The 72,089-nt window shown below is 41.9% G+C and overlaps 1 protein-coding gene across 1 annotated transcript; it reads left to right on the forward strand.

Moving 5' to 3' along the window:
• The first annotated feature begins 7,364 nt into the window (after positions 1-7,364).
• Positions 7,365-52,383, forward strand: cd9a (CD9 molecule a). Its single transcript, XM_078553553.1, has 8 exons — positions 7,365-7,798; positions 35,738-35,840; positions 40,385-40,482; positions 43,033-43,107; positions 47,337-47,438; positions 49,126-49,215; positions 51,592-51,675; positions 51,785-52,383. The coding sequence occupies exons 1-8, from the start codon at positions 7,736-7,738 to the stop codon at positions 51,848-51,850; spliced, it is 681 nt and encodes a 226-aa protein (XP_078409679.1). The 5' UTR covers positions 7,365-7,735; the 3' UTR covers positions 51,851-52,383.
• Positions 52,384-72,089: the final 19,706 nt, after the last annotated feature.

The following is a 72,089-nucleotide window of genomic DNA, read 5'->3' on the forward strand; positions in this document are numbered from 1 at the left end:
CAAGATGATGACCTGAAAATGAATCGATAGAAGGTAAAGTTGAGGCTCTCTGATGGAACAGTGCTCACCCCAAGAGGACAAACTAAGCTGAGAGCCCAATGCAACGGGAAGAAAGAAGATCTGCAGCTCCAAAGAGTAGACACTGAGCAAAATCTCCTCATCTCAGCTGAAACAAGTCACAATGTTGGACTGGTAACGATTCATGAGCCAGAAGAGATTTGGAGTGTTTCACGTGGCACCAGACCATTGACTGCTGACAAATTACAAAGATGTTTTCACAAGTCTTGGATGTCTTCCCGGTAAATATTATCTTGAAGTAGGTGAGAATGTAAGACCAACTCAGAACCAAGGAGAGTTCCAGCTGCCCTCAAATCCAGCCTGAAAGACAAGATGGAGGAACTTGAAAAGGGAATAATTAAGCAAGTGACAACTGCTACAGACAGGATTAGCAGCATGGCAGCAGTGAAAACCCTGGAAAGCTGAGAGGCAAACATTCATTGCACTCAAGAACTTTGAACCTGTGCAAAGGAGTTGTCATCTCGATCGTACACAGTGAAAGTGAACAACCAGGTATATTGTTGCAACAGCAGATCCATAAATGTAACTGGAGAAGCTGCTCCTTCACAGCAGACAGCTGATGGGGAAGAGTTGATGTTGCCAACTGAACGAAACAATCATAAATACCAGAGGTCAACTGCTCCCCAACAAATACAATGGATCAGCAGCAACACTTGCCACGGCAACAACATTCCCCGGAGAGGCAAAGTCACCCCAGGAACCAGTAGACACCAGATGAACAACCAGTAACAACCCGCATGCGAACCATTGGAAGATCTGAATGCACTTAAAGATTGTGCGCATAGAGGCAGACGAAAGCGAAACAGACTGGAATGAACAGTTTTCAGTTTGAATGTAAAGTAAAATACTGCGGATGCTGGAAATCTGAAACAAAAACAAAAAATGCTGGAGAAACTCAGCAGGTCTGACAGCATCTGTTGGGAGAAAGACAGAGTTAATGCTTCGAGTCCATATGACTCTTCTTCTGTACTGTGGTTTGCCATAGTCATGAGACTTCTGAATCATGTAACCTCCTATGTTATTCCTCTGTGAGTAATGGATTGAAGCAGAAGCCATTTTGCCCACCACATGGAACATAATACACAGTGGAATAAATTTTGCAAAGCTCTCCACCACCTCATGACCTTCAACTGAGGAACATTCACACATTTATGATGTATGGCAGGATTAGAAGGCACCGAATCGATTTTTAGCCCCACCCCCACCATACACATCAGCAACACATACACATAGATTACTGAGAGCTACTTTGTTGTAACTAGCTGCTTTTACTTATATACCAAACAAAAATTCTAGTTTTAGATTGCAAAAGGTAAAGGGTATTTCTTTATATAAAACTCTGGTACCTTAATCCAGGCTTGGCAAATGGATCTATGGAGGCCAATTCATTTGCCCTAATTGTAATGCTCTCTCTAATATAACTCCATGGAGGCAACTTTTCTTTACCTTAGAAAAGGAGCATATAGATTAGCAACAAGCCTAACATTTTGACTTAGATTTAGCAATGTACTCATTAGTAACAGTTTAAATATTTCTGGGATTTTTTCTTGATTCAGAGTTAAACTACTGAACACGTTTTATTCATATTCAACTATCTAAATACCGGCATTTTGGACAAAATGACTGTGCTGTAAATACTTTGCAACACAATGTAATACCGTGTATTTTTTTATTCATTCATGGGATGTGGGCATCACTGGCTAGACCAGCATTTATTGCCCATCCCTAATTGCCCTTGAGAAGGTGGTGGTGAGCTGCCTTTTTGAACTGCTGCAGCCCCTGTGGTGTGGTGTAGCTACACCCACAGTGCTGTTTGGGAGGGAGTTCCAGGATTTTTACCCAGTGACAGCGAAGGAACAGTAATATATTTCCAAGTTAGGATAATAGTGGTTTATAGGGGAACTTCCAGGTGGTGGTGTTGCCATGTGTCTGCTGCCCTTGTCCTTCTAGGCGGTAGTGGTCGTGGGTTTGGAAGGTGCTGTCTAAGACGCCTTGCTGAATTCCTGCAGTGCATCTTGTAGATGGTACACACTGCTGCTACTGTGCATCGATGGTGGAGGGAGCAGATGTTTGTGGATGGGATGCTAATCAAGCAGCTGCTTTGTCCTGGATGGTGTCAAGCTTCTTGAGTGTTGTTGGAGCTGCACTCATCCAGGCAAGTGGAGAGTATTCCATCACACTCCTGACTTGTGTCTTGTAGATGGTAGACAGGGTTTGGGGAGTCAGGAAGTGAGTTATTCGCTGCAGGATTCCTAGTCTCTGACCTGAACTTGTAGCCACAGTATTTATATGGCTAGTCCAGTTCTGTTTCTGGTCAATGGTAACCCCGAGGATGTTGATAGTGGGGGATTCAGCAATGGGAATACCATTGAATGTCAAGGAGTGTTGGTTAGATTCTATCTTTTTGAAGATGGTCATTGCCTGGCACTTGTGTGGCACGAATGTTACCTGTCACTTGACAGCCCAAGCTTGGATATCATCCAGGTTTTGCTGCATTTGGAAATGGGCTGCTTCGGTATCTGAGGAGTCATGAATGATGCTGAACATTGTACAATCATCAGCAAACATTCCCACTTCTGCTCTTATGATGGAAAGAAGGTCATTGATGAAGCAGCTGAAGATAGTTGGGCCTAGGACACTATCCTGAGGAACTCCTACAGTGATATCCTGGAGCTGAGATGATTGACCTTCAACAACCACAACTATCTTCCTTTGTGCTAGTTATGTCTCCAACCAGCAGAGAGTTTTCTCCCTGCTTCCCATTGACTCAAGTTTTTCTAGTGTTTCTTGAAGCCACACTTGGTCAAATACTGCCTTGATGTCAAGGGCAGTTAGTCTCACCTCACCTGTGGAGTTCAGCTGTTTTATCCATGTTTGAGCCAAGGCTGTAATGAGGTTAGGAGCTGAGTGATCCTGGCCAAACCCAAACTGAGCATCAGGTGTATACTGCAGCCTTTATTTCATACAAATAACTGACTACCATTGATTTATTGCAAAGGATGCACTGACAAACCAGTTTCTAATGTGTTCAGTAGTTTAACTCTGAATAGAGTTAAATGCTTAAGTTTTCCTCTCTGGCAATGTGGCATTCTGAATGCTCGCTGTACTGAACCACCACTAACCATAGACACCATGGCAATTCTCCAGAGTCAAGTTAACTTCAAGCATCTGGATAGGCTCTCAGTATTTATTCCCACATCTGAACAAGAACTAAGCAATGGGTGGGGTGGAACACGGTGTGCTACCGCATGATATAAATGCAGGCATGATATAAATATCTGCAGTAACTTAAAAGGAAAGGCACCATCAAAGATCATTTAACATGCATACATTGGTCACAACATTGGACCAGGATCCGCAGCAGGTTTACAGTAGCATCTGCCTGATACTCTTCTTCCAGGGCCTCCATGAGGATGTTTGTTTGTAAGCCCAAGACGGACTACAGTGTGGAGCATTCCCAGATCTATGAAGGCTTTTGAGGTGCTTTCAAATTCCAGTGTCATGCTCTATGACTCTGCTGATAGAATGGACAACATCTAAGGAGTGTGCAGCTGGAAGCCTAGTGTCACCAGTTTGTAGACGGCAAAGGTTATGGGATGCCAATAGGAAAGTGCTGAGACTACAATCAAACTAGCCATGATCTTATTGGATGGTGGAGCAGGCTCAAAAGAGCCAAATGGCCTGCTCCTGTCTAAGTCCTATGTTCGAATGAGAATGTATGCTGGACTCCATCCCCACACATTTGCTGCACATAATCTCTATATGTGCCTGATGCTCTGTTAGCATCTTGTCTTCTAATAAATGAGAGACACATGTAATACATCACCTTCAGAACCTCTGTTGCAAAGAACATCACATCTAAGTAAGTATTTTTGAAGTGTAGTCATGGTTGCAATGTTAAAAACATGTCAGCCAATTTGCATGCAACAAGATTCCACAAAGAGCAATGAAATAATGACCAGTGTTAGCAATATTGGCCAGGACTCCAGGGAGAACTCCCCGCTGTCCTTTGAAATAGTGCCATGGGATCTTTTACATCTGCATGGAGGGCAGACAGGATTTCACTTTCAAAGCTCATCTGACGCATGGCACTTTCAATAGTGCAGTACTCCCTCGGTAGTTTGGTGGAGTGTCAGCCTAAACTTTGTGCTCAAATCTCTGCATTGGAGCTTGAACCCATAATCGACTCAGAGGTGAGAGTGGCATAGCCAAATTTTAAAGCAAAACTCTTGAGATCATCATGTTTACTCTGAAATCAGGGACTGATGTGTCTCATACTGATCTTCAACTACACTGGACTCTGCCTCTGCATCCTCTGGTTTCCTTGGGTTCTGTGCCTTGTAGGATGTCAATTCCTTATCTCCAGAATCTGTACCGCTTCATGTTTGTTTCTGTTAGCTGCTACATGATAGGGTGAAAGATGGGGTATGTCAACAGGCGCTGGAGGTAGAGGGGACTTGCATACCTGTTGAAGTCTTGAGGAAAAACAGGAAGCATTGCTAAATTAGTGTGCTCGAGCAACAGTCCATTGTAATCAGCTACTTTCTGAATTTCTTATGAGGAAAGTGGTAGCTAGTGAAGAGATTGAAGAATACACAAAAACATGAAATAAGGAAAGAATTAAGTTCTCAAAGGCTCAATGAAGACAGTTGACTCTCACATCTCCACCCCTGACAGCCAGGGCAGAGTAAAAGCCAACCATGGACATTGGATGATGACAGATTGCCTGGTATTGCTGAGTATTGTGTGCCATTGCCTCCTGCAGGCAGAATGTTAAGTGTTAATTGGCTGCTGTTGTCTTCAGGTTCTGCAGTCACAATTAGTCAGAATTCATAGAATGGCAGTTAAGGTCCTAGACTGTGAGACTTCAGTATGCATTGTAGAATCTGGGAAACTTAACATGAGTATTGCCAACAGATTTTACTTCTGGGACAAAGAACATGATGAAATTTGACACCCTAAAAGGTGATGCCTTTTTATTGTTCTGGGGAATATCCACGTGCTTCTCTGTAATTTAATTATATGCCCTGTTACTTATTTGAAAATACTATTGCTTTATCTCTTTGACCAAGCCTTCAGTCACCTGTTTTAATATCTCCTTCTTTGATTTAAGGTCATTTTAATGTCTGATTATGCTCCTGTGAAGCACTTTGCGCAATTTTACTACATTAAAGATGTTATATAAATGCAAGTTGATGTTGTGCCTTGTGTTGTGGGGATCACACTTTTGTCCCCTTTCCAACTCCAAAGAGGCTGTAATCGTTTCTTATTGAAAAGACTCCTGTTTTTGGTTTTATAGAGGAAGACAAGTCGGAGGAATGAAGGGAAGAGAACCTGGCCAGACACCACAGGTAGCGCAAGGCACCAACCTTCTGGCACTCACTCCAGACTATACAAATCAAGGTGCTCCTAAATTCAGCTCACCCAGGAGCATCTCATGTAGAGGATATAGTTCTTAAGGAAGGTCATCAGTGAGTTATACCACATGCTGTAACCTAACCTGCAGCTCATCTCCATAGGCAGTGCATGAATAACAGCTGTGAAGGTCAACAGTTTGTACTTAACAATATGCCTCTGGGGAAATCAGTAACATTAGTCAATCAGCTGTGCACTGATGCATCAAACAAATCACAGTTTCCTACATTGCCACAGTAACTACACTTCATTGGCTGTAAAACCTGTGGTCATGGAAGATATTATATAAATGCAAGCCTTTCTTTCACTGTGACTGGGCTGGGTTTTTCCAGTGGGCTTCAGGACTCCGCCATGAGGATTAAGTGGGGGTTAGAAACTTTCAACGTTTTCCCACAGTGTATGTGATTTTCCCCAAATTGGGCAACTAATGGCCAGTGGGCGGGATCACCATCCAATCAAGGGCGGTAGGCAGGCTCTCGGAGCTGGAGGGCTAATATGAGGTCACTTACAGGTGACTGAGAGAAGATGCCCCAAGATGGAGATGCCCCCTCTCCAACATTTTGTTATTTAAAATAGAAAACAGATCAAGCAGCCTAGGCCACCATTGTGTGTGCCTGGGGAACCTCTCCACAGTGCAACTAGAGTCAGGCATGCAGGGAAGGCCTGCCTGACTGCAGCGTTGATACCCCCTCCTGCCCCCACCCGCTAGCTAGTGTGTGGATCCTATTGGTGTCAACAGCATGGAGCTTAATCCTTGTTCCAGCTAAGGTAGACTCAGGGCCTGCTCCTCACCATACCATGTAAATTATCATGGCACTTTGCTGTTAATCACTAAAAATAAAATCAGAGAGAGAGCTGAAGAAGGAGACATGGGGAATATTTTGTCAGAATTTCTTATTTTCATGTCCACACAATAGGTAACAGACCAACCCTTGGTCTTCTCACTAACATGTATGCAAAGCAAACTGGACTGGAAGCTGACAGGGACATCTCAGGCCTTAGACCACAAATAAAGAAATTGTGAGCAGCAAAAAAAAAATGAGGATTTTGCAAGTCTTTTTTTAGACTTTCCACCTTTAACTCTTGCTTCCCAGTAACACTGGAGGCCAGTTTCATACAGGCATGGTCAATGTACAGTGTAAATAGTGAAGACTGAAAATGCCAATGACCCAGAATTTGCAGTAAAAACAATGGCACGACTATCAGCGCTCACTTTAACAGAAGTGCAAATGCGACAGCAACTTCTGGCGATGGCATAAGTGCAATTAAATGTGGAAATCAGGAAGCTGCTGCCTGAGTTGGCCTGATCCTTCAGAAGCTCTGCGATTAATGCAACTCACCAAGAGACTTCAGCATTGAAACACTTGCGATGGTGTGAAGTTGCTTGGCTTGAATTATGCCTAGAGCACTAGTTGGAAAGGGGAGCTAATTTCTACACTAAAAGAAAAATAGAATACTGCAGATGCTGGAAATCTGAAATAAAAACAGAAAATGCTGGAAGGACTCCGCAAGGCTGGACGCTTCAGTGGGGAGAGAAAGAGTGTTAACGTCTCGAGTCCATATAACTCAGCCTCACTTTTTTTTCTGTTTTTATTTCTAATTTCTACACTGCTGGTTTCTTTTAAATCATACATTTGGGAAGAACAATCGAAGTGGGACAAAGCAGAGGATGTCTTTTTCATGACTAAGTGCTATCCTTGCCAACTTGAGTGTATTTCACAAGAAGTGGTACAAGTATATGTGTGCCCAGCCCCTCTTCGCAATTCTTTCCACTTGCCCCAAACCCAGCCCGTCTCGTATGATGCACATCAAATCTAAGAACGGAACCAAAACATCTCCATGGAAACTAATCTCTGAGCTGCTGCGATAGACGTCAGGCGCCGCGCCCTGATTCTTATCTGAGCAGTAGGTGGTGGGGTAGTACAGACACAGGCTGCGGTGAGAGGCGTGCTGCTACGGTGCAGTTCCTGGTGTGCGGCTATCCAGCGAGAGTCCGGCTCCTAACCCTAACCCTGCACACAAGACTGTGAGAAAGTGGAGCTCCTGTCCCTTCATTTCTACACCTGAGAAGAATCCGGCCAAGGGCGAGGTCGCATTCTGCGCTTGCGCGCACTCCTCTGTCTGCTGACTCCTCCAGAGTGGAGCGCAAAAAAAAACACTTGGAGATTATCCCCAGCTGAAGAGGCGAAGTAAAAGTAAACCTCCCTCACGTCTGCAAACTCACCCATTCCTCAGCATCAAGATGGTGCACGGCGGCATGAAGTGTGTTAAATACCTACTGTTTGGCTTTAATTTCTTATTCTGGGTAAGTTTGTTTTTTTCTCTCTCTCTCGTTGAAAATATTCAACCCCGACTGCTCAAAACAAAATAGTTCTGTCTGCCTTGGATTTAGTGTTCAGTAATCCAAATGTAACCGTATACAAAAGGCAGTCGGCTCGCGTGACCAACCACTGCTTCCCCTCACCACTGCTCACACCCCGCCCCCGTCGAATTTAAAGCTCCTGAGGCTTAAAATTTGGAAAAGTTTTATTTTAAAACCAATCTGATTTTTTAAAAAAAATAGTTTTAGACCTGCTGTGCGATGTGGAATTTTAACTTTGAGTTCTGACTATTTTAATGTTCAAACTTTACCAAGTTCCTGAAGCAGTTTTACTTGGTGACTCTGTAAAATGGAAAATAGGCTGTTTGGCATATATTGGTATCTACTTGGTGGAGGAGTGTTGTAGACAAACATGGCTGTTGCAATAATAAGAAGCATGTTTTCACCAGTTACAGTAGAGGTGTGGAAATACCTGTTAATAGGTATTTAACCAGGAGGGTCCTGATTGGCTGAAAAAGGGGCAAGTTCAGCAAAGTTCTCGTGGACTTAGAAACCCCTGACTTCATTAAGTAAACAATTATTAAAATGAATTATATTGTTATAATTGCCAACTTTTTCTGTTCCTATTTCAAGTTAGATGGGTGTGGTTGATTCTGGTACTGAAGTGTACAGTCTATGGTGTTTATGGCATTTCTGTAAAGTAATGACTCCTGTAGTTTGGCTAATAACTTGCACGTCGTTAAGTGATTGTTATTTTCTAGCCCTTGGAAATGTTCAAAGACATGGTGTAAATTCCACATGTATGCTGACAACATGAAGCTTCACTCTGCCACTGCCTTTGTGTTGGCCAGTTGTGGGTGAGTCACAATTTCCTCCAATGAGCATTTGGAAGACTGAAGCTATTAGGTTTGGACTGTGCCACAAATTCCATTCCCTTGTTACCAATTCCTTTCCCCACTTCCTGACGGCTGTCTCGGGCTTCACTGGACTGCTTCCAACTTTGTCATCCCTTTGACTCTTGAGATGAGCTTCTGATCCTATTATTCTCTCCATCTCTCAGAATGCCTCTGTAATATCACCCATCACTGCCCCTGCCTCAGCTCATCTGCTGAACCCTTCATCTATGCTTTTGTTGCTTCCAGGTTGACCCCTCTCCTTCCACCTGCCAGAAACTTGAGCTTATCCTCACCGCCCCCCCCAGTTGATTCTAGGCATGGAGGGATTTTCTTATGAGGAGAGGTTGAGTAGGTTGAGCCTTTACTCATTGGAGTTTAGAAGAATGAGAGGTGACCTTATTAAAACATAAAAGATTCTTAGGGGGCTTGACAGGGTAGATGCTGAGAGGTTGTTTCCCCTTGTGGGAGAGTCTGGCATCAGAAGGCATAATCTCAGAGTAAGGGGTGGCCCATTTAAGATGGATGAGGAGGAATTTCTTCTCTTCTGAGGGTAGTGAATCTGTGGAATTCTTTACCACAGAGGGCTGTAGAGGCTAGGTCATTAAGTATATTCAAGATTGAGATAGACAGGTTTTTAATCAGTAAAGGAATCAAGGGTTATGGGGAAAAGGCAGGAAAGTGGAATTGAGGATTATCAGATCAGCCATGATCTCATTGGTGGAGCAGACACAATCGGCCGAATGGCCTACTTCTGCTCCTATGTCTTATGGTCAGCCAAGTGCTACCCACCCTATCATCCACGTGTGTTGCTGACCATGCTAGTTTCTTATCCACTAATACCTTCATTATAAAATTATCAGCCCCATCAGGCATTGAATCAGACAAGATTCTGATGGGGTTTGACAGGGTAGAGACAGGTTGTTTTCCCCTTGCCGAGGAATCAAGAACACGAGCTCACAGGTAAGGGGTCGATCATGTGGACTAACAAGAGAAATTTCTTCACTCGGTGGTGGTGGTGTGGGGGTGGGTGCATCTTTGGAATTTTCTACTTTGGCGGGTTGTTGGTGCTCCATAATTCAGTACATTTAAGTCTGGGAGATAGGCAGATTCTCGGTATCTTGGAATCAAGGGATATGGGGAGTAGACGGGAAAGCAGATTTGAGGCAGGTATGGCAGAGGAGGCTTGACTGGCTGTATAGTCTACTCCTATTTCTCATGCTGTTATATTCACATTTCTCTGACTTCCTACATTCCTCTGACTTCCTCTATTCCTACAACTCTATGATCTCTGTATTCTTCCAGCTCTGGTCTCTTGTACGTTCCCCATTCTGCTTGCTTCACCATTGGCAACTGTGCCTTCACCAAATAGGCTCTGATATTACTCTCCTCCACTTTGAGGAGCTCCTTATAACTTATTATCAAGCTTTTAGTCCTTCCTATTAATCTCACCTTCTCTGGTTCGTTGGCAATCTTGTCTGATTGCATTTGTCACAACCACATAAAGGACGCTTTCTCAAAGTGGTCCATGAGCTAAGAATTTGTATGTGTATGTAGCCTCCCTTTCAATTTGAGAGTGGTTCAATTTAAAATAATCCAGCATCAAGCTTTATTCTTAAACAAGATAAAGGTTAGCTTATTACAAATATACTGCTGAAAGTTACTTAAGTAAAATACAGATAAACATTAAAATGCAATATAGTAAAAGGATCACTTAAAGATGAGATTTCAGATCAGTCTGAGATATTGTTGCAGGCCAATTGCTTGAATTCCTTTTTTTAAAACTGAAGAGGTTGAAACTTGAGGTTCGGTTTAGCAGCATGATGGCTTTTGAAGTCGAATAGTCAGTTTCTTTGTAGGTGGACTCAATAGGTATAGCAGATGCTCGGAGCGAATATAGGATCCTTTTCTTACTGGAAACTGCAGGTACCAAGACTTGAAGGTTGCCTGGTTTCTTAGCGGACCAGGGATGATTTATTTTTTGGATACCTTACTCTAACTCCAAATGGCAGGGAACCCCCAGCTCTCACGGCTGGTTCAGCTGATTGCAATGTGCTGGTATTTTGTGTCTGTCTGCCACACGGAATGGCTTCTTACAGCCTCCTTTATACAGTTCAAAAACACAAAATGACTGCTATCCCAAGCAGTAGAATTATACTTCCACCTTACATATTGGGTTAGCCCAGGTCTTGTCTTATGGCAGAGGTAGTTAACCTTTAACTGTCTCAGCCAATGACTTGAATGGCTCCCATTCTTCCAGGTTTGGTGAGATAGGGAAGAGATATTCACATCTCCAGGGAAGCCATTGTAAATTAGTTTCTGTTTACCATTGTGGAAATGTGCTTTGAATTTCAAATGCCTTAACATGTCTGGATATGTCTTCTTGCAATCAACTTGGAGCCTTCAAGAAGCTTTACAAACATTGCAGTTGTAAAAGGTCAGGTGACTATTGGTAGTCATTTTAAAGGCTGCAAACTGTCCATTTGAAAGAAAGATCAACTTTTTAAAAAAATTTATAATCACAACTACATATTTGTGACATACTTGTGAGGTGCCTTAGGACATTTTCCTATGTTAAGGATGCTACATAAATGCAAGTTGTTATTTGTGTGTGTAAGCATTTGTATGTTTGAGAAATATCTTTTCAAACCAAGATAAGAGTGAGGGTCAAATATCTGATACTGACTCTCCAAAGCATCTCCATTCTACACTTTTTTTTGGTTAGGAGATTTACTTTAAATAGGGTGCAGTCTTTGGCACAGCACTTGCTTCTTTATAAATGCACAATGCAAATGGTAGTGTTTCATTGGATGATATTCTGATAAATTAAACCTTTTTATTGGGGTCTCCAATTTGAACAAGTTTGCTATACTTCCATGATAGTGCCAATCTAAGATGTTCAAGGTAGTTAAAAATAACCACCAAGGATTTCACTGGAGTTGATATTTTTGCATATTAGTGCAATTTTTTATCCAGTATTTCAAGGTGCTGTTCATGAAATACACCCTGGAGTCCCAGGTAAATATATTAAACATTTCTTTGTAGATGATCCCAATTCTAGGGTACTAGTATACAGTAAAGATTTCCTTTCCAAATTGTAGTTATTTTTATGCTGGATAGAACTCAGAATTTTTTTTTCTGAGGTCAAAACTTCATAACTAAGTGTAACACTGTTAATTAGCTTTGACCACTTTTGCATATTCTCAACCTTAAAATAGCTGACCATGAGATGGTTGTTTTTATGCACATATATTTGTGTGGCAGAAGCTTTTTTATATTCATTCATGGGATGTGGGCTTCGCTGGCTGGGCCAGCATTTATTGCCCATCCCTAGTTGCCCTTGAGAAGGCGGTGGTGAGCAGCTTTCTTGAACCGCTGCAGTCCATGTGGTGTAGGTACACCCACAGTGCTGTTAGGAAGGGAGTCCCAGGATTTTTTGACCCAACGACAGTGAAGCAACTGCAATATGTTTCCAAGTCAAGATGGTGAGTGACTTGGAGGGGAACTTCCAGGTGGTGGTGTCCCATCTATCTGCTACCCTTGTCCTTCTAGGTGGTAGTAGTCATGGATTTGGAAGGTGCTGTCTAAGGATCCTTGGTGAATTCCTGCAGTGCATCTTGTAGATGGTACACACTGCTGCTATTGTGCATTAGTGGTGGAGTGAGTGAATGTTTGTGGATATGGCACCAGTCAAGCGGACTGCCTTGTTCTGGACAGTTCCAGCTGCTTCAGTGTTGTAGGAGCTGCACTCACCCAGGCAAGTGGGGAGTATTCCATCACACTCCTGACTTCTGCCTTGTAGATGGTGGTCAGGCTTTGGGGAGTCAGGAGGCGAGGTACTCGTCGCACGATTCCTAGCCTCTGACCTGCTCTTGTAGTCGCAATATTTATATGGCTAGTCCAGTTCAGTTTCTGGTCAATTGTAACTCCCAGGATGTTGATAGTGGGGCATTCAGTGATGGCAATGCCATTGAACATCATGGGGCGATGGTTGGATTTTCCCTTGTTGGAGATGGTCATTGCCTGACACTTGTGTGGCATGAATGTTACTTCCAATTTGTCAGCCCAAGCCTGGATATTGTCCAAGTCTTGCTGCATTTGGACATGGACTGCTTCAGTATCTGAGGAGCTGCGAATGGCACTGAACATTGTGCAATCATCAGCGAACATCCCCACTGTGCAATCATCAGCGAACATCCCCACTTCTGACCTTTATGATGGGAAGGAAGGTCATTGATGAAGCAGCTGAAGATGGTTGGGCCAAGGACATTACCCTGAGAAACTCTGCAGTGATATCCTGGAGCTAAGATGACTCCAACAACCACAACCATCTATCTTCCTTTGTGTTTGGTATGACTCCAACCAGCGAGGGATTTCCCCCTGATTCCCATTGATTCCAGTTTTGCTAGGGCTCCTTGATGCCACACTCGGTCAAATGCTGCCTTGATGTCAAGAGCAGTCACTCTCATCTCACCTCGAGAGATCAGCTCTTTTGTCCATGTTTGAACCAAGGCTGTAATGAGGTCAGGAGCTGAGTGACCCTGGTGGAACCCAAACTAGGCATCAGTGAGCAGGTTATTGCTAAGCAAGTGCTGCTTGATAGTACTGTTGATGACCCCTTCCATTACTTTACTGATGATGGAGAGAAGACTGATGGGGCGGTAATCGGCTGAGTTGGATTTGTCCTGCTCTTTGTGTGCAGGACATACCTGGGCAATTTTCCATATAGCCGGGAAGATGCCAGTGTTGTCGCTGTACTGGAACAGCTTGGCTAGGGGCGTGGCAAGTTCTGGAGCACAAGTCTTCAGTACTATTGCCGGAATGTTGTCAGGGCCCATAGCCTTTGCAGTATCCAGTGCCAGCAGTTGTTTCTTGATATCACGTGGAGTGAATCGAATTGGCTGAAGACTGGCATCTGTGATGCTGGGGACTTCTGGAGGAGGCCAAGATGGATCATCCACTCTGCACTTCTGGCTGAAGATTGTTGTGAATGCTTCAGCCTTATCTTTTGCACTGATGTGCTGGACTCCCCCATCATTGAGGATGGGAATATTTGTGGAGCCGCCACCTCCAGTGAGCTGTTTAATTGTCCACCACCATTCACGACTGGACGTGGCAGGACTGCAGAGCTTAGATCTGATCTGTTGGTTGTGGGATCGCTTAGCTCTGTCTATCACTTGCTGCTTATGCTGTTTGGCACGCAAGTCGTCCTGTTTATAGCTTCACCAGGTTGACACTTCATTTTTAGGTATGCCTGGTGCTGCTCCTGGCATGCCCTCCTGCACTCTTCATTGTACCTGGGTTGATCCCCTGCTGGTAATGGTAGAGTGGGGGATATGCCAGGCCATGAGGTTACAGATTGTGTTTGAGTACAATTCTGCTGCTGATGGCCCACAACGCCTCATGTCTTGAGTTGCTAGATCTATTTGAAATCTATCCTGTTTAGCACAGTGGTAGTGCCACACAACAGGTTTGAGGGTATCCTCAATATGAAGGTGGAGACTTTGTCTCCACAATGACTGACTGACTGTGCGGTGGCCACACCTACCAAGACTGTCATGGACAGATGCATCTGCAGGTTGGTGAGGAGTATGTTTTCCCTCCGGTTGGTTCCCTCACCACCTGCTGCAGACCCAGTCTAGCATCTATGTCACTTAGGACTCGGCCGGCTCAACAGTAGTGGTGCTACCGAGCCACGCTCAGTGATGGACATTGAAGTTCCCCCACCCAGAGTACATTCTGCGCCCTTGCCACCCTCAGTGCTTCCTCCAAGTTATGTTAAACATGGAGGAGCACTGATTCATCAGCTGAGGGCGGGCTTTCCAGCAGGAGGTTTCCTTGCCCATGTTTGACCTGATACCATGAGACTTCATGGGGTCCGGAGTCAATGTTGAGGACTCAGGGCAACTCCCTCCCACATGTATACCACTGTACCGCCAGCTCTGCTGGGTCTGTCCTGCCGGTGGGACAGGACATACCCAGGGATGGTAATGGTAGAGTCTGGGACATTATCTGATTCCGTGAGGATGACTATTTTGCTTGACTAGCCGGAGACACAGCTCTCCCAATTTTGGCACTAGCCCCCAGATGTTAGTAAGGAGGACTTTGTAGGGCCAACAAGGCTGCTGTTGCCATTGCCGTTTCCGGTGCCTAGGTCAATACCATCCAGTTTCATTCCTTTTTTGTGTCTGTGGCAGTTTGTTACAACTGAGTGGCTTGCTATGCCATTTCAGAGGGCATTTTAAGAGTCACATCTAGGCCAGACCAGAAACTGAGTTAAAGTTTCAAGTCCATATGACTCTTCAGAGCTCTAAAGAAGAGTTATACCATCTGAATGTTAACTCTGGGCTCTTTACAGATGCTACCAGACCTGAGTTTTTCCAGCATTTTCTGTTTTTATTTCAGTTTTCCAGCAACTGCAGTATTTTGCTTTTAGCAGGTTATTTTGCGTATGTTCCTCTTTTTCCACCATTGTGCGCACATTATTAGCTCCTGGGGAATATGAAACCGAAACCTCTCACCTTTTTGAGGGAAGCTGATTGCATGTAAGCACAGACAAACAGACAATTCTTTCCATAAATCAAATGGAGACAATTTAGAAGTATATATTTTTAAGGAGCAAATTGTGCTTGAAATGAAACTTTTGAATTTAAAATAGGTTGCTTTTTCTCTTGTATTCTATCAGTATTGAGTGACTTCGTGGTTAGAACCAAAGCTGGCTGGCATGATGCATTGGAGGATATATATGCATCCTGACCAAAATTGTCAAGATCTAGTGTGAAATCCATTTGATGAGGTGGCAGGAGATAAGTCAAAGAAGACACTTTGTGGCTATTCCTGTCTCACTTACCGTCTTTCTTTACTTTAAAAACAAGAAGGGTAGTCTTAGTTGTTTGCTCTGTGACACGTCAAAAGACATGCAACATCTTGTCTTGAACATGAGTTTTCTGACCAGACAGTAATGAATATACCAGTGGATTCATATCCCAAAGGCTGGAAAACGGAATTCAATAGATTCGAATGCTGGCACCAGGAAACTGATAGTCAAAGCTGCCAGATTGTCATAACCCAACTGATGCATTAATACCTTGTGGAGGAGAGTGAGGAACATGCCACCCCTACCTGTTCAGGCCCAGCAGTACAGTGTTGTCTCAGTAGGTGCTGAAATGGCCTAGCATACGACTTAGTTTTTAGAAGGCTTGCTACCTATTCAGGGCAGCCAGGGATGAGCAGTATATACAACTTTGCCAGCATTGCCCACATCCCAAGGATTATTTTTTAATGAAACTTGCTGGGAAAGGGCTATTTTAAGTGTTACATCATTCTTGTATGACTATGTCTCCTATTTCATTTCTAATTAATCTGAGTGGTACATATTGATCTGCCAACAGGTTATTTCTTATCTCCTGAGGTAAAAGAAGAACCTGGTGGGCATCTCACTTATTGTCCAGTGAATTATTTACCAGCATTCTGTGTTGCTTTTTAAATCCAAATATGCTGATTGGGGATATAATTCACTCAGTTTGCGCAGAGCAGTGACAGGTTAGCCTCAAAGACAAAAGGAGGGGGCGAAGGGAAGATTGAACTGTAAATGTACTATGATTCATTTTTTCTCATCTATATGTTGTAGGGATTGAGTGAGGATCCTTTGTTACACTTTCTATCATTAAACACTTACTTTAAACCCCATCAATCTTTCAGTGGCAAGTAAAATTATATTTTGCTGTTACACATGTATCAGACATCAGAAACGTTACAATACGGTAAAGCTGGACTTATATTGGTCTAAAATCAGTAGCTATAGATTAGGCTGCAGCCTGGTTATATTCTGAGACAGAGCTCAGAACTGTCCTGATTCCAATCGTAACATTTTTAATGACGTTTTTATAAATGACAATTAACTGCTGAATGAGAACAAACTGATTAAATACCTAAATATTATCCCGTGTTAATATTCCATGGCATCAATGAGAATTAATTGGCAACATAAACAATTAACATTGCTCACTGGTAATTAGGATGGAACCAAATTAATATGATTGTATTATTGATCCATCTTGCCAGCAAGGCCATCACACATGACCTTGCCCTGAAAAAGACTATGGTAGGAAACCAATATTGGAGAGATGGCTCTGATGCTGCTGAACACTAAGTTATATTTACACTTCTATCAGGCCAGGTTTAACACAGAACATTGTGTAATGTAACTGAGGGCTTGAGTGAATTTCTACCTCGCCAATCTAATTACAGGGTATTGCAAAGTTTTCCTGATTTTTGTGTGTATACATTTTGCCATAATGATGCTAATCCAAGTGTCATCATGGAGATCCTCAAGACTTCTGAGTTTCTTTATTGCTTCGGCTCAGGTGCTGAAAGTTTTTGTGATCTAGTGAAATATGTGGCCGCTGTTACTTCAGCTAACATTGCTTAATAAAAATGATTGCCAATTCATTGCTTAATAAAGTTGGTAGTTTACAGGTTAATGCAAGCTCTTTCAACTAGAGATCCTAGGCGAATGCAATGCAGCTGGTACTGTTTACAATGAGTTTATCAGCAACATAAGGGGTTTATTGTTCACACTATGGCATCCTGCATTCAGTTTGCAGCAATTGTGGGCGTGCCTGTGCAAATGGTCTCTTTTACTAGGAATGAGGAGGAGTATCTGGAACCTAACCTAAATGATAGCATTCTTTCTTTCAAACAGCTCTAAACTGGAATTATATGCTTAGGAGCACTGGGCTTCACTTCTTGTTCATTTTCACAGCCAGAACATGCTCATTCAACATTAAATATGAAGGCTTTTTTTTCCAGAAAGTTACCAAGGGGGTCAAGTGGACCCTTTTGAATATATTTTAATCCAGGTTTGACCAAGTGTGTAGCGAATGGTAGCGAATCGCTCACCTCTGTGCTCCTCATTCAGCACTGGAGCTATGTCTTGATTATTATGTTGCTGTGAAATAGAAACCAGTTTAGGGTAAGCCAGTACAAAAGCAAGATACTGCAGATACAGGAAATCTGAAATAAAAGCAGAATGTTGGAAACATTCAGTGGGTCAGGCAACAGCTGTGGAGAGAGAGCAACAGATTTAATGTTTCAGATCGAAGACATTTGCTAGTTTAATGCAGCATTTTCTGTTTTAATTACTACAAACTAAAATACTCCACCAGTAAAGTGAATAGACTGAGAAAGAAGGACCCAGAAATGTATTAGATTTAGTAGATCAGGGATGGAGACTACAGATTTATCGATATTACATTAAACTTTTGAATAATGGTATCTCACAGCAGTTGGTGAAGGCTGAGTTATTTAAAATCCCAGATGGGAACTTTAAACAAACTGCATTTTCAATTGGTATGTTTGAGATGCAGCTCAGAAGTCAGGAATAAAACCCACCAAACCTCGAGGTTTTTTATATAAATTAAACATTTATTAATTTAACAAATTTAAATACATAACACATGTCTACAAATTACTACCATGACTATTAAACAAATCCCCAAATTAACCATACCCAGGTAAATATCTTCACTAAGGCAACAATAGCCCATAGACTTAAACACACCAGGCAAAGCACATTTTATCTTATGAATTCAAGATGAGGTTCCTTTCAATTTGTTCCTTCGCACTGTTGTAGGCTTACAGGCATCATGCCTCTGACTCTCACACAAGACCCTTTTTTGTATGTACCATTCCCTTTGAATGTAAATTCTCATTGTGAGAGGAGAAAACTTTAGAGGAGATGTGCGGGGCAAGTTTTTTACGCAGAGGGTAGTGAGTGTCTGGAATTCGCAGCCAGAGGAGGTGGTGGAAACAGGTATGATAGTGGTGTTTAAGAGGCAGCTTGACAAATACATGAATAGGATGGGAATAGAGGGATATGGATTCCGGAAGTGCAAAATATTTTAGTTTGACAGGCAATGTGATCGGTGCAGGCTTGGAGGGTCGAAGCGCCTGTTCCTGTGCTGTACTGTTCTTTGTTCTTTGTATCACCAGGCCCTTTGAACTCTACCTCTCCTAACAATAAAACCCCTTTCATGGGACCAATTTTATTAGTAATATAATCATATTGCTTGGTGTCTCCTAGCACAATTTCACCCCCAGTCTTTGAATGGTTTAATCAACAAAATACAAATGTAAAACAAAAACAAAAATACCTGGAAAAACTCAGCAGGTCTGACAGCATCTGCGGAGAGGAATACAGGTAACGTTTCGAGTCTGTATGATTCTTCATCTTGGTGTCCTTATGGTCAAAAGATCCAGATTTTGGAGTCTCCTTGAATTCCTACAACTGAGTGCAGATAGCAGGAACTCCACCTGGTGATTCACCCTGGGGACAGCAATTGCTTCTAGCACAACGTTTTTAAAGTAAGCAAAAGATTGCAAAAATTCAAGTTGCACTAAACTCAATCTGCACTTCAAATTCTGTGATCCTTTGTGCCGGTTATGCTGACATCAGGAATGCCAGTAAAACCTGTGCAATTGAACAGAGACCTTTTAGGCCTAAGAATTTGCTTGTATTGAAGTCTCATATCTTGGCTAACACTTCAATGTTATTGAGGGAACGCTGTATTGTCAGATGTGCTGCCTTACAGATGAGATGTTAAGCCAAGATCCCATCTGTGCCCTCAGGTGAACGTAAAAGATTCTATGCCACTATTTAGAGAAGAGCAGTGGAATTCTCCGTGTCCAGGGAGGGGTTGTTAAAGCATATGTTTGAGGGGTAGAGGATTACTTTGAGTGTGGTTATAATCTTTTGGTGGAAGACGTGCTGCTCCTAGAGGGGTAAGTGTTATTTTGGGATCCTGTCACAGAAGTAGGAAGTTGGCTGTATGACAAGTAGAGGGGATAGGTTGCGGATTGGGTGTTGGAATGCTGTGAAAGATTTAGTGGAAGCATAAATATGAAAAAAGGCTTTTTCTTTATTCATTCATGGGATGTGGGCATCATTGGCTAGGCCAGCATTTATTGCCCACCCTTAATTGCCCTTGAGAAGGTGGTGGTGAGTTGCCTCCTTGAACTGCTGCAGTCCATGTTAGGTAGGTACACCCACAGTGCTGTTAGGGAGGGAGTTCTAGGATTTTAATCCAAAGTCAGTGAAGGAATGCCAATATATTCCCAAGTCAGGGTGGTGAGTGGTTTGGAGGGGAACTACCAGGTGGTGGTGTTCCCATCTACCTGCTGCCCTTGTCCTAGGTGGTAGCAGTCATGGGTTTGGAAGGTACTGTCTAAAGAGGCTTGGTGAGTTCCTGCCATGAACCTTGTAGATGGTACACACTGCTGCCCACTGTGTTGGTAGATGGAGTGAATGTTTGTGGTTGGGGTGCCAATCAAGTGGGCTGCCTTGTCCTGGATGGTGCCAAGCTTCTTGACTGTTGTTGGAGCTGCATTCATCCAGACAAGTAGAGAGCATTCCATCACACTCCTGACTTGTGCCTTGTAGACGGTGGACAGGCTTTGGGGAGGCAGGAGGTGAGTTACTCACTGCAGGATTCTTAGCCACTGACCTGCTCTTGTAGCCACAGTATTTATACGGCTACTCCAGTTCAGTTTCTGGTCAATGGTAACCCCCAGGATGTTGATAGTGGGGGATTCAGCAATGGTAATGCCATTGAATGTCAAAGGATGATGGTTAGATTCTCTCTTGTTGCAGATGGCCATTGCCTGGCATATGTGTGGTGCAAATGTTATTGCTACTTAGCCCAAGCCTGAATGTTGTCCAGGTCTTGCTGCATTTGGACATGGACTGCTTCAGTATCTGAGGAGTCACGAATCATGCTGAACATTGTGCAATCATCAGTGAACATCCCCACTCTGGCCTTATGATGGAAGGAAGGTCATTGATGAAGCGGCTGAAGATGGTTGGGCCTAGATACTACCCTGAGGAGCTCCTGCAGTGATGTCCAAGAACTGAGATGATTGACCTCCAACAACCACAACCATCTTCCTTTGTGCTAGGTATGATTCCAACCAGTGGAGAGTTTTCCACCTGATTTCCATTGACTTCAGTTTTGCTAGGGCTCCTTGATGCCACACTCAGTCAAATACTGCCTTGATGACAAGGGCAGTCACTCTCTCCTCACTTCTGGAGTTCAGCTCTTTTGTCCATGTTTGAACCAAAGCTATAATGAGGTCAAGAGCCGTGTGGCCCTGGCGGAACCCAAACTGGGCATCAGTGAGCAGGTTATTGCTAAGCAAGTGGCGCTTGATAGCACTGTTAATGATCTCTTCCATCACTTTACTGATGATCTAGAGTAGACTGATGGGGCAGTAATTGGCTGGGTTGGATTCGCTGTGCTTTCTGTGTACATAACTGGGCACTTAGAGATGCCAGTATTGTAGCTATACTCGTGCAGCAAGTTCTGAAGCACAAGCCTTCAGTATTATTGCTGGAATGTTGTCAGGGCCCATAGCCTTTGCAGTATCCAGTGCCTTCAACCATTTCTTTATCAAATGGAGTGAATTGAACTGGCTGGAGACTGGCATCCGTGATGCTGGGACCTCCAGAGGAGACCAAGATGAATCACCCACTGGCTGAAGATTGTAGCAAAATGCTTCAGTCGTATCTTTTGCACTGATATACTGGGCTCCCCCATTATTGAGGATGGGGATATTTGTGGAGCCTCCTTCTCCGGTGAAATATTTAATTGTCCACCATCATGTGGTAGGGCTCAGATATGATCCGTTGGAAGTGGAATCACTTAGCTCTGTTATCACTTGCTGCTTATGCTGTTTGTCATGCAAGTAGTCCTGTATTGTGGCTTCATCAGGTTGACACCTCATTTTTAGGTATGCCTGGTGCTGTTCCTGGCATGCCTTCCTGCACTCTTCATTGAACCAGAGTTGATCTACTGGCTTGGTGCTCATGGTAGAGTGGGGGATATACCAGTCCATGAGGTTACAGATTGTGGTTGAACACAATCCTTCTGCTGCTGATGGCCCACAGCACCTCAAGATTGCCCAATCACAAGTTGCTATACCTGTTTGAAATCTATGCCACGCAACGCAATGGAGGGTGCCCTCTGTAAGGATAGGACTTCGTCTCCACATGGACTGTGCGGTGGTCACTCCTACCGATACTGTCATGGACGGATGCATCTGTGGCAGGCAGGTGGCTGAGGATGAGATCTAGTATGTTTTTCCATCTTGTTTGTTCCCTCACCACCTGCCACAGACTCGGTAGCAGCTATGTCCTTTAGGACTCAGTCAGCTTGGTCTGTAGTGGTGCTATTTCTGTTGGACATTGAAGTCCCCTGCCCAGAGTACATTCTGCACACTTGGTAGTGTTCAACATGGAGGACTACTGATTCATCATCTGAGGGGGGGTGAGGGGGTGGTGGCAGGGTACATGATAATCACCAGGTTTGCTTGCCCATGTTTGACCTGATGCCATGAGACTTCATGGGGTCTGGAGTTGAGGACCCCCAGGGCAACTCCCTCCCGACTGTATACCACTGTGTCACCACCTCTGCTGGGTCTGTTTTGCCAGTGGGACAGACATACCCAGGGATGGTGATGGTGGTTACGTTATCTGTAAGGTATAATTCCTTGAGTACGATGGTCAGGCTGTTGCTCTCACAATTTTGGCACCAGATGAAAGTAATGAGGATTTTGCAGGGCTGACGAGGGTGAGTTTACCATTGCCGTTTCCGGTGCCTAGGTCAATGCCTGGTGGTCTGTCCGGTTTGATTCTTTTTAAACTTATTAGCGATTTGATACAACTGAGTGGCCTGCTAGGCTATTACAGAGGGCAGTTATGAGTCAACCACAATGCTGTGGGTCTGGAGTCACATGTAGACCAGACCAGGTGAGGGCGGCAGATTTCCTTCCCTGAAGGGCAAAAAAATCAGACTGGTTTTTACGGCAATTGACAATGGTTTCATGGTCATCCAGATTTTTATTGAATTCAAATTTTGCCATCTGCTGGTGTGGGATTAGAGCCCAGGTTACCAGAACATTACTTATAGTCCAGTGACAATACCACTACACCACTGCCTCTTCTGCTGATAACACATAGGAAACAGAAAATTGTACTGGTGACAAAGAAAAAGCTAAGCAAATGGGCATGGAGGCAAGTTTTAAAAAAATATGGGAAGGGACTCTCGTTTTGGGAACATGAGAAAGTGGAGGGGCTTCAGGATCTGAAATAATCTGGGAGGGTGATTTTTAAGATTGGAAAATAGTGGAAAAGGCCTTTCTGGAGTGTGGAAGTGCTAGCAGGGTGGCCTTGTGTCCTGGAAGCACCAGGACTAGGAGTAAGAGGCGATGCATGGAATTTTGGAGTACTAGGGAAGTTTCCCAAACTTTGGGAGATGATTGGAGGTCTGTGAGGAGTGTGGTGCTGGATGTAGGAGTACTGGATCTTTTTTCTTGATCGGGATATGGAGAACACTAGCAAGGCCAGATTTATTGCTCATTGTCAGTTGCCCTAGTGATGGGCCAGTTTGTTTCAGCGATTGATTTGCAGCAATATGGCTTAGAGCTAACGTTAGAAAATGTTAATAATTAACTACATTGTTTGAAGACAGGAGCTGTGTGTAGGTTTGACCGTGTACTAGGATTGGTGGGTTTCTTTTCCTGCAGGTGATCAGGATAGTGGTCAACTGCCATATACCATATTTATTTAATTCAGTTTTACAAATTTGCCATTGCCAGACGTGAACACCTGGCCTCTGGCTTGCTGAACCATAATCACGACAGTCTATCTAGAATGAATAGATCAAAGGTTCTTAGAATCTCAGAGCATGAAAAGCAATTCAGATCTGGTAGCGGTGGGGGGTGGGGTGGGTGGTGCGTTGGAGATATGATGCAGTTTGGTGTGACCTCCACATAACCCCTTTTGGTCCTCAGCTTTAAAATTGTTGCTGCCACTGTGATGTGACCCTTGGCCTGAAGAGTGTGATATTGCTGAGCCCTGACATTGGAATTTGTTTATATTGGAAGGGCATACTCCATGGAGTCGAGATCCATAATTTGAGTTACTGAAGCAAATAGCAAGGAATGTTTCTTAACCATATGAAGTAAACATTGAATTATGCTTTCATGTTGCTCCTGTGGACTCCCTTTCTACATGATTCAAACATAAGCATCTATGAGGTTGAGGGGTCTGATGCAAAGCTGGGATTGTGAAGGGGAAGAGGAGTGCAAGACCTGGAAACATTAAGGGCCCAGTTACTTGGGAACACTGATGGAGGGGTCCTGGGATCTAGGGGTATGTGTGGCTTTGTAGTTTGATCTGCCAAAATTGGGAGTGTGTACCCAGAGGTGTTGGAACATTGGAAATGCTGTCAGGAATCCTGTTCATGCATTCCCTGCCACCAGCTGGTTTTCCCATTTCAGTGGTATTCAAGCATGAACTGCTTTGCTAATCTTTGCTGACTATGTACCAGTTTAACATAACTACAAACTCATAGCAAGCAAGAATAAAATCTTAATGATGTATATAAGTGCGGGAAGGAGAAAGGAATGAAACATTGAGCAAATGATGTACTGTTAATAGAATCTATTTTTAAATTATTTATTCATGGGATGTGGGCGTCGCTGGCTAGGCCCATCCCTAGTTGCCCTTGTTCAAAGGGCAGTTAAGAGTCAACCACATTGCTGTGGGCCTGGAGTCATATGTAGGCCAGACCAGGCAGATTTCCTTCCCTAAAGGACACTAGTGAACCAGATGGAGTTTTTACAACAATCGACAATGGTTTCATGGTCATCATTAGACTTTCATTTCCAGATTTTTATTTAAATTGAATTCAAATGCCACCATCTGCCATGATGGAGATTCAGACCCAGGTCCCTGGAGCATTACCCTGGGCTCCTGGATTTCTAGTCCAGCGACAATACCACTATGCCATCTCCTCCCCAGTTTACTGTATAGCACCCCTTTTTAGGGATTCTTCATATTAATACAAGTTCCTTGGCTCAAAAACCTAACTTGCATTCCATTTTATGCTTTAGTGATGGTGTATTTAAAGTCATTGTAAAAAAAAAGTGTCTAATTCCTAAATTATTCTGCATTGTCTGGGTTTTCAATTGAGACTTTCCCTTGAATTTTAGAGGTGCTGAATACAAATACTGATTTTTTTTTTCCCCAAATTCAAGATTTTTGGTGGCAGGTGGGAGCATCCAGTTTTGCCCAACTTTCCTCATGCTTTATGACAATTTAAAAACTCACGTTCCATTTTAATTGCAAAATTCAAGAATAACTTAATGATCCTTAGTTGAAGGATATTTTTTCACCTGAATTTTCTGTATTAGAGCAGTGGGGCAAACCAGAGGATCCAAGTAAACTTCAAGAACAACTCGAGGCTCCAGACTACCTGTAAGCAGCGATGCAGCAGGATGATTTTGTGTAATTAAAACACTTATTTATGCCTTTTCATTTCCCTACTCACCACCTCTACCGCAGCACACCCAAACAGTTGCAAAACTATTGATCCTGTGTCGCAAGGTGCCCAATTACTGCCTCGTTCACCAGGAACTACTTTACCATAACTGTTGAGGAATGTTCTAAGTTTGTCTTTTGAAAATGGTGCTGCTGTACTGGATTTCTGGCTTCTGCAATTCTAATGAGCAGATTCAGTTTGCAAAGGTGGGGCACAGTGCCTTTTGAAATATTTTAATTGCCAGAGTTTGAGTCACTTTCAAATTGTGGAAATCATTATTGTGCCCACATGGAAGTACAGCACAATGATGGAGAGGTTAACATTCCAGCAGTTTATTTTTACAGCAGCCTTCCTCCTGGCTCTCAAAAGGGGTTTGCCACAATTCAACGCAGTAAAACAAAACTGTTTTGGGAGCAGTGGAGGTTAGAACCCAATAGGAAACACCTGGCATTTGCACTGGAAAGTGTTTAAAGATTCAGAATGTAACCTTCGTCAGTACTTGCTCTATGTTTAAAAAAAAAGATATTTAAAAAAATGTGAATCATCTGGGTCTGAATATACACTCACTTTCAGTGCCATATTTCTAGATTTTTTTGTGGGAAATGCTGCAATTTTTTTCCACTCCTGTACAATATGAAGCTAACTAAATGACTGTGCTGTTGTTGTCTGGCGCACTGACCTCTACCTCGCGGAGGCTGAGCGTCAACTCGCAGACACTTCCTCCTACCTCTCCCTGGACAATGACCCCACCACTGAACATCAAGCCATTGTTTCCAGGACTGTCACTGACCTCATCTCCTCTGGAGATCTTCCTCCCACAGCTTCCAACCTGATAGTCGCCCAACCTCGGACGGCCCGCTTCTACCTCCTACCCAAAATCCACAAACAGAACTGCCCCGGCAGACCGATCATGTCTGCCTGTTCCTGCCCCACGGAACTCATTTCTCGTTATCTTGACTCCCTTCTCTCTCCCCTTGTCCAGTCCCTTCCCACCTACATCCGTGATTCCTCTGACACCTTACGTCACATCAACAATTTCCAGTTCCCTGGCCCCAACCGCTTCCTCTTCACCATGGACGTCCAATCCCTCTACACCTCCATCCCCCACCAGGATGGTCTGAGGGCCCTTAGTTTCTTCCTTGAACAGAGGCCCGAACAATCCCCATCCACCACTACTCTCCTCCGTCTGGCTGAACTTATTCTCGCACTGAATAATTTCTCCTTTAACTCCTCTCACTTCCTCCAAGTAAAAGGTGTGGCTATGGGTACCCGCATGGGCCCCAGCTATGCCTGTCTCTTTATGGGTATGTGGAACATTCCTTGTTCCAGTCCTACTCCGGCCCCCTCCCACAACTCTTTCTCCGGTACATCGATGATTACTTCGGTGCTGCTTCATGCTCTCGTCGGGACCTGGAAAAATTTATTAATTTTGCTTCCAATTTCCACCCCTCCATCATTTTCACATGGTCCATCTCTGACACTTCCCTTCCCTTCCTTGACCCCTCTGTCTCAATTTCTGATGATAGACTGTCCACCAATATCCATTACAAGCCTACCGACTCCCACAGCTACCTCGACTACAGCTCATCACAAACCGCTTCCTGTAAGGACTCCATCCCATTCTCTCAGTTCCTTCGCCTCCGTCGCATCTGTTCTGATGATGTTACCTTCAAAAACAGTTCCTCTGACATGTCCTCCTTCTTCCTTAACCGATGTTTTCCACCCACGGTCGTTGACAGGGCCCTCAACCGTGTCCGGCCCATCTCCCTCGCATCCGCCCTCACGCCTTCTCCTCCCTCCCAGAAACATGATAGGGTCCCCTTTGTCCTCACTTATCACCCCACCAGCCTCCGCATTCAAAGGATCATCCTCCGCCATTTCCGCCAACTCCAGCATGATGCCACCACCAAACACATCTTCCCTTCACCCCCCCCGGTGGCATTCCGTAGGGATCGTTCCCTCCGGGACAACCTGGTCCACTCCTCCATCACCCCCTACTCCTCAACACCCACCTATGGCACCTCCCCATGCCCACGCAGAAGATGCAACACCTGCCCCTTCACTTCCTCTCTCCTCACCGTCCAAGGGCCCAAACACTCCTTTCAAGCATTTCACTTGCATTTCCCCTAACTTAGTCTACTGCATTCGTTGCTCCCAATGCGGTCTCCTCTACATTGGAGAGACCAAACATAAACTGGGCGACCGCTTTGCAGAACACCTGCGGTCTGTCCGCAAGAGCGACCCAAATCTCCCTGTCGCTTGCCATTTTAACACTCCACCCTGCTCTCTTGCCCACATGTCTGTCCTTGGCTTGCTGCATTGTTCCAGTGAAGCCCAACGCAAACTGGAGGAACAGCACCTCATCTTCCGACTAGGCACTTTACAGCCTTCCGGACTGAATATTGACTTCAACAACTTTAGATCTTGAACTCCCTCGTCCATCCCCACCCCCTTTCCGTTTCTTGCCCCTCCCTTTTGTTTTTTCCAATAATTCATATAGATTTTTCTTTTCCCACCTATTTCCATTATTTTTAAATCTATACCTGTAATGCCGAGTCAGTCTTTCCACCACACCCCCCACTAGAGCTGTACCTTGAGTGTCCTGCCATCCATTCTTAATTAGCACATTCTCTTAGATAATATCACCACCTTCAACACCTCTTTGTTCATTTATCTGTGACATCTTTCGATTATCTGCTCCTATCACTGCTTGCTTGTCCCTACATCCACCCCCGCCCCCCCACAACTTCTCTCCCCCCACCCCCCCCACCTTAAACCAGCTTATATTTCACCCCTCTCCTATTTTTACTTAGTTCTGTTGAAGGGTCATGAGGGCTCGAAATGTCAACTCTTTTCTTCTCCACCGATGCTGCCAGACCTGCTGAGTTTTTCCAGGTAACTCTGTTTTTGTTTTGAATGCAGCTTGCTGTGTGGGAGCTAATGGCAACCCCTTGCCTGTTTTCCAGAAGTAAGATTACAGATTTGTTTATGCACTTGAGGTAATTTGTGGTCATGTTTTAATTTCTCATGTTAGAGAAAATAGTAGGTAATCTTGTTGCTTCCCTAACAATGGAATCTAGAATTTCTAGAACTACATCACTAAATATATAAATGTTGTAGTTTAAATGTGCCTTATGTCCAGTCAATCATTTTGAATTGACTTTCAGTGAATGTTGGCTTCTATTCTAATGTAGCAATTGAATTAATTTCAGAAATAACCCATAATCTCTGTAAAATGGAAACCGCAGAAAAATCCAGTTAAGCTACTTGTGGTTTTCTAAGCAAGATGTCCTGTCGCTTACCTTTATTTATTTTTTAATTTCATTCTTCTCACCAGCCTCACCTGGGGAATTGGCTCGGAGAAATTTTAAACGTTCATCACAAGCCTGCTGACCTTCCATGAATAGTTCAAAGCAAAAGTTTGGGCTCATATCTGTCTTGTGTGTCTCGGTTTAATTCAGTAACTCTTCTTGGGAGGAAATATTCCAGAATTGGGATCCCCTTTTGGCACAGGGTAATGAGGTGAAATTGGGAGAAGTTTTGTAACTTTTAAAATATGACAAGTAAGTCAGTCTGTAGCATTTTATTTTTGAGTCTAAGTGGAATGTGTGCAATTGTTTCACATCAACTGAAGGACTGATAACATCCAACTATCTGAAGTCAGGTCCTAGGATCACAATAATATATATTGTACATGATGTAGCATAAAGGCTGTGCTTCTATAACTGAGGCTCCTCCCTTTGTGTTCCTAATAACCTACAACACAAAACACAACAAAGGTGCAGGGTCACTGAACCACACACAATCTTGAAAATCTTAGATCCAAAATTATTTTTAGGAATATAAGGTGATGACAAGGTTTAGTAGGTCACAATTCATAACTTAAAGGTCTTATTCTGGGCATCATTGCTAAAGATTATTAGATGACGGGCCTGAAGATTTCTGATTCTCCTAAACAAAAGCATTTAATCTACAGTGCTATTTTTTTTAGCACATTCTTGGAAACCAGAATTATAATTCAAGTTATCACTCAATCAGCATTGTACTCGAAATTCTATGTTTTTATAACAACAAAAATAACAGTTCGGTAGTTCTAGAACTTACCCACCAATCAGCACCCTTTTCTTGTGCAGAATAAATTGTTGCTCCCTTTGAAATTTGGTACTCTTGTATCTGCCCTGATGAGTGCAAGACGAAAAGCTTTGGCAGCATGTGCCTCTTTCAGCAATGGTCAAGTTCTAAAATTGTTCCAGCTGCGCATACGCTTTTTTTTTGATGCCCTTGACAAATCTCGGGGGAGGAAAAAGATCAGTTGTAAAGGATTTGTCGGAGCAAGATATCAAAAATTTTTCAAAAGTACCCTTGACCAGCCCAGCAGTGCTGTATTGCATCTCCTAAAGTTTGTATCTCATTAGGACCAATATGAAATATAATCTGTAACTGATTTTCTTCTATGATGCAATACTGTACATCTGACAAACTGGTCAGTTTTCATATCTGAAGCCATTAATTTATCTCATTTTAAGTAAACTTGTTTTTCAGTTTTGACTATTTGCAGTAGTAATTGTTAATTACCACTGATCATTAAACTTCCTAATGATTTAAAAGAACTTGTTCTCTCACTGACAAAAATTGAACACTTTTTTTTTATAAAAAGACTTAAATTCATATAGCACCTCTACAACCTCAGAACATCCCAAAACACTTAACTGCCAACACAGTACCATAGACTGTGGTGTATAATTTGACTGGTGTATAATTTGTGCACATCGCACACCACGCACATTGCGCACCATACCGCGCACATGCATTGCACACGCACACCGACCCACCCATCGACCTTCAAAGATCAACATATGCTGATGTCTATGATACATTTGAACTGCTGTGATGTGGCTGATTTGTGCAAGCAGGCTCCTAAAAACAGCAATGTGATAATGACCAAATAATTGTTTGAGGTATGTATTGATCAGGACACCGGGTAGAATTCCCCAACCCTTACTTAAAATTTTGCTGTGGATCTACAACCACCTGAGAGCAGACAAGGCCTTGGCTTCTTAATGTCTCATCTGAAAGACAGCCCTGCTAATAGTGCAGCACTGCCTCAGTCTTGCATTGGAATGTTAGCCTGGATTAAGGGCTCCAATCTCTGGAATAGGACTTTCGGACTTAAAAGACGAGCGCTGCCAGCTGAGCCATTGTTAAAACACTAATGGATCTCTGTTGTTCGTCATGGATAACAAATTTGTTTAATGACCTCTGCTCCTCATATGTTAGGTTAGTTCAATGTTCAAAATATATGGGGGTGTTGGATGAATTCATCTTCAAATTCACAATTAGCCAGTGAGAAAACAAAGATGGGCAAAAAATTCAAGCAAGGTTGCCTCCATACAATATTACTTTACATTGTGTGTCCTTCATGATCCAGTGCTGAACAATTGCAGTGCAGGCATCTCATTGGGAGTGGGAAAACAATGCAGAGTTTGATTGGAGGAGCAGCAAGCAAGCGTGTGAGACAGAATCTGAGTAGCTGTTCCTCCAATCACAGATTCTGGATCTCCAGTGCTCGCTGCTCCAGCTCCTCCAATCACAGGTTCCCTCCTTCCTGCTCTTGCTGCTCCAGAAAGACAGAAGATATGATTGGAGGAGCAGCAAAGGCAAGAAGAAGGCAACATGTGATAGGAGAAGCTTGAGCAGTTATCCTGGATGACAGGTTCGACTATGGAACTTCAACATCTCCTGGGAAGGAGGTCCAGGAGAAGAATCAGAATAAGAAAGACAGAACAGAGGAGGTGACCAGAAACCCAGTAATGAGGCCGGGAGCAGGCCCAAGGAGTCACCGTACCAAGAATCCTTTAAAGGACAGCAGCCAGTAGAGAGAAGTTCCATCCCATTTTAACTTCCCTGTGATCCTGTGGTGATAGTGGTGGTTGGGGAGACAAGGCGAAGAGAAATGATAACTAACTTACCAAAATTGCTTCTTGTATCTGATTTCTGTCTTATTGCATCAAGAAGTTGGATTTTGAGATCAACCTGATTTATTTTTTAAATTTGCTGTAAATTGGGAATTCTGTTTAGGTGATGAACAGAGACTTTTCAGATAGCAGGCAACCATAGCTCATTGGTGGTGACACCTGCTCTCTTTTTACCGAAGTGTCCCTGGCTATGATATACGTAATCCAGCACGGAACATGACCTGTCGTTAGTGTGGACTTCATCCTGTATTACATGTACTAATTGCACGAAAAGCTGAAATCACACAGGTGATTTTATTTAAACACTGCTTCACAGCCTTGACAGTAATATAAGGTAAACAAAGCAAACTAATGTTAACTTTAAATACCAGCATGCTCTTGTTCGTACAGAGTGCTTTCTGATTGATTGAAACCTGTTCAATCCACTGGCATTGCAGAAACTTCAAAAGCGCCTTCAAGCTTGGGTAACTGTCTTTTTTTTCAGAGCACATGTACCATCTCTACCAAGAAGAAGAGGCCTGTTTCCAGTGAAAGCACTGGAATGCCTGGAAGCTGGACTGGATTGGGATGCAGCGAACCAGTGATGGGAGGCTGCAAATACGCTGCATGTCCTGCCATGGTGCCCATGCACTGACTTGGAAGAGCTCCTAGCGAGCAGTCAACTCTGACACTTTGTTCATCTCTGGCACAACCAACGTAAATGAATATTTGACATTATGACACAGTTGGAGCCTAAGTCACAAGGTACTTATGCATGAAAAAAATCAAATCATTCTAAAGGAGTCGATAGTTTAGGAGTTGTGAAAATGACTGCAGAAACGTATGGGAAGATGGTCAAGGTGTTTGACTTAGCTACCATCTGGCAAAGCATCAGCTCCCCATCTACTTATTCTTCTCTTGTACGTCTTGAGAAAAGACATGGCATGGATTTTGGAAACCCAACACAAACACATACTTTCACTCCTTGGCTAAGGATATTCTTCAGGGCTGCAACACTTGGGTGCAGTCTGCATGCTATCTAAGCATTCTGTTGGATGGCAGTACTGACAGGAGTAGTAAGGAGTAAGAGTTAGTGTATAGCTGTTACCGAGACAATGGTATTCCACAGATGAGGCATTTTGGGGTCCAAGACATTGAGAGTGCAAAAACAGATAGGATCATGGACTGCATCAACTCGATGTTCATGGAGAAGAACAGAAGAACCACCTGATGGACTTTGATGGGTTATTGTCAACTTTTGACCGGAGAGATGGGACCTTAGCAAAGCTGGCTGCTGAGATTCCATGGCTAATTGGAATCCATTGTGCAGGGCATCAATTAGAACTTGCCACCAACCATGCCGCTTCATCAGAGAAATTGATTAGCTTCTTGGCCTTACACGTCATTCTACAGAAAGCTACCCAAGCACCTTTGGGAGCTCAGTGAATTGGCTGACTTGCTGGAGGAAACCGTTCTCAGACCAACATGGGTAGAGGACACTCATTAGATTGAGCACTGGTGACGTTGAAAGGAACTACCCACTGTGTTGCCCATCTGAATGACAGCAGCAGGCTGAGGCCAAAAAAGACGCTCCTAAAGCAAGGTGAATGGTAAAGAAGCCTCCAAGTTCTTTCTCCATATGCAGTGCATATGGATAGTTTTGGAGGGGTTATCTCACCACAATGAATGTGCCTTGGGCCATGATAACATTATCAACTAACTACCTCAGTGCTGTGTGACATGACAAAGGAATATTATAGATCGCAACTTGGTACCACCAGAGAAGAGTGCTGTGAGGAGACCTACAGAGGGATTGAATTGAAAAGGGTTGAAGAAGGTGAAGCTGGTTACTCCCAGTCACGTAGAAACTATGTAGAGCCAGCTGGCTACTGCCTACAAGAGCAATTTGGCTCATTGTCAACAAACAAGATACTTGGAGCTGTGACAAAACTTGATCAGAAAATCTGGCCAAAGGAGCTGAAAGACTATCGAGATGCCGATTCGAAGGTATCCTTGCATCCCAGGATGCAAGGTTGATGGAACTATAGCCAAGCAACTCCAACTAAAGTAGATAATCCAAAAATATCGTAGTGTGATCACTTGGCACACTTCTGTGGAGTAGGCTCTTCAAAGAGAGGCAAGAAGAGTTCTCTAGCTGCTTCCACCTTTTTGGAGATTATACACCAATGCCATCAGCCGCAGCCAAAGTGGCGAGGGCCTTTTCCGTCATGAACACAGTGACTGCTGAGTCAACTTGATACAAACCATTGCCAACATCATGATCTCTCTAAAGGGCCCCTCTGGTGATGACTTCAAACTAGAATCATCTGTAACCAGGTGGTACAAAGCAGGTAAACAAGTGAATACCACGTGTTTAGCTATAAGGTAGGTATGGACGATCATCAGCTACCTCCTCTGAAGAAGAGGAAACGGAACCTGATTTTGAAGAAGATTTGGAAGTAGAGGACCAAGAGATGTCATGACACTGAGCTAGTGGATGATGGACCCAGAAATGTCAGCAAACCTTTTTTATCTTACAGTTGGTACAAGTATTGTGAACAACTTGAATTTTACATGAGGATTAAAAGATTTAATTGTTACGGACAGGAGGGAGGTTAATTCAAACAGTGCTAATTTCTCCTCTATCCACCCACCCATAAACTGGTGTTTTGATTTGTTCCTCTCTTTGAGCGGTGGCATATTTTCCAACCCCTCAGTTTTGGTGCAATCCAATTTTCTATTAGTAACCTTACAGCAAACTTGAGATGGGATGAACTCAAAAGGTTAGTTTATTTTCACACAGCCAAAACGCAAAAGAGAGTTCGCAATGTCCCCTTCATATTCAGATAGTTGAGAAGGATAGAGAAAAGAAATATTTACAGTACAGAGACCACAGAGAAAGTAAATATTGTTTCACATGAGTTCCAGGGTCCAGAATCAAGTCCGATGAGATGTTCCTTCATGGGTGTTGGTGGGTTGAAAACCGATGCTGGATAATTCACTTTTCTGGTGGTTTTGACTTCAAACGATGAGATAGACATGCAGAGATGAATCAGTCTTATAGGCAATGGTATGAAATTTCCAGCGGAAACCGTATAGATGGGGCCAGGTGTCTAACCTGGCCCCGAGCCCCTTTCTGTGGGGCTACCAGTTAAATGGTAAACAGACTGAGCTTTACAGTTCAGCAAGGAAATATTACTGGTTCAACAAGCCAGAGGCCCAAGTCACATGACTCCCACCTCTCCACACTGTTTTTGGCAAAGGATGTGTATCCCTCGTCTGGGTGCCCGAGATTGTTAAATGTCTCAACCATTAAGAATTGAAAGGAAGGTTGCAGAGCTTTTTGTCTCAGCAGACGAGCAGACTCCTATTGGCCAGCCTGGGTTATGAAATGCAGATGGCCTTTGTACATCTCTCTTTGAAGTTTGTCTGTGCAGCCCACAGGGGGTGCCATTAGTGGCTCCCCAAAGAGAATGATTTGCGAGTTTACCCGATACTTCTAGGTAGTTCCTTTTTGTTTGAGGGTCACAGACATAGATTCAGCCATTTTAAGGATCTTTGTTCAGCCATGTGTTGCCAAATAAAGGCATTACTTTGAAAAATATGTTTTTAACTATTTTGATCTGATTAATCCTTGCCTCGAGATTTGGCTGAGGTAAAACCATTTGGTATTTGTGCTATCTTATCTGTCTAATGAAGGAAACTCTTTACCTTCTGTACTTGTGTTATTTTTAATGTTACTACATGGCTGCATCACCTAATAAAGGAGCTAGTGAGAATGGAAAAGAAGCCCTAGCAAACCAAAAATATTATTTAACCCTGGGTTAGTTAAATAAATGTCACCCTCAAGTGTTGCACAGTTAATTGACTATAGCTGATTATGCAATGCATAAACAGGTAACTGTGTATTGTTCCCCTATTGCAGATAAAGTAAAATTGTATTGATCTCAACCACCTCGGGCATTCACTAACTGCTGAATAAGTTAAAAAGCAGGCACAGTATAAGTGATATAAATCAAATATTTGTACAAGTAATTATGGGAAGGTGGTGGTGTAGTCATATTGTCACTGAACTAGTATTCCAGATACTCAGAGTAAAGCTCTGGGTACCTGGGTTTGAATCCCACCACGGCAGATGGTGAAATTTGAATTCAGTTAAAAAAAAAATCAGAATAAAAGTCTAAAAGTTGACCATGAAACTATTGCCGGTTGTTGTAAAAACCCATCTGATTCACTAATGTCCTTTAGGGAAGGAAATCTGCTGTCCTTACCTGGTCTGGACTACATGTAACTCCAGACCCACAGCAATGTGGTTGACTCTTAAATGCCCTCTGAAATGGCCTAGCAAGCCACTCAGTTCTCAAGGGCAGTAAGGGATGGGCATTAAATGCTGGCCCAGTCAGCGACGCCCACATCCCATGAACGAATAGAAAAAAATTATACATTAGCATTTTAAACGTACTGCCTGAAGAAATACCTTATCTTGCGACCTTTTTGATTTGCTATTCTGTGAGGCCAGAGTTTCCTCTACCATGCCCTTCAGTTTGTGGCTCCTCATCCATTAAGGTGAATGGATGAAAGAGAACAGGTTGGTAAGTACAGAAATGAAAAACATTGGCTAACTGTGTAAAATGTTGGAATTGTTCTTGGCGGTGTGGCTAGTCCAATAATTCATGATCTGTTTCTTTTGTGTTTCAGCTTGCAGGAACTGCAGTCCTGGCAATTGGATTATGGCTCCGTTTTGATCCACAAACAAGGAGCATATTTGAAACTGACAACCATCCCACCACATTCTATATTGGTAAGATATCAAATCTTGGAGGGAGTGGGTCAGGGGAGTGAATTAAAGAAAGGGAGAGTTCATTTTTATTGATTCCTATTACATGACATAACACAAGACATAAAAACTTAGATCTTCCAACAGGTGCAAGTATAATGTTAGCATTAATGAATTAAACTATTGAAAATTATTGGAAGAGTGCAAAAAAAAATCGATTGTAACTCTCCCATCGGTATGTCACCTAAACTACACAAAGAGGTGCCCTGCATTATCTCCTGTAATAAACACGATATTTATGCTTTTATTTTCGATGGGTTTGTGTAGATGACTACTGAAGTTAGTGCAGGGATGTTTGAGTTTACACCTGTATAGTAATAGTGTATGAGCTCACATTGGAAAGTTGACTTTGAAATTAGGATTTTCTTTGAAAGGCAGAGGTGTCCCTTTTCCATTGGCTCTGACACAAAAACAAGGCTTTTGTCTATCATTGAGCAATTCACCTTTTAAGGTGTTTTGGAGCCGAATGCACTATAGTCGTTCTTTTGGAAACAACTTATTTTTTGTAACACCGTAATTTCAAATGGGTAACTATAGTTGTGCTTTATGTGGACAGTGGCACAATGGCTTGTCGTAGATTAGATAGCAGAACTTGTTCATCAACTTCCTCTGCAGAACAGTTTATGTTGCATAACTACTATTGCAGGATATTAGTTGTAGCACCACTATAAAAGAGGGGGAAGGGATACAGCCAGAAGTTATGGTTGGAAGCAATGACCTAGGTAAAAAGTGTTGCAGCTCTACAGAGAGTTTCAGGAGCTAAGTAGAAAATTAGAGTAGGAGCTCAAAGGTAATAATCTCTGGCTTACTAAGTGTCACATGCAAGTGAGTATAGAGGAAATAAAATGGGTTTCATGTGGGACAGAATGGTGCAGGAGAGAGGGCTTCAAATTCCTGGGGCATTGGGACCAATTCGAGGTGGGAGGAAGCAGTAAATGGATGTACAAGCTGCAGCTCAACAGGATTGGAGCCAATGGCCTTGGAGGGAGGTTAACCAGTACTGTGGTGGAGGGTTTAAACTAATTTGACAGGGCAAGGACCACCAGAATGAAGCTTTAGAGCAGAGATTTGATGGAGGCCTTCAAACTAGTGAAAGATTTTGATAGAGTAAATAAAGAGGAAACTCCAGTGACCAGAGGGTGCAGATGTTATGGAAATTGGAAAAAGAACCAGAGACAACATGAAAAATGATGGAGTTGTGATCTGGAATGCAATTTGGAAGAGTGGTGCAAGCAGGTTCGGGAATCTCTTTCATAAGAGAATGGGGTAAATACTTGAATAGGAAACACACTCCGGGTTATGGGAATATGCAAGGGAGTGCTCTTCAGAGTTGGCATGGTCACATTTGGATGGACTAATCACCTGTTATACTGTGTCACTTATCATTCTATCTTTTGGGTGGAAGTGCTTGAAGCTTGAAAATTGAACCTAGCGGTCAAGTTGGCGTTCAAGGTCCCCACTAGGTTTTCCTTTTTGTCTGTTTCCCCCAATCTGTCTGAACTTGCGAGTTGGGGACTGAGCTGATTGTCTGCTCAGTAGCATTGGGCCCTGGCTCTGTTTATTGAAAAGGACTAGAGATACAATGATGAGGGCCTTTTGGATCTATTTTACAGCAGAATTATGCTTCAGTGTTTGATACTAGACACTTGGTTAGTAAATTAAGGTGAGTAGAAAGAACTGAAGATTGTTAGTATGAACTCAGCCAACAGCGGCTCCTAATTCCTCACCCTCTGTTTACCTGGGCGCGCTTTGCCTGGAATCTTGGTAAGGCTGACTTCTTGTAGGAGAATGTGGATTGGGGTGGTCCTTGGTGTGAATATTTCTCTCTTATTTAGCCTTCAGCAAACAAAAGAGTGGAAACATTCAAATTATCAGGAGGGCATACAAAGTTGCCTGTGTGTCATGATATAATCCTTAGGTGGTGGGACTGTATCAACTGTTGGGAAATGCATCTCCATTTAAAATGTTGCAGGCTGTCAAATCCTGCCAGAGAACCCTACGTTTTGCCCACCACACAGCAGACATCTAATGACCAGCCGCCTCGATGTGAGCTTGCTGACTCTTTAAATGAGGTTGACCCTAAAGGTTAAGGCAGAGACAGCATACAAATGGTCAGGAGATGTCATAATTGTACAATACCCAACTCCCACCCAGTTAGAGACCCGACCCTGCATTATTATGTCCATTCATTGCAGTGTCGCCCTAAGCCAGGCAAACAATACTGAGCCATGTTACTAAATCAGTAGGGTCCAAATCTAGCATGTTGAAGCTCTATAAAGCTGCAATGAGGTTTCACTGAGCACCATGTTCAGTGACACAGGCACACAGGAACCTGGAAGGAGGTAAGAAAAACCACAAGGCAGATCTCCCCACCCACCACACTTCACCACTCCCACCTCCAAGTCGGGAGTTAAAAGGAAAATGAACTCTTCAGTCATGAAAGGCAGTGAATGAAAGGGAATCGGTTATCTAAAATGATGTGAAATAATAACAAGGATAGAAAAAAAAAGAACGAATAGAAGGGTTAATCTGAAACAATTCTTCAAATTCAACAAAGATTGGGAGAGAGATGGGTACATAATGGCAAAAGCTGTATCTAGGAGCAATGGTAAATACTTCATAAAGAGTGATGTAATGTTGGGAATAATATCCTGGGTAGGATAGTACAGGGGAACGAGCAGAATGAAATGCTGTGAAAGGAAGAGTGGTAGGTTTCAATGAAAAGATGGACAAAATGGTCTCTTGCATTTGTCACAATTTTGGGGAGAGACGTTTCAAGCTAAGTAAATATTAATCAAAAATTGTTACTGCTCAAGGACCAGCTGGAAACCAAATAGTGCACAAGAACTGTTGTTGTCTTCAGGCAAACCACCATAACGAACCTAGGGTTCAGAAAATATGCAGTTTTTAACTTTGCTTCCACATAAATATGCTTGCAAATGTATATGGTTTTCAAGTTTGCCTGAATGCACGTGGAAGCATTAGTTTTGATGGTATGGATCTAGAGGACACTTGATTTGTACAAGATGGATGGTACTTGAAACCAGCACTTAGCATGTGCACATTGCACCAATAGGGTAAAACTAATCTGTCTCACAACGGCCTAGGTCAAAATCCTGAACCCTCTTCTCTAACAGCACTGTGGGTGTACCTACACCACATGGACTGCAGCAGTTCCAAGAAGGTAATTCACCACCACCTTCTCGAGGGCAATTAAAATGGGCAATAAATGTTGGCCTAGCCAGTGACACCCAAGCCCCGTAAATAAATAGAAAAAATGCAGCTCCTAGGAATTCATAGACTTTGATTTTTTTCATCTATTTAAATGATTGAATGGATAAAAAAAATCATTTTACACTCAAGATGTCTTCCCTGAGAGTACCACTCCATTACTGGGAGTGCAGACACATGGAATCACTCTTCCTATCTGTTTTCTTCTTTCAGTCCACTAAAGCACAGTGGTTTTAAGTAAGAAAGTTGTTTTATAAACGTTTCTAATTGAAGGTTACATGGGTGTGACCTAACCCTGATGATCTGGATGACTTGTAGTTTATTTTTCAATGGTAATGGTTGGAACATTTGCAACTGCTGAAGATAAGGACCTGGTATGTTAATCTTTTCTGGGTTTTTTTGTTGCGAAGAATGGCTTTGTAGAAAATGTTAATCGTTTACAGCTAGTATGCTAAATTCTACTTCAGATAGAGCTGCATGTTATGCAAGCAGTACAGTTCTGCTTTTCTAGAACATAATGTGTTAAATTGCTTTAATTTGAAATTATTTTTCATGAAGTTTTTGTAGACTAATACTTAGAACTGCGTAAGAATTGATCAAATAAAACACTTCTTTGGCATGTACGTTGTGTTGTTTGATGATAGAAATAGGATGAATGTACGCTAGCTGTAAATATAAGTAACAAAACAACAGGCTGCAGTCATTGGTTTCTGACCAGTATCTATGTGCATATGATGTGCAGTCAGCTGCCTCCCAGCTTTACACACTCAGGGTTTGCACCAAGATCAACCTCAAAGGACATCTGGAGACAGCTGCTTGGATGCTCGCACAGAATGTCACTCCCCCAAGTGGTTAATTCTTCATGTAAGAAGGAAGCAGACTCTGCTGTTTTACGTTTCCAATGGGCTGCCTGGGCACTTCAAAATGTGGCTTTGTAACCTGGCCAGAGCTGTACTGAGCCTGATGTAAACTTGAACTGGAGTATCGTGATACTTTAGTGCATTTTTTTAAATTCCTAGGATTTGGATGTCGCCAACATGACCAACATCTAATACCATCCCTAGTTATCCTTGAAAAGTTGGTGTAAGCCTCTTGAACTGCTGTAGTCCATGTGGTGAAGATAGTTTACAGTGCTGTGTGTTGCGTAGTTCAAGTATTAATCCAACGGTCATAAATGATAAATTTCCAAGTTGGGATAGTGTGTAATATGGTGGGGAACTTGGAAATGGTGTTTCCATGCACTAACACCCATTCACAGTTTATGCATTTCCTTATAGGTGTCTATATCTTGATTGGAGCTGGTGCACTGATGATGATTGTTGGCTTCCTAGGATGCTGTGGTGCAATTCAGGAGTCTACATGCATGCTTGGATGTGTAAGTTTAAATGCATGGCATAAATGACCTAGTAATGTTGGCCTATGAGTAGAAGCATTCTTGTAGACAAGATCTGTTTTTGTGCAAAAAAAAATGCACTTTAAATGATGGAAATTAATAATATAGTCAACCTTTGCCATTTATAACTTTTTAAAAATGCGAATGAGTTTCAGAACTAAGATGCTGACATCCATATTGGGAGAATTTTTGTATGTCCAATACTGAGCTTACAATTTTCCTGATGCACAGGCATCCCGCTTAACTATGTACAGGCTGACGGGACCAAAGTTTGCTCCAAGTCCTACTGGAGTTTAACTAATCAAAACCATATTCAACCAACACATCACTAATCCACTGCTTGTTCAGCCAAAACCACACCACCTGTTAAGGCATTGACCTATTGGGCTATCTGCCGTCAATTGGAAATTAATCTCGTTCCTTAAGTCTACCCTTCTGGGTTCCATTAGGGAGGTAAATTGGCTAATCGTTTATCCAACATTTCCCTGGGATACTGTGGACCTGCTGGTTCAGGTATTGAGTCACCCAGTGTCAGAAAGAGTTGACATTGATACACTTGGTTGTGCAAGCTGGTTTCATCTTAGAGCTAGTCCAACCCCAGAAAGACTCATTCGCTGCTGCCAAGACGGATAATCACTAGATGTTTGTTGGACAACTAATGAGCATGGATTTGAACTCTTGTTCAGTGGACACAGATAGTGAAAATATCATGCGAGCAGCACATCTCACCATAAGATGCGAGTGCATTGCCACCCTTGATTACAGCATGGGCACAGTTAATGCCATACCCGTTGAATGGAGATGCAAGAGGTGCAGTTCTTTGGCACCTCTCTGCAACCTATTTGTAATAGCTACAAGGCCCTGGGGATAAAGGCTTGTGTGCTAATACCCAGGCTGCCGTAAATATCTTCCAGTGCTTGTTGTCCCTGTTCTGTTACATCATCAGCTACACAAAGAACATCTGCGTTCAGTGTGTTGCAAGAGGCTAAATAACACAGCTTATGAACGGCCAGCCACCAAGATGTACCAAGTTTAATCTTCAACTGCTTAATTCAAGCCTTCATGAGTAACTTTGTCAAAGTGGCATTATGCACCAGTATACCAACTTTTCACCCTGCAGGAAACTCGATATTCAACTGATTGGAGTTCATCTTCCTGAACCATTTCTTCTTCCACAGTGTGCTTCACAACTTGATCTTGCACCATACACATAGGCAGGAGGAACTCTGAAGCCTGTAGGACAACTGTTTGAATGTCTGACACATACTTAACTTGCATTAAGAAGGGCCAAAATGGCCTTCACCCTTTTATTACATTTCCAAAAGACTGACCAGATAGTCCAGCCTGACACTGGTGTGATGCCTCCCCAGCTGAGTAGATTGACAATGCATTTGTACAGCTGCACATGAGGACTGCCCACTTTGAGTTAATATTGCTTGTGAAACAACATCCTAATTATGCTCTGTTCTGAGGTGACAGACTAGGGGCAGAAAATAGAGAGAGAATTATATTCTCTCACTCAGTTGGCAGCTTTCAATTTACAAATATCAATGTCCTACCTCGGAGACCAATAAGTAACCTGTCTGACAAATGTCCAGCATGATTTCTAGAGTGAAAGGTAAATAATTTATCCTAATGGTTGAGAAGTAGCTGGAGAGTAACTTTGAAGTGTATTTAATAAAAGGTTGAGCTTGCCATGTTTTCCACCACTGTTAATTGAAAGCACATGCATTCAGGCCAGTGAAGCTGCTCCTTTATTGACATTCTTCCTTTCTCCCTTGCATCTCAGTCCCTGAATGCCCATCTATCTGATTCTGCAATGTGGTTCCCGTGAACTTGTCTAGGCCAATAAAAGTTGTTTTGAAGTGTCTGCAGAAATCTTAAAGTTACTGTAGGAAGTTGTTTAAATCAAGTGTGTAGTAAACTTTGTGAAGAATTAGTCCCCTTGGGTTTTTAACAAAATGTGCAATATGAGAAATATCTGGAGGGGATGGTTAAAGTATTTTGGATGTCTAAGTATCCTAATAATTTTTTTAATTGGACTTCATACATGTTTAGTTTCAAGTGAGCAGGAGTTTTTCTTTGGTAAAATTAAATTGCTCTATTTGCTCACGATTACTAGCTGCTTATATGTGGTATTTAGATGATCAAAGCCAAGAATAATGATGCATTCACACTATAAGTTCAGAGTTGGGGTGAGTTGGTTTCAGCTTCACACTAAAACTAAATTTCTGGAGTATAAGTTGGGTGACCAGGTCCAAATTGTGAAGTGAGGCAGAAAGAGGGGACCTCCTCTAGACAGTCTCACTCTCTTGATGTCCGGCCTGAATCCAATTCTGAATTATGGTTGCTGCAGCTATATTGTAAATGCATTGATGCAAAGTGGTGTGCCTTTTGATGCTAGCTAAAATAAGAATGCATTCTTAGAAATACCGAGTTAAAGCTTTTGTCCTTCTGCAAACTGTGGTTTTGTATGACACTGATATTGGTTTTTAAATAGTTTAGATGTAATCCAACACTCTTCTCTTTCAGTTCTTCTTGTTTCTCCTCGTCATATTTGCAGTTGAAATAGCAGCTGGAATATGGGGCTTTCTGAATAAGGACAAGGTATGGATCAGTTTCTGCTTTAAACCAGTCTTGATAGCTGAATTACTTTTTGTGCTGATCAAAGTCACGGATGTTAGTGCTGGAGAATTTAACACTAAACTAAACCATCCGTTGTAACCAACCATTCCCAGGTTAGATGTAGTAAAACTCTACTGTACCATGACAATGTGTCCTGTACCTATTGGTGTATGTTTCTATTTCCTATACCAATCATCAGTCTTTCTAAGTGAGATTGCTGAATTGGTGAGGTTTGTACAGGTGGCCCATAACAATTAGGAACTGGACTGAGATTGTCTATTGGAACCACTTTGGAACTCCTCTTCAAGACAGCACTAAGAGGAGACTTTCACACTTGTAGTCTGCATTGACTTTGGAACCAAAAGTGGAAGGACAGTGTATAACCCACAGAGCCATGAGGCTCTCCCTTAACAGTGTTTTTTGTCTTTGCAGCATCTTTCTGTCTCTGTTTCCCTCCAGGCCCATTAAATAAAAACCTCCCCTAATTGGCAGCCTAGAAGGCTTGCTGAATTTTCCATCCTCTTCTGAGGGGCTCTTGGTATGAGTATCATGGAGATCAAACACCTTCCAAAAGATGAACCTTGTCAGAGGAAGTAAAATGGGTTAACATTTGACAACATTTCACTTTTCCCTGAATCTACAGGTTAGCTTTTTGTGATTTGTGTACAAGGTCCCTCTGAGTGCAAATGTTTTAGTCTCACCATTCAAAAAATATTATTTATTTTTCTTTACCACATTGAATACAATCTGCTATGTTCTTACCCACTCACCAACCTGTGTATATCCCTCTGCAGCCTCTTTGCTTACATTACTTACACACTGCTCACTTTCCAACTGCTAACTTTGTATTGTCAGTAAATTTGGATACATTACACTCAGCTTCCTCAAAGTCAAGTGGCATCCCACTAGTCACAGCCAATCTTAAAATGCCCTGTTTATTCCTACTGTTTTCTGTCAATCCTCAATCCATGCTAATATTTTCTCACTAAGCTCTTAGTTTCCCATTATTTCTGAGTTGTTTTTTGCTCCTTCTACCATGAAGATAGGCACAAAGTATTTGTTTAACATCTCTGCCATTTCCTTATTCCCTGTTAGAATTTCACCTGTCACTGTTTCCAATGGGCCCATGTTGACTTTCGCCAATCTTTTTTATATTCTTTCAAGGGATGTGGGTATCACTGGCTAGGTCTGCATTTATTACTCATCCCTAAGGTGGTGGTGAGCCACCTTCTTGAACCGCTGCAGCCCGTGTGTTATAGGAACACGCACAGAGCTGTTACGAAGGGAGTTCCAGAATTTTGACCCAGCAATGGTGAAGGCATTTACATACTTACAGAAACATTTACAATCTTATTTCTGTCTTTTGATCGTCTAATCTCATATTCTCTTTTTTTCCCCTCCTGCCTTATCAATTTTTTAGTCTTCCTTTGCTGAATTCTAAAATCCTCTGTTTTCAGGCTTACTTCTTTTTATATTATATTACATTATAAACCTCTTCCTTTGACCTAATGTTCTAATCTAATTTAACATTTTTAGCCACAGTTGAATCACTTTTTCTGTGGACTCTTTTCTTGCCTTAAAGGAATATATTTCAAATTATGCATTAATTCTTTAAATGCTACCTATTGCTTGTCTATCATATCTTTTAATCACCCCAATCTACCTTAGCCAACTCATCCCTCAGACCTAAGTTTGTTTTATTTAAGACCTTCGTTTCAGGCATGACTAAATCACTTTCATACTCAAAATAAAAGTCCATCCTATTGTGATCGCTCTTCCCTAGTGGTCCATTTACCACAAGGTCATTAACCCTTTCTCATTGCACAATACTGGATCTAACATAGCTTGTTCTCTGCTTGGTCCCTCAACATTCTGATCTGGAAAACACTCTTGTTTACATTCTAAAGAATTTGTTCTGTCTACTATTAATACAAGTTTGGTTTGCCCAGTCTCCATAGATTAACTTCCCCTGCCAATACTGTCTTACACTTGTGATATGTGCCTCTAATTTCCTGATTTATTCTCTGCCCTGCACTTCAACTACTGTTAGGAGACCAATAAAAAACTCTTACATATGTTTTCTACCACTTGCTGTTTTCTTAGGTCAGCGCAAACTGATTCTGCTTCTTGATTTTTCTGAGCTAAAATCCTTTCTATTCTTTATGCCATCCTTTATTATGATGGCTACTCCTCACACCCCTCTTTTATTTTGTGTCTCCAATATTTAAGTATACTGGAATATTTAGATTCCTATCTTGGTCATTTTGCAACCATGTATTCATAATGGCTATTGGATCAAACCTATTAATTTCTATCTGTACTGTTAATTCATCTAATTTATTGGTAATGCTTCATGCATTCTGGGTTAGTGCCTTTAGATTTAACTTTTTCAATTTCCTTGACATCACCTTACTAATGCCTTATTACTTTTATTACTCAGTATCTCTTACTGTCCCATTCTTATTTTTACCCAAAATGCTGCTCTGCTCTACAGCTTGACATTTCCCTTGCTGCTTTTGATTTTAAGTTTCCCTCCCCTTTTATTAGTTAGAGCCTTGCCTATTGCCCTAGTTATTCGATTCATCAGGAAATTGGTCCCAACTTCATTTAAATGGAGCCTGTACCAACAGGCTGTTTGTATTGTCAGCAAATTGGATATATTACACTCGGTCCCATCAAAGTTAAGTGGTACCCCACTAGTCACAGCCAATCTTAAAATGTCCTGTTTATTCCAACTGTTTTCTGTCCCTCTTTCCCCAAAACTAGTGCCAGTGACCCCTGAAGTAAAACTCCTGCCTCCCACACCACCCTTTCAGTCAGGCATTTAACCTTCTAATCTGTTTATCCTATGTTAATTGGTATGTGGCTCAAGTAACAACCCAGAGAATATTACCTGTGAGTTCCTACTTCTCAATTTGGGCCCTAACTCATCAAACTCTCTCAGCAGAACATCATTCCTAGTTCTACCAATATGTTTGGTTACTACGTGGAGCGTAACAATTGGATCCTATCCCTCCCACTCCAAGTTCTTCCCCAGCTATGAGGGCATGCCTTTAACCCTGGCACTGAGCATGCAATACGACTTTTGGGATTCCCAATCATAGCTGCAGAGAGCACTATATATTCCCTTAACTATATCATCCCTCGTTGTTACTGTGTTCTTTCATACTCCCTCCACTTGATTGGCCTCTTGCACCATGTTGCTATGGTTAGTTTGTCCATGCACCCTGTAGTCCTTGTTCTCATTCGCACAGATAGAAAGCGCCTTGTACTTGATGGTCAAGGGCCAAGGCTCCTACATCACTGCATCCTGGATCCCCATATCTGCCTGACTCGCAGTCACACCTTCCTGCCCCTGACCATCAACTAACTCTTAACCCAAGAGGTGTGACTGCCTCATTGAACAAAGTGTCCATGTAACTATCCCCCTCCCTGATGCACTGCAATGTCTGCAATATAAAAATGTTGCATACATTTAAGTGGTGTAAGATTTAGAGACGTTCGAGTCTCTTTCCCACATTTTCTTTTCAATTTTAAGTTCACACAGTAACCTGGAAGAAGCTAAAGCAGTTTTGAGGACAGAACTAAATTAGATACTTAATCCCAGTAAAATTGAATAAATTTTGAGAGGCTACCAAACATGAAGTATGCACCCCCATGCAAATCTAGTTTAAAATTATCAGTAATGGAACTATAACCCAAGTATTATCATTTTCACTGGTTTGAGGTAATACATAGATAGTATTTTTATTCTTTCAAAGTGCCAAAAGGAACCAAAAAAATTAATTTGAACTGGTCTTATGCCAGGTTATTAAGGTAAATCTTGTACCACCACTTGCTTAACACTGTTTCAGAGTGTACCAGAGACAAGTGAAAGGTTGAGGACTGCAGGAGGGATCTTTTCCTTTATCATCAATCTTGTTGCCTTGTCTGTTCTTAGCCCATATTAAGGTTTTCCTCATGCAAGACCTTTTTAATTAAACTTGAAACTGTCAAGATGATATTGTGAGTACTGAACTTTTCCTCAAATTTTGTTTTTCATTTTTGGCCATGATTAAATTATCCTAAGGCCGTAATTCAGCCAGTTTTTTTTTTTGCTTGTAACTACTGTGTAATACAGGAGGTAAGTTTTAGCTCTTCAGATCTTTTGACCTAAATCTCTCTAATTTTACTTTGAATAAATCGCCTCATGTTTTACTTGTGTCCTGCAGGTCACTAACGAAGTGAAGGATTTCTATAGATCCTTGTATACTGAATACCTGAAAGATAAAGAGGAGAGTAAGAAAGCAGCTCTCCAAGCAATACAGGAAGGAGTAAGTTATTAATCTCCTGAAAAATCAATTTTTGTTTATAAATCTCCTTTCCAGTTCTTCGAGTGAAATATGTTTATTGTCATAATTTTCACCAACTTGAGGTGCGTTTACAAGTTCAATGTCTATGCAACATGATGTTGGCTTCACACTAACTGTAAACTTGTCGGGTATACATCAATGTTGAGGCCCAACTGGCTTTGGAGCGAAGTGCAGTGAAACTTCCTCCTCCAGTTGAAACCTGAATTCAAGCCGCACTTTCAGTTTGGAGAGAAAAACTTTCATCAACACAAATGAGGACTGCACAGTATTCAATCTCATTCGTAACACCCCAGAAACTGAAGTAAACCCTGCCCGCATGCAGCAAAACCTGGACACAGCATTCAGGCTTGAGCTGATAAATGGCAAGTAACAATCATGCCACACAAGTGCCGGGCAATTATCATCTCCAATAAGGGTGAATCTAACCATCACCCTTGGCATTCAAACAGCCTTACCATGGCTGAATATCCCCAGCCTCAACATCCTGGGGGTTACCATTGCCCAAAAAGTTAACTACACCCAACCATATAAATACTGTGACTACAAAAGCAGGTTAGAAGCTGAGAATTGTGCAGCAAGTAACTTGTCTCCAGACATCCCAAAGCCTATCTATAATCTAGAAGGCACATGTCTGGAGTGTGATGAAACATTTGTCACTTTCTTGGATGAACGCAGTACTTGAAGCATGACCCCCATCCAGAATAAAGCAGCCCACATGATTGGCACCTCATCCACATCCACTCCCTCCATCACTGCACGGCGGCAGCAGTGTGTACCATCTACAAGATGCACTGCAGCAACTCACCAAGGCTCCTTGAACAGCACTTTCCAAACCTACGATTAATACCACCCAAAGAATAAGGGTAGCGGGTGCAGGGGAACACCATCTGCAACGATGCATCCAAGTTGGACATCATCCTGACTTTCAAATAAATCGCCATTCCTTCATCATTGCTGCATCGGAATCATGGCACTCACTCCCTATCTGCACAGTGAGTGTACCAGTGGTTCATGAAGGTGGTTCACCACCACCTTCTCAAGGGCAATTGGGGGTGGACAATGAATGCTGGAATTTTTTTTTTTAATATTCTTTCATGGGATGTGGGCATTGCTGGCTGGGCCAGTTTTATTGCCCATCCCTAATTGCCCTTGTTCAGAGGGCATTTAAGAGTCAATCACATTGCTGTGAGTCCGGAGTCACATGTAGGCCAGACCAGGTAAAGATGATCCATCTCCTTCCTTAAAGGATATTAGTGAACCAGATGGGTTTTTTTTATGACAATCGATAATGGTTTCACGGTCACCATTCCAGATTTTTATTGAATTCAAATTCTACCATCTGCGTGGTGGGATTCAAACCTGGATGCCCAGAGCATTACCCTGGGTCTCTGGATTACTAGCCCAGTGACAATACCACTATGCCACCACCTCCCCCCAGTGATGAATTGCCAGTGATGCCCACACCCCATGAATGAATGAAGAAAAAGTGCAGCTTTAGGTTTCTTAAGTAGTAAACTAAAATGGTATTAGTCATTTTCTAAACACAATATTAAATTTGATCTATTGACTCATTTTTGCTAATTATGCATGCTGCAGCTGTTTTCTATAATGTTACCAGACTATTTCTGAGAAAATGTTCTTATTTTAGCTGAATTGTTGTGGAATTGGAGGAGGAATTGAAACACTTTTTCAATCTACCTGCCCATCTAAAGACTTTAAAGAAGTGTTTTCTACAAAGGTATTACAATTTTCTTTCTCATTTTGGTTTGTGCGATACTGTATAGGTTTAAACTTGTACTTTAACAATGACAGAATAGATTTTAAAAATTTTTTAAATTTAATGTGTAGCCTATTTTTCTTTAGGGAACACCCATTGTACTAAAAATTATCAATAACAAGTGCATATTTGTTTGTGTGGGTCTGAAGAGCCTACCACTCAACCAGAATTATTGAACTGCAAATTAGGTACTGATGCATCAGGAGGAAGATGGCTAATAACAAAATTACTCTCTGGGAACAGGAAATATTTCAACATCAATTTTATCTAAACCCCCACCCTGTTGTACTGACTGGTTTGGGTGCAATCCTGGTTTTACACCCAGCCTAGTTTTACTCTCCATTGAAATCAGTGGAGGGTTGCCAAAACCAAGATGATCCTGTGGATTTCCCATCTGGCAAATTATATTAAAATGACGCTTCCATCAATTTCACCAAATGACTACCAATCCACTTAGATTAACAAAGCAGCCAAACTTGATTATTACCTGTTGATATCGCGGAGAAAGCAGCAAAGACTAAATGGGGTGACCTATTTAGATATCTGATTGCAAACCGCAGTCTGTTTTAATATGGCTATGTTTTTAGTTTAGTCAAATAAACATGAAAATTGTTGAGCAGTGTGGGCTTTTCTCTTCTGATGTAATCTGACTTCACTGAACGGGAGGAAGTGCTGGAGTATTGATGTCCTAGAAGTGGATTAGGAATTTTGAATGACTTGATTCAAATTTTTTTTAATAATATTGTTCCTAACTCTAAAGTGCAAAAATGATTAAAACTAGTTCACCATTAATCTTATGGGGAGAAAAGCGAAGGAAACAATTGCTTGGTCATTTGACAGTTAAAATATTCTATCTGATATCATTATGACCCTGTAGTATCTTGAGATTCAGTGGGTTGGAGGTTGAATAGAATTCAGTTCTACTATATCCTGATAATAGTTTTAAGGAATTCACATCACAGAATTATGGATGATTGCAAAGCTACAATTGTCCCTCTGTTGGATGCATTTGGCAATGTGAAGTCTGACTTCCCTTTGTTTTGGAAGAAGCGACATGTGTTTACCTTGGTCATCGGTTCTGCTGCCAGCACACCAACATTGGCTTTTTAAATGTACAATAACATGGTTCAGTATTTGCTCATAACAAATTGTCATAGCAATGAACATGTATGATGCACTGACCCAACTCAGCAACTGTTCATATCTTGTTACATGTAGCTTAGGGCTTTGCTGAACTGTATTTCCCAGAGCCGTTTGTAATCCCAAAACACATTAAATGTCTTAAAATTGAAGTTCAACAAGGTGCAGTTTAATATATTGAAGGGTCCAGAGATGAACCAAAAGGAACGCTTCCCAGTGCAAATCAGATTGATTTTGAGGAAAAAATAGACATATTTAAGCTCTGTGGTGTACAGAGAATATTTAGTGGACTTCACATTTGAGGTATATATAAAATTTGTGATTAAGATCCAGAATATTAGGTTGCCATGGCAAGAAAAGTGTGAATATTAAAGTAAATTTTACAATCAATTAAAAATCAGTTGGTAATGTGTTCTTTTGTTTTTGGAATGACCTAATGCTAGAATTCTTTTAAATAGTGAGAGACTGGGAAAGACTAGGAAATGTTGGTATTCATGGGGACCTGTGTGTCATTGTATACAAATCACAAAGTTAACATGCAGGGAAAGCAAGTGATATATTCGCCGTTATTAAAAAGGAATTGGAGTATGAGTGAAGAGATTTTACTGCAATTGGATGTGAGACTGCACCTGGAATACTCTTTACAGTTCTTACCTAAGGAAAGATATATTTATCTTGGAGGGAATGCACTGAAGATTCACTAGACTGATTCCTAGGATGAGGGGATTGTCCATCTGAGGGGAGATTGAGTAGACTAGGTTTATATTCCCTGGCATTAGAAGATTGAGGGATGACATTGAAACATGTAAACATTTGAAATAGCTCGATAGAGTAGATGCTGGGGTGATGTTTCCCCTGTCTGGAAAGTCTAGAACTCGGGGTCACAGTCTCAGAATAAGGGGTCAGCCATTTAGAACTAAGATGAGAAATTTCTGCATTCAAAAGAATTGTGGATATTCAGTCATTGAATATATTCAAGACAGAGATTGATAGATTTTTGGATACTAAGGGAATTGAAGGATATGGGTTTTTAGTGTGAGATGGTGAAGTTGGAGGTGGAATGATGCAGGCTTGAAGGGCTGAATGCAATGCTCTTTCTGTTATTTCATATGTTATTACTTATGTTAATTGAATGCACAACAGCCTCCTCAAGTTTAACTTAAATAAAACTTATGCAATTTTTGATCTTGTCTGCAGTCATGCTTGACAGCCATTGATGAGATATTCAACGACAAGCTTTACATCATTGGGGCAATTGGGATTGGCATTGGGATTGTAATGGTAAGTAAAACAGGCCCAATACGAGGTTGTGGAATAGTTAGCTCTATTATGAAGTTTTACTTTTTAAGTTGTATAACAAAAATCATAACACTTTGTTTCTTTTCTCCAGATTTTTGGCATGATTTTCAGCATGGTGCTGTGCTGTGCCATCCGCAACAGCAAAGAGATGATTTAAAGAGTGGCTAAAAATACTCGTGCCATTCACCAATGGAATGTGGTTTTGCCTAATATTTGCTTCTTGTTAACAGCTTAACTTTAGCATTTAATTTTTTCACTTTTTTGTATTCAGTTTAAAATCTCGTAACTTTTTTTTAAAAGCACTTCATCAATTTAATGTGTCCACATTTTGTTTAATGTTTTGTTGTTTAACAAGTTGAGAAATCAGACAGTAAACTTTGAACCTTAAAGAAAACTTCAAATTTATCAATAAATTTAAAGATATATATATTTGTTTTATCTGTTTAAATTGGAAATGTTTGATGCTCTAGAAAGGGTGCAGAATCTTGGATTCAGAATTTAAGATGCTGAGCTAGTTAAGCTAAATAGGTATTACAAATATTAAATGTTTTGTCAAAATGTGATGGCTCAAATGAGCACATGCTTACATGGAATCTTGGCCTTACAATAAATCCTTGAAAATATTTTGATTAAAAAAGTTACAAACTGTAGATACCAGATTTGTCTCAGAAAATAAAATTTGAATTTGAACCTTCAGAAAAAGGGTCTGTTTTTTTTGAACCTAGAGAAAGTAAACTGGTGTTGAGTAAAGATATTATTTGGCACAATGCTTCCACATACTCTTGTGTTCTCTGTCCAATCTGTAAAATTACATGAAAGGAAATTCTTCTGTATAAATATTCCCCAAACTCCAAAGATAATTGAGCAAAAGTTCAGGATGTTTCTTTACGCAGTCAATTTCTGGCCATAGTCATTTACGGCACAGAAGGAGCCTTCGGTCCATCAAATCAATGCCAACTCTCCAAAGACCAAACCAGGCAGTCCCGTTCCCCTACTCTATCCCCATAGCCCCGTAAGGTTATTTCCCTCACGTACCAATCTAATTTTCTTTCGAAATCATTGATCATCTGTCAGAGGCATCAAGTTCCAGGTCATTTATACTAAGGACTTAAGGGTTATTCTTCACAACTTCCTCCCCCACCCCTGCATCTCCTGAAATCTTAGGGGAGGTGGTGGCATACTGGTACTGTCACTGGTATTCCAGAGACCCAGGTTAATGCTCTGGGTCCAGCTTTGAATCCCACCACAGCAGATGGTGGAATTTGAATTCAATAAAAATCTGGAATTAAAAGTCTGATTGTTGTAAAACCCCATCAGGTTCACTAATGTCCTTTAGGGAAGGAAATCTGCTGTCCTTACCTGATCCTGGCCCACAGTTTTTCCTTGTTTGTCTAATCCAAATCTGTCATCTTAATAGGACTCTCTTGTGCCAGTTGAGCTTTTTTTCTTGGCTGTGACCTCTGGATGATTTGGAGTTGTATCGTAAGAGGCAAAGAGTAATGGAAAGTTCAGCTGACTGAGAGAAAGGACCCAGAGAAAACACAGGCACCTTCTCAGTCGACTGTTTTCATCTGCAGCAAATGTGACAGAGTAGGGCTTCTGAGCCACACTGGGTGATGTTTAACAGAGTTGACACCAAGGTACAAATCATCATCTCACAAGACAGAAGGCTGCCAAAGACATAATCCTGTACACTTGTATCAAATCTTCCTCTGTCTCCTTTGGTCAAAGGAGAACAAGCCAAGCTTCTCCAATCTAACCTTGTTGATAAATTCCCTCATACTTAGAACCATTCTGGTACATCTCCTCTGCACCCTCTCAAAGACCCTCATGTCCTTCCTAAAGTGTGGTGACCAGAAGATACAATTTTCTAGCCAGAGCTTTATAAAAGTCCAGCATTTTGTAGACAATGCCTGTTTTTATGAAGCCCACAATCCCATATATGTTAACCACTCAGTATGTCTTGCCACCTTCAAGAATCTATGCACATGTACCCCCAGGTCCCTCTGTCCCTATGTGCTCTTTAGAACTGTGCCATTAAATCTGTATTACCCCTCCCTATCCCTGCGGCCAAAATGTGTCACCTTGCACTTCTCACTGTTTTCTGTCCTTAAACCAATTTTATATCTTAAGATAACACTGTATTCTAAATAGTGTTAAGATTCTCTCAGCATCTGGCGAATCAGCCACACACATAACAAATTGATGTTTTTCTTCAGGTGAGAGGTTTTAATCAGGTGGACATTAGGACGCTGCAGCAATCCATTGAACTGAGGATGTGGTTCCAGACGTTGTCAAAGTTTGTGGCCATGTTGGTAGAAGTAGAAAATCCTGCAGTAAAAACAATTCTTAACATTTAAAAAAAAATGTACCCTAGCTCTTAAGTATGTGGTTTAAAAAAAACCTCCATTGAAGGAAGTGGAAGCATGCTACACTGCAACTGGATGCTGTGTAGTGGTTAGTTGCTGCTACTAACATTCTTTGACAGAACTGCTGCTCACCTTTAGTCCTGTCCCCCAATCCCAGTTCAGCTCTGGGAGACTGTTACAAGATTTACCTGATCATTGGCCTACGTTTTGTATCATGTGGCCATTGTGGTGAGCTGATCATCACAAGTTTGGTGAGCCAAATGCGTCCAGGCTTGGGCTGACAAGTGACAAGTAACATTCATGCGACACAAGTGCCAGGCAATGAACATTTCCAACAAGAGAGAACCTAACCATCATCCCTTCTCAAAGATATAATTTCCATAATATTATTGGAATTTATTGTAAAATAGAGTAATAGTGGGGGGTGTGTGTGTGACTTAATTGAATTAGAGGCAGCTAGTCTGGTTGCTTTGATGTAAGAGGAGAAGTTAAGTTTGAAAGGTTAATTAGGTGAACATAGGGGAAGTTTAGAAACATAGGTGTCAAGGGAACATTTGTTTGTGGAAAAAAAAGACTAGATTGTTTTCAAAAGAGGGAGTGAAATGTATCACCTAGCCAGGTGAAGTTTAGAAAGAGTGTGTTTATTTTTCCCAAAGATTATTGGTAAGACTTAGTGCTATGAGAGATTTTTATTATCAGGAAAGTAAAGTCCAGAGACATAGTGAAGCAATTGGTATTTGCATTCAAAGAGGAAGATATGTATAAAAGGAGTGAAGGCTGTGAGTGAGGGAATGCAGTCTAAGATTCAACAAATGTGAAATGCCTTCAGCCTGTATGAACCAAACTGCTGCCTCCAGGGACTGAAGTTACGAGAACTCACTCTGAATTCAACTGTTCAGGGTATCGTTTACTTTGCCTGGGTCTTTTAAAACCTGTCTTGCTATTGCCTTAACAAAAGTATAACAGGGAGTCAGATTAAGTAGGGGATTTAGAAGTTAGCATAGTAATAATTTGTAGATCTATGTATGTATTTAAAGTCATTTCTTCTATTAATAAATGTTTAATCTAGTTTTGTAAAAACCTATAAGACTTGGTGGTCTTATTACTATTAACTTCAGGGCACACATCTCAACATTTATACAAATTGCAAAACAAGTTGTGGCAGTTATTTCAAGTCCTTTTGGGATTTGAACAATTAAGCCTTTATCATCGGCTGTGCCTTAACAGAAGAAATGTTGGTGAACTATGATGTGGGTTAAAAAAAAGGCTATTTTGAGTGCATATGAGTTGGTTCCTGAGGCATACAGGAATATGAGAAAACAGCCTGAGCAACGCATATTGAGTTTGATAGAGTAAAACGAAGCAATTTTGACTGCTGGATACAATCATTACAGGTAGAGACAACATATGCAGCTCTTAGAGAAGAAATTATTTTGGAAGAATTTAAAGATTCAATTCCTTCGGTAGTGAGAACTCATGTAGAGGAACAGAGGGTTCAAATGGTAAGACAAGCAGCAGAGATAGCTGACGATTGAGTTAGTTCATAGAGCTAAACCTTTTTGTCCTCATTTTAAATCAAAAGGATAGAAAGTGGGAAGGTGAAAGGAAAGTGGGTTGTCAGGGAAGATAAGGAGTAGGTGGAAATTCGCAGGAAGTTTTTTCTCAATAAAAAGGTGCCGAGAGTAGAAGTGACATTTGAAAATTGAGGTGTTTTCATTGTAATAAAGTTGGAAATGAAGTCAGTATGCTGGAAATTTAGGGAAAATCTGTTGGAATTATATGGTTGCAGGAAAGTTCTGGAAGTAAAAGTACTGTGGGTTCTGAAGTTTGGGCACAGGAAAAACAGGAACAAGCAGTGATAGGTAAAGAAGTGGGAATGTGTTCATAATTTACCCAGGAGAATTCTGAGGAGCATGTTGCAGAGATTTTTAAAGATTTTGTCTGTGAAGAGAAAGTCTTTCCATGTGTACAGGGTGGAGTAGGTAAAGGTGTTAACATTTTAAGAGATACGGGGCTAGTCAGTCCTTAATATTGTGGGATAGTGATATTTGTTGTTCAGAGGGAGTATTGCAGGAATGGTGATAATAAGTGGGGCTCATGGAGATGCTAAAGCTATTCCCTTATGGAAGGTAAATTTAAAGAGTAAGTGGGAAACAGGTGAAGTGGCTGTTGGAATAGTGGAAAAATTGCCCATTGCAGGGGTTCAATATCTTTTGGGGGATGATATAGCTGGATCACAAATGTGGGTGATGCCTATGGTAGTTGAACAGCCTGTAGAGGTGTCTTCAACAGAAGTGTTGCAGAGGGAGCATCCTGGATTGTTTCCAGATTGTGTGATCACAGGCTCATAGGTTGAGACAAGAAGATCAGGAAGTTCAAAGGCAGGGAGAAGATGTGGATCCAATAGGCTAATACTGTTTGATTACATTGTTCAGGAGGAAAGAACAGGACAATTCAGCTGAAGTGTTTAACTCAAGGCAGTTGATGGAGTTGCAGAAACAGGATTTGCAAATACAACATTTATATCAGACCGCCTACTAAGAGGCAAAATGTATTCCAGGATGTTATTACCTTAAGGATAATGTTTTAATGATAAAATTGAGGCCATATCAAGTTTCAGCAAATGAAAGCTGGAGGGGGGTACATCTGATTGTTATCCCATTTGGGTATAGAAATGAGATTCTGAGCTTAGCTCATGACATTCCAATGGGGAAGGAATTAGAAAGACAGGCGAAGATACAAAAACATTTTTTTTGGCCTGGATTGCATGGAGATGTAGTCAAATTCTATAGAACATGTCACACATGTCAGGTGAGAGGGAAACCACAAGCAGTGATTAAACCAGCACCTTTAATTCCAATTCCAGCATTTGAAGAACCTTTTACTAGGGTTATGATTGTGTCGGACTCCTCCCTAAGACTAAAAGTGACAATCAGTACTTTTTTTTAATTCATTCACGGGATGTGGGCTTCGCTGACTGAGACAGCATTTATTGCCCATCCCTAGTTGCCCTTGAGAAGGTGGTGGTGAACTGCCTTATTGAACTACTGCAGTTCATACGGGGTAGGTACACCCACAGTGCTGTTCGGAACGGAGTTCCCAGATTTTTACCCAGCGACGGATGAAGGAACGGGGATATATTTCCATGTCATGATGGTGAGTGACTTGGAGGGGAACTTCCAGGTGGTGGTGTCCCCATCTAGCTGCTGCCTTTGTCCTTCCAGGTGGTAGTGGTCGTAGGTTTGGAAGGTGCTGTGCATCTTGTAGATGGTACACACTGCTGCCACTATGCGTCGGTGGTGGAGGGAGTGAATGTTTGTGGATGTGGTGCCTATCAAGTGGGCTGCTTTGTCCTGGACGGTGTCAAGCTTCCTGAGCGTTGTGGGAGCTGCGCTCGTCCAGGCAAGTGGTGAGTATTCCATCACACTCCTGACCTGTGCCTTGTAGATGATGGGCAGTCTTTGGGGAGATAGATGAGTTATTCGTCACACGATTCCTAGCCTTTGACCTGCTCTTGTAGCCACAGTATTTATATGGCTATCCCAGTTCAGTTTCTGGTCAATGGTAACCCCCAGGATGTTGATAGTGGGAGATTCAGTGATGGTAATGCCAAGGGGTGATGGTTGGATTCTCTCTTGTTGGAGAGGGTCATTGTTTGATGCTTGTGTGGCATGAATGTTACTTTCCACTTGTCAGCCCAAGCCTGGATATTGTCTAGGTCTTGCTGCATTTGGACATATGAACTGCTTCAGTATTTGAGGGGTCACGAATGGTGCTGAACATTATGCAATCATCAGTGAACATCCCCACTTCTGCTTTATGATGGAAGGAAAGCCATTGATGAAGCAACTGAAAATGGTTGGGCCAAGGACACTACCCTGAGGAATTCCTGCAGTGATGTCCTGGAGCTGAGGTGACTGACCTCCAACAACCACAACCACCTTCCCTTGTGCTAGGTATGACTCCAACCAGTAGAGTTTCCCCCTGATTCACATTAACTCCAGTTTTGCTGAGGCTCCTTGATGCCACAGTCGGTCAAATGCTGCCTTGATGTTAAGGGCAGTCACTCCCACCTCACCTTTTGAGTTCAACTCTTCTGTCCATGTTTGAACCAAGGCTGTAATGAGGTCAGGAGCTGAGCGGTCCTGGTGGAATCCAAACTGGGTATCAGTGAGCAGGTTATTGCTAAGCAAGAGCCGCTTGATAGCACTGTTGATGACTCCTTTCATTACTTTACTGATGATCAAGAGTAAACTGATGGGGCGGTGGTTGGCCAGGATGGCTCTGCCCATTTTGTGTACAGGACACACCTGGGCAATTTTCCACATAGCTTGGCTAGGGGCACGGCAAGTTCTGGAGCACAAATCTTCAGTACCATTGCTGGAAAATTGTCAGGGCTCATAGCCTTTGCAGTATCCAGTGCCTGCAGCCATTTCTTGATATCATGTGGAGCGAATTGAATTGGCTGAAGGCTGGCATCTGCGATGCTGGGGGAGCTCCGGAGGAGGCCGAGATGGATCATCCATCCGGCATTTCTGGCTGAAGGTTGTTGCGAATGCTTTAATTTTATCTTTCGCACTGCTGTGCTGGGCTCCTCCATCATTGGGGATGGGGACATTTGTGGAGCCTCCTACACCACTGAGTTGTTTAATTGTCCACCGCCATTCACGACTGAATGTGGCAGGACTGCAGAGCTTAGACCTGATCCTTTGGTTGTGGGATCGCTTAGCTCTCTCCATCACTTGCTGCTTATGCTGTTTGGCATGCAACTAGTCCTATGTTATAGCTTCACCAGGTTGACACCTCATTTTTAGGTATGCCTGGTGCTGCTCCTGGCATACCCTCCTGCACTCTTCATTGAACCAGAGTTGATCCCTTGGCTTAATGGTAATGGTAACATGGGGGATATGCCAGGCCCTGAGGTTACAGATTGTGTTTGAGTACAATTCTGCTGCTGCTGATGTCCCACAGCGCCTAATAGATACCCAGTCTTGAGTTGATAGATTTGTTAGAAATCTATCCCATTTAGCACAGTGAAAGCACCACACAACACGGTGGAGGGTATATTCAAGGTGAAGGTGGGGCTTCATCTCCACAAGGACTGTGCAGTGGTCACTCCTAGAGATACTGTCATGGGCAGATGCATCTATGGCAGGCAAGTTGATGAGGATGAGGTCAAGTATGTTTATCCCTCTACTTGGTTTCCCCCATCAGCTGCCGCAGACCCAGTCTAGCAGCCATGTTATTGAGCACTCGGCCAGCTTGGTCAGTAGTGGTGCTACCGAGCCATTCTTGGTGATGGATATTGAGGTTCTCCCACCCAGAGTGCATTCTGTGCCATTGCCACCCTCTGTGCTTCTTCCAAATTATGTTCAACGTGGAGGATCACTGATTCATCAGCTGAGGGAGGACAGTACATGGTAATCAGCAGGAGGTTTCCTTGCCCATGTTTGACCTGATGCCAGGAGACGTCATGGGGCCTGGAGTCGATGTTGAGAACTAGGGTGGTCAACAGGACTTTAAACTAGAAAGTGCGGGGGGAGGGAAGGGTAAAACTCCAAGAAGTATGACTAATGGGAAACAAAGCAGCAGGTTAGCATGTGGGGGGTGGGGCTGGATTCAACTTTATGGAAAATTATGAAAAAAACTGAAAAGGAAGGAGAGCCCAGGAGAGGCTATTAAAGTCCCCAGAACACAAAATAGGACAGAGTGTTTGGAAAGGGCTAGGAATCTAACTTCAAGCACATCAGATAAAGGGACAACAATGAGAAAGGGGACGGGAAATACAGGACTGAAGGTGTATCTGAATGCACGCAGTATACGAAATAAGGTAAATGAATTTGTGGCGCAGATTGAAATTGGCAGGTATGATGTGGTGGGCATCACGGAGACATGGCTGCAAGGGGATCAGGACTGGGAGCTAAATATCCAAGGATATACATCCTATCGAAAAGATAGGCAGGTTGGCAGAGGGGGTGGGGTTGCTTTGTTAGTAAGAAATGAAATTAAATCGATAGCAAAACACGACGTAGGGTCAGATGATGTAGAATCTGTGTGGGTAGAGTTGAGGAACCGCAAAGGTAAAAAAACCATAATGGGAGTTATGTACAGGCCTCCGAACAGTAGTCAGGATGTGGGGCAAAAGATACACCAGGAGATAGAAAAGGCGTGTAAGAAAGGCAAGGTTACAGTGATCATGGGGGATTTCAATATGCAGGTAGACTGGGAAAATCAGGTTGGTAGTGGATCCCAAGAAAAGGAATTTGTGGAATGTCTACGAGATGGCTTTTTGGAGCAGCTTGTGATGGAGCCCACTAGGGAACAGGCAATTCTAGATTTAGTGATATGTAATGAGGCAGATTTGATAAGGGAGCTTAAGGTGAAGGAACCCTTAGGAAGAAGTGACCATAATATGTTAGAATTTACCTTGCAATTTGAGAGGAAAAAGCTGGAATCAGATGTAACGGTATTACAGTTGAATAAAGTCAACTACAGAGGCATGAGGGAGGAGCTGGCCAGAATTGACTGGGAGATGAGCCTAGCAGGAAAGACAGTGGAACAGCAATGGCAGGAGTTTCTGGGAGTAATTTGGGAGACACAGCAAAAATTCATCCCTAGGAAGAATAAGCATACTAAAGGGAAGACGAGGCAACCATGGCTGACAAGGGAAGTCAGGGACAGCAGAAAAGCTAAAGAGAAAGCATACAATGTGGCGAAGAGTAGTGGGAAACCAGGGGATTGGGAAGCCTACAAAGACCAACAGAGGACAACTAAAAAAGAAATAAGGAGGGAGAAGATTAAGTATGAGGGTAAACTAGCCAGTAATATAAAATAATTTTGCAAGAGTTCTTTTAGATATATAATGGGTAAGAGAGAGACAAAAGTGGACATTGGGCCGCTGGAAAATGATGCTGCAGAAGTAGTAGTGGGGAACAAAGAAATGGCGGAGGAACTGAATAGGTACTTTGCGTCAGTCTTCACGGTGGAAGACACGAGTAACATCCCCAAAGTTCAAGAGAGTCGGGGGCAGAGGTGAGTATGGTGGCCATTACCATGGAGAAGGTGCTAGGAAAACTGAAAGGTCTGAAGGTGGATAAATCACCTGGACCAGATGGATTACACCCCAGAGTTCTGAAGGAGATAGCTGAAGAGATAGTGGAGGCATTAGTGGTGATCTTTCAGGAATCACTGGAATCAGGGAGGGTCCCAGAGGACTGGAAAATCGTTAATGTAACCCCCCTGTTTAAGAAGGGAGTGAGGCAAAGACGGTAAATTACAGGCCGATTAGCCTGACCTCGGTCGTTGGTAAGATTTTAGAGTCCATTATTGAGGATGAGATTTCAGAATACTTGGAAGTGCATGGATAAATAGGGCAAAGTCAGCATGGTTTCATCAAGAAGAGGTCATGCCTGACAAATCTGTTAGAATTTATTGAGGAGGTAACGAGTAGTTTAGACAAAGGAGAGCCAATGGATGTTATCTTCTTGGACTTCCATAAGGCCTTTGACAAGGTGCCTCACAGGAGGATGCTCAGTAAGATAAGAGGCTATGGTGTTAGAGGCAAGGTACTACCATGGAAAGAAGATTGGCTGTCTGGCAGGAGACAAAGAGTGGGGATAAGGGGGTCCTTCTCAGGATGGCGGCCGGTGACTAGTGGAGTTCCGCAGGGGTCAGTGTTGGGACCACAACTTTTCACTTTATACATTAATGATCCAGATGAAGGAACTGAGGGCATTCTGGCTAAGTTTGCAGATGATACAAAGATAGATGCAGGGACAGGTAGTATTGAGGAGGCGGGGAGGCTGCAGAAGGATTTGGACAGGTTAGGAGAATGGGAAAAGAAGTGGCAGACGGAATACATCGTGGTGAAGTGTGAGGTCATGCACTTTGGTAGGAAGTATAGATGCATAGACTATTTTCTAAATGGGGAGAGAATTCAGAAATCTGGAGTGCAAAGGGACTTGGGAGTCCTAGTCCAGGATTCTCTTAAGGTTAACTTGCAGGTTGAGTCGATAGTTAGGAAGGCAAATGCAATGTTGGCATTTATTACAAGAGGACTAGAATATAAAAGCAGGGATGTGCTGCTGAGGCTTTATAAGGCTCTGGTCAGGCCACATTTAGAATATTGTGAGCAATTTTGGGCCCCGTATCTCAGGAAGGATGTGCTGGCCCTGGAGAGGGTCCAGAGGAGGGTCACGAGAACGATGCCAGGAATGAAAGGTTTAACATATGAGGAACGTTTGAGGACTCTGGGTCTATACTCGATGGAGTTTAGAAGGATGAGGGGGGATCTGATTGAAACTTACAGAATACTGAAAGGCCTGGATAGAGTGGATGTGGGGAAGATGTTTCCATTAGTAGGAGAGACTAGGACCCGAGGGCCCAGCCTCAGAGTAAAGGGAAGATCTTTTGAAACAGAGATGAAGAGAAACTTCTTTAGCCAGAGAGTGGTGAATCTATGGAATATCTGTGGAGGCCAGGTCATTGGGTATATTTAAGACCGAGATAGATAGGTTCTTGATTGGTAAGGGGATCAAAGGTTACGGGGAGAAGGCGGGAGAATGGGATTGAGAAATTTATCAGCCATGATTGAATGGCGGAGCAGATTCGATGGGCCGAATGGCCTAATTTCTGCTCCTATGTCTTATGGTCTTATACAGTCAGGATTATCCACAGGATTGGGATGGGGGAATACCATTCTTGTTATTTGCTATTAGGGAGGCTCCTAATGCATTGACTGGTGTTAGTCCTTTCGAATTAGTTTATGGTCATGAGGTAAGGGGATCACTGAAATTGATTTATGAGAAATTGGTGGGTCACAATTCAGAAACTAATCTCTTGGATTATGTATCAAACTTCAGAGAGAGATTGGATAGAGTTGGCTCGGGCACATTTAAAGATATCACAGCAAGTGATGAAAATGAAAGCAGACAGGAAAGCTACAGCTCGTACTTTTGTTGTTGGAGCGAAAGTGCTAGTTCTGTTACCAGCACTGGGTGACTCATTAAAGGCAAGGTTTAGTGGGCCTTACAGGATTAAAAGAAACTGAGTAAAGTAAACTATTTAATAAATACTCCACATAGAAGAAAGAAAGAAGCAGAGGGTGTGTCATGTAAATATGTTTTAAAAGTATTTTGACAGGGAAGAGGACCAAAAGGAGGTGTTAGCGATAGTAGGTAATGAGAAAGAAGTAGAAATGCAGGATTCTGAAACTGACTCTCCTTTAATCAAACTGTATAATGAGGGGGAACTTGAAAATTTAAATGTAATATTGAGTTACCTTCTAGACAAATGTCAAAGTGATTTGGAGAAGTTATTGCAGTGACACAAAGCTTTTGTGGAAATAAGGTGGGAAGGACAGATTTAGCTATATATGATGTATCTGTAGAAGTTTCATCTTCGGTAAGGCAACATCCTTATAGATTAAATCCAGCAAAGTTATCACAAGTACAGAAAGAAATTAACTTCATGCTTCGAAATGATGTCATTGAGTCTAGTTGCAGTAACTGGAGTTCGTCTATTGTGCTGGTACGAAAACCGGATGGAACACAAAGACTGTGTGTGGACTATCGAAAAGTGAAAGCGGTGAAATAACCGGATTTATATCCTATACCAAGGTTGTAAGATTGTATTGAGAAAGTGGGTCAATCAAAATTTATCACAAAGATTGACTTGCTAAAAGGATATTGGCAAGTATCGTTATCGGAGAGAGCAAATGAGATATCGGATTTTTTGATGCCAAGTGGACTATATCAGTTTAAGTCATGCCATTTGGTATGAAGAATGCACCTGTGATATTTCAAAGACTGACAAACAAAGTAATTGTGGGTCTGAGCAATTGTTTATACTATTTATATTGACTACTTGATAGTTTTCAGTCCTACATGATAGAAGCATTTACAACATCTGGAAGAATTATTTACTCGATTACAAGAAGCTAATTTGGTGATGAACTTGGCTAAAAGTGAATTTGCAAAAGCGCGAGTTACATATCTAGGCCGTACCATTGGACATGGTAAGGTGGCTCTGAGAGATGTGAAAGTCAAGCTATCGTGGATTTCCCAGTGCCTACAACAAAATTAGAAGTTTTGAGATTTCTGGGCATGAATGGGTTTTATCAGAAATTTGTACCAAATTTTAGCAGTGTGGTTATTCCACTGACTGAACTATTAAAAAAGAACAAGCACAGGGGTGTCAGAAGGCATTCGACAGTTTGAAAACTGTGTTAACTACAACACAGGACTCCTTCCACATCAGCTTATTTCCTTTACTCAAGAGGTTGGCCTGGAGTTTATTGCTCTTTAGGCCTCCTACAAAACTTTCTCTAAGGTTGATTCCTAAATTTGCACCATCCCCACAGTGACAGGGGAGTTTTTTTAAATTCAAGAATGTAATCTGCAACAGCCTCACTTGGCAACTGCTTCCTTCTGAGGAATGCATCTCTCAGTGCAATCTCATTCTTAGTCATGTCATAATAAGAGTCTGAATCTCAATTTCAGAATAGCCCATAGTACTGTGGTTTCTCAGGTAACATTTGTTAGATACCAGCCTCAAAAGCAGCTGACTCCAGTGAGGAAAACATTTACTTTATCTTCATCTCCTACCTTATTCACTTTCAACCAAATGTGTAACCTATTTTCATAATTACACCAGTGCTCTTTGGTAGGACTGAATTCCCCCATTGTCCCCAAATATGTCTTCAGTGCCATTATTTTTCAATTATATTCCATGCTGACTCACTGTGTTGTACCGTAACTTGACTTTCACACATGCAGCAAACTTTCAAACTGCTCAAACTTCCTTAAAACCACATTTAGAAGTTCCAAAAAAGTGTGTCACAAATGTTCTTCAGCCCTTAATTTCTCAAATTAAGTGTAAAAAGAATTCAATCCTGTCCTCACCACCATTTTTCTGTTGTGCATTGCAGTGATAAAAGATTAACAGAAGGACATGCAGCTGTAAAACAACCTGCTAAATCCAAAAATGATAGCTAACATGAAGGTGATCAACTAGCATTGTGATGACCCTGTGTAATATGGGAAAAGCTGAAAGAGGAACCAACAAAGCAGCAATCATACTTTATTGCAGTTCATGAAAACTGAAGTACCAGTATTCAATACAAAATTAGAAGATCTGTGCTCTATGCCAAATGTTAATTTACAGTACAGACAGCCTTTTCTATTTAATGTTGTATCTGCATAGTTGCACTATATTTAAATCTACCTGGAAGTAAAAGTTTTGGTGCTAGTAACTGTTTAGTTTCTCTTTTATAGATGCCATTCCTGGCCCTTCTTTCCTATTCATAAAATAGCAACAAATTACAGATTGGTAAAGAACATACCAATTAGGAGTGAGTGCATGAGCATCTAACTAAACTACAGGGAATGTATGAAGAGACTCAAATCAACAGAAGATTTCAACAAATGGCTGCTGATATTTTAAAAGCAAGTAATTACTCTAACCTATCGCTTTGATTCTTATTAAACTGGTAAATGTAGTGTTAGAAACGTTGATAGTAACATAATAAAAGCTTTTTAAAATTGTGTTTACATACACACAGTAGCATTAACATATTTGAAGTAAGCTTTCCCTAAGGGGCCTGTGTTCCTGAAGAACCAAGGCTTAGAATTTTTGGAGCTTCCCAACTGAACGAAGAGGCTACCAGCCAAAATTTTCATGACCCATCAGTCTGTGTTAACCATGTTACCTTGAACTCCAAGAATTTATTTTGGATTGAGAGCAGAGCTGCACAGTGAAAGCAGGCCTTACCCCAATTTTGTATGCCTATCTCCCTGTTCAGCAGTATATAATACTAAAATCTTGCAGGAAGAAATTTATTGACTAAGATAACACATCAAAACAACATAAGAAGTGAACTTTAGAACTTATTCCACAGTAACGTTGTAAATAAATAATCCTTTGGCTATAGTAATATTACTTTTCCTGATAATCATGGTTATATGCATGCCAAGTGAAACTTTACACTGTGTACACTTCTCATCTCTATATTTTTTCAGTTCTGATGAAAGGTCATCGACCTGAAGCATTAACTTTGTTTCTCTTCCCAGATGCTGCCTGACCTGCTGAATATTTACGATCTCTTTTTGTTTTTATTTCAGATTTCCAGCATCCCAATGTATTTTGCTTTTGCTCACATTTTGAAATGTTGCTATATTCTATATTCAAAAAGTCAGAGCAGTTGCATCCTTTCAAATTAGTTAGCTACCATTTACGATAGTCATTAACACCATCACTAATCTACACTCAAGTTCACATCGCAGTTCAAGCACTGGTCAGCGATGTTGGGAATTCCAAGTTACCAGATAAGCCTCCATATACTGTAAAAATGTGTCATGGCAATTAAAGGCATGACATATTCATAACATTTAAAATTCAAAATATATTCAATAAGGAATCTTTGAATTGGCCTAAAATGGACAATGTGTTGTAACAAAGATGGCTGCCAGAGGTCAGATGACCTAGTCTGTGTATTCAAGATCTAATTCACGTTTTCACAAGGATAAAAAGGTGCATTGATGACTAAAAGGTTTTAATTACACATATCTATAAGGACCATATCAGAAGGCATTCCTGAATTGAATGGGCCTTTTGAAAGAAAGAAAGTAATTGTCTCAACCTATCATGATGGATACCTTAAAATCAATGGGACAGTAATACAAAAAGCAGGATGTGGCCTCATCAATTGAAGAACATTAGATTTGGTAAAGAAACACAATTGTGAGGAGTCTCATGGTGGAGCCATGTTGTTTTCCTTTTTGAATCGTTAAATAAGAAATGCTGTCTGCAGAGAAAGAGAAACACAGAAAAGACAGTAACATTTGTGCCTGAGAAAGATCTGAAGGTTGTAACATGGTAATGCACTCCAAGCTTATTCCATTTTTGGGCCCACCAAAGCAACAAACTGACCCTCCTGGTTACAAGACTACAAGAAATTGACTTTGTGATCTACAGAAAGTCCATCACTTCTAGAAAAGCTACAAACAACTTCAGCAGATGACTTTGGCTGCTACACTGGTCTAAACTGAACTTCAGGTATGTAGAAGGCCTTCCATTAAGCCTGCAACACACTCCTTTCAAAATAAGATAACTACGTGAATTATGAATTATTCCTTTTCTCCATAACTTTTAAAAGTGCACTATTCTTCAGTATTTTCTTTGAGTGTGTCTTTGTGTGCAATTTTGTGGGTGGGTACCATAGCATTCGACTTCAGGGTGAATGCTTAATTAAACAATTATCTTTCTTTGTTTAAACTCACAAAAAGCCTGCTGCTGCTAATTCAAATTGTCCACAGACTCAGGTTAAAATAACCACACATTTTCCTCTCAAAAATTAACTGATTACAGTCCATTGGAAAAGGGAGAGGGATTTTGGCTGTTCTTTCTCACCATGTCCATAACAAATGATTGATGTGTGTTGATTCTGATAATCCTTGAAGGTTTCTCTTCAAACTCCCTCTCTGCAGCTCTTAACTTTTATTTTACCACTCTTTGCTGTACTTTATATTGTTGTCTTTTGTCAAGATCAGTTTTTTTTGCACTTTTGTATGTTTTTTTATCTTTTAGTTTTATGTTGTCTCTTTCCTCTATGGTTGTCCCTGGCATTTTTATTCACAATGAAAGCTTTTGCCCCTTAGGGGTTTAAGCTGGTTCTGTATCATATTAAATTCTTTTTTGAACATGTCTAAATGATTTTCTATTATTTTACCCATTAACAGATTTGTTCACTGGGGCTGGCTCTATCTCATCCCGTTGAAGTCAGCCTTACCTGTGTGTCAACCTGTCCTCCCAAAGTGAAGGTAAAATATCCCTCGACATGTTTTGAAGAAAGGAAGATGCATTATCTTGGTTCCATGACAAACATTTACACCTCAGAGAACATCACTCACACATCATTTGATTGTTATCACATTGCTGTTTGTGGGATGTTGCTGTGTGCACATTGTCTTGCCACATTCTCCTACATTACAACAGTTCCTACACTTCATAGTGTAGTATAAAGGGTTAACAGGTGGGATATATTAATGTATGAAGTAGATGATGATGTACCACTGACATCAGTCAGTCAGGTCAGGCTCAAGAGAAAGAGAGGTTGGAATCATGCCTAGGAGCTATGTACCTACTCTGTAACCTATTAAGATGTAGTGCTAATAAATAAGTGTTAAGCAGATACCAGGATATTTCTACAGTCTGTCTACTAACCAAGTCCCACACCTAGAGTCCAAGGTAGAAGGACACATTTCAGACCATGGTGGCAGGAATGGAGATATTGATGTAAAAAAACACATTGGTGTTATCGAAGGAACCACAGAGTGAAGAAACCTTTGAAAGTGGTTCATTAAAAATTTGGTGGAAGAAGGAGGGACACTGGAGAGAGGCAATGATGACCATACCTGGTGAGCAGTCCCTGCCCTTGCCCCACCTGGTCGACTGCCTTGAGGGCCCACAGAGAGGCCAGCAGTTGGCAATATGGAAATGACATTTTTTCCAGTACCGAGCAGCATCAGGTCCTCACGAAAGGGAGCAAGATCTTCAAGTTAATTCCTTTCTTTATGCAGTAGGTCCTGTAGCAGATGACATTCTCCTAAGGCAGGATGTGCAGGGGTCCAACATGGACTTTGAGTCCATTATTAAAACTTTTGATAAATATTTTAGCCCGAAGCAAAATTTAGTACCTGAACAAGCACATTTTAACCAGCACTCGCAATGATCTGGGAAATCGATTGAATTATTTCTAACTGATCTATCTCGCCTAGCTAGTTCTTGCAGATACGGGGTGATTAAGGACCCAATTGCATAGTCGGGGTGTCAGGATTAAAAACTCTGACTTTCTGCAGACCGAAGATGATCTTACTTTGGATCAAGCGGTCCAGTGTTCACAGCAGGTCGGGCTTAGAGCATTTAAATTGGGCTATGGCGGGGCAACTCCAAGGCTTAACATGGCTCCGTAGATTTGATAGGCCCACGGGCAGCAGGCCTACCCTCAAGAATGCCAGCCAAGAAAGTGAAAGAGAGGGAAACTCCACACTGGCAGCCATTTTATGATGCTTGCATTGTGGCACAAAAACCCAGCATAGATGCCAAGATTGCCCAACAGGGGGCGCGGAATGCTTCCAGTGCGGCAAAACTGGACATTTCAAGCATTTCTGTAAATCCAACAATTTTAATCGAAGTCAAAGATAAGAAAATATTTATGAAATGCATTCTGTCCAAGAAATGAAAAGGTCAAGAAAAAGACCAAATTACAGAGTTCCTAGGGGAAGCTGATAGTCTTAATCCAGACTATTAGTCAGTTACAGGCCAAGTTCAAGCCTTCGATACTGCTTTTAAAATTGATACTGGAGCTGCTGTTAACATATTAGCAGATGACCTTGACTGGCTTCAGCCAATGACACTACATCTATCAGATATCAAGTTACAAGGTCCAGGCAGCATAGACCTTCCAATCAAAGGCAGGTATATTGCTCCTCTTAGCTACAAGGGGAGACAGATCGCTGATTCTCTCTATGTTTCTCACAATCATGTTGCATCTTTATTGAGTGGCGATGTCGGCATACTTCTAGGAATCCTAGAGAAACTAAAAAATGCTCATCATTTGAACAACTCACTGTCTTCCATGCAACAATCTTAAACCTTTTGTTTAGAAACAGTGGAAATTCAGCCTTCGGAAGCTGAGGGCATTTATGCACTCGGCAGTAAATTTCTTTCTTTCTCTCACAGAGCCACCATCCACTAGTCACAGGGCAGAGATTGAAGTTATGAATCTCTCAGTTCTTTACAAAGTAAGGCCAGAGGTGGAGGCACTGCAGTGGACGGTGACCATCAGCATGAAGATCTGAATTGGCCCTTCCTAGAGAGTGATGAGGAAGAATCCCTGGCAGTACTGAGTGATCTCCTGGAGATTGCGGTCCTAGAGGATGATTCATCTTTCCAGTTGATGGACACACCTTATGAAGTCTCTGTTGTCTTTTTAGAGGAGTCAGCTGTGTTTCTAGCAACTGAGCAGCATTTAGATCTTAGTTCCACTAAATCTACTGATGTATTGTCTACTTTATCTCCTGTTGTCCGTGAAGAGTCTTTCACGGAGGATGCCTTGCCTTAGTCCAGGTCAGAGTCCATAGAGGGTCACACTGCCAGAGAGATGGTACCTTCCCAGGGTGAAAGTCAATTGCCACCCATACTTCAGCCCCAGCTGAAAATCTTCTTCCCTTCAGAGCTGGAGGTCAGCACAGAAGCTGCGACAGAATCTTTAGCACTTCTGAATCTGTACAGCAATCTCGCCCCTGGGTTAATTGTCTACAGGAAATTCCTCTCATTACAGAAGATGGTGCTGTCTTGTCCCCAAATTCTCAGCAACTCTCCCCATTGCCCATAGTGGAGCAACCTCGTACAGAGAGAAGTGTGACTCTCTTATCACTGCCTACAGAAAGTAGACGGTCTTCCCAAAAAATCATTGGGAAATCATCTCTTCCTCATTCCTGACAATCTAACAGGAATTTGGTCATTTTTTCCTTTGTCGTCCAAGTTCACTAAAGCCTCGGATCTTCAATGCCTTTTCAGTCTTCATACAGCAGTGGATGATACAGCTATGACAGTCTTCCCTGGAGTTGAAGATCATTCCTCTTCTCTAGCTCTTTCCCTGTGTTCTTTGAAGGAGCAACAAGTTCCTCTTCTCTTCTAGTCCCAGAGGGTCCAAAGGTTGATGCTCTTCGGTCTTCTCTCTTGGATCAGCTTTTGTTGCCCTTGCAGTTCGATCATCCTGAAACCTACACTCCACTCTGCTTCCCAGCAATGCTGCTAAAGTATTGTCATATTCAGCAGATGATGATTCCTACCAGATGCAGAAGAAAGCCCTCAGGTCTCCAAGACATCTTCCCTAAGTGCCGAGGATACTGTGGAAGATTGAATTCCCCAGGACTGTGACTTGGGCCGGGGGGAAGTTGGATTTGTGTAGTGCCTGTAGTTGTGAAAAGGGAGTTACAGAAATGTAATGTAAATAGTTAAAGACATAGTTTCAAGTTGTTGTTTAAAAAGTAGGATAATATACTTGGGAGAGGTGTAGTATAAAGGGTTAACTGACAGGATATGCTAATATAGATATGCTAATATATGATGTAGAGGATGATGTACTACTGACATCAGCCAGTTATGTGTTAGACTCTCTTGAGAGAGAGCGAGGTTGAAATCATTCCTTGGAGCAACATGCCTACTATGTAACCAGTTTAGGTCTATTACTAATGAAACAAGTGTTAAGCAGAATATACCAGAGTATGTCCACAGTCTGTCTACTAACCAAGTCCCATGCCTAGAGTACAAGGTAGAAGGACACATCTCAGAACAATAAGTACTTAATATGCTGTGTAATACTTCAGTTCTGCATACAAGAAACTTGGCCTGTCCTTGAATGTTGCCAAAATAAAACTCATATGTCAAACCACACCCGGTCAGCCAAATATTCCACCTCCCAGTTATGTTGAAGGAGGGGCTCTGGAATATGTTGAGCACTTCCCATACCTTGTCAGCCACCTCACTCAAAAGGCCAGCACTGGATCAGTTGCACCAGCTGAGCCTTCTACAAACTACGGCAGCAAGTGTTTGACAACAAAGACCTCCGCAAGTCAATAAAACTCCTAGCGTACAGAGCAGTTGTCGTCAGCACACTCCTGTACTGCAGTGAAACTTGGACTGCGTATCAATGACACACAAAAACGCTAGAGAAATTCCATTAGGAATGCTTCTGCCGCACCCTCTGGATTCAACAGGAAGACTGTTGAACAAACACTAGTATCTTTCTTAAAACCAGCTCCATAAACTTTCAGGCAAACTTCAACAAAATCAATTTTGATGGACTGAACAATGTGTCCAGATGGCTGAAAACTTTCTCCAACAGATACTGTTCTCTCAATTCTCAAATGGCCAATGTTCCAGGGAGTGGGGTAAGGTGGGGCTTGTGGGGGTGGAGGGGAAGACACACCGAAGTTCCCCTCGAAGCACAGCAGCATTGACATT

This window comes from Cetorhinus maximus, chromosome 12 (assembly GCF_964194155.1).
Source record: "Cetorhinus maximus chromosome 12, sCetMax3.hap1.1, whole genome shotgun sequence".
NCBI lineage: Eukaryota > Metazoa > Chordata > Chondrichthyes > Lamniformes > Cetorhinidae > Cetorhinus > Cetorhinus maximus.

What these genes read in the sequence shown, in the direction of transcription:
- cd9a (XM_078553553.1), top strand. Translation starts at nt 7,736, where the DNA reads ATGGTGCACGGCGGCATGAAGTGTGTTAAATACCTACTGTTTGGCTTT. An exon ending in GCTTTAATTTCTTATTCTGG is followed by an intron (nt 7,799 to 35,737) that starts GTAAGTTTGTTT and finishes TTTGTGTTTCAG; the next exon opens with CTTGCAGGAACTGCAGTCCT. An exon ending in TTGGCATTGGGATTGTAATG is followed by an intron (nt 51,676 to 51,784) that starts GTAAGTAAAACA and finishes TCTTTTCTCCAG; the next exon opens with ATTTTTGGCATGATTTTCAG.